Source organism: Sphaerodactylus townsendi, linkage group LG05 (genome assembly GCF_021028975.2).
Source record: "Sphaerodactylus townsendi isolate TG3544 linkage group LG05, MPM_Stown_v2.3, whole genome shotgun sequence".
NCBI lineage: Eukaryota > Metazoa > Chordata > Lepidosauria > Squamata > Sphaerodactylidae > Sphaerodactylus > Sphaerodactylus townsendi.
The window spans coordinates 17,199,766-17,271,617 of NC_059429.1; the positions used below are offsets into that span (position 1 = coordinate 17,199,766).

At 45.9% G+C, this 71,852-nt stretch overlaps 2 protein-coding genes across 2 annotated transcripts in view; both read right to left on the minus strand.

The window, feature by feature from the left end:
* Positions 1-15,527: 15,527 nt before the first annotated feature.
* Positions 15,528-43,660, minus strand: LOC125432354 (dimethylaniline monooxygenase [N-oxide-forming] 3-like). The gene is made up of 9 exons (XM_048495802.1): positions 43,568-43,660; positions 41,966-42,106; positions 35,091-35,279; positions 33,524-33,686; positions 30,241-30,383; positions 29,145-29,344; positions 21,393-21,751; positions 18,807-18,879; positions 15,528-16,608 (listed from the first exon to the last, which is right to left on the minus strand). Exons 2-9 carry the CDS (start codon positions 42,095-42,097, stop codon positions 16,266-16,268), a joined length of 1,602 nt encoding a protein of 533 aa, XP_048351759.1. The 5' UTR covers positions 42,098-42,106; positions 43,568-43,660; the 3' UTR covers positions 15,528-16,265.
* An 18,784-nt stretch (positions 43,661-62,444) lies between these two features.
* The window catches only part of LOC125432357 (flavin-containing monooxygenase 5-like), an 18,262-nt gene continuing 8,854 nt past the window's right edge, over positions 62,445-71,852 (minus strand). The window contains 5 exon segments of the mRNA XM_048495805.1: positions 62,445-63,076; positions 65,185-65,257; positions 67,490-67,845; positions 69,973-70,172; positions 71,606-71,748. Coding sequence (XP_048351762.1) covers positions 62,722-63,076; positions 65,185-65,257; positions 67,490-67,845; positions 69,973-70,172; positions 71,606-71,748 — 1,127 coding nt within the window. The 3' untranslated portion in view covers positions 62,445-62,721.

Genomic DNA, 71,852 nt, shown 5'->3' on the forward strand with positions numbered 1-71,852 from the left:
GCATATTTCTCTATTTTTATCTTATTTATATTGTCTATTATTTGTTTACTAAGATCTATGCCTTTCACTCCATCTCGTTGCCATTTTTCCATTACAGCTCTTACCATAAACCCTTGATCTTCTATCATGTATTTATATAAAATTCCTAACATTTTCCTTTCCTTTCATCATATATTTTTTATACAATTTTTCATTATACAATCTTTTTCCATCCTGGAGGCACAAGCACAATTTTAACAACCGATTCTGCCGAAGTGGTGCAAACTTGCTGAATCCCACCACTGCTTGACACCCAGTTTTCACCATCCTGTATCCCAAAGCTGCTCTCAGCTCAAAGTTTTGGAAAGTACACACTCCAGGTGCACTGTCATATCATCTTGAAAGAATGCTGCAGTGGAACTATTTCTTCACCCTCAACCCCTTGCCTGTTCCATGTTCCATAAAAAAAAATTGCCTGCCATCTCGGTAGAAGGCTTTTTGAAATTCTTTGATGATGAGTAATTTTGGTATCTACTGCAGTGTCACAGTTCTAAAATGCAGGAGATAAATCCCCTTCAGGCCATTTCCTCTGGGGAAAACAGCAGGAGAGCAGGAGGGAGGAGACCTCCCCTCTCCCTATGCTCCATTTCTTGGCCAAACTAGGCCCCTACCAATTTTTGCTGCAGCTGCCATAGGGAAAAGCCAGTTGAGTCCAAAGAACCTGGAAACCAACTCATCAAAAAAAAGGTATTGTGTAGTTTAGCTCAGAGTGGAGCATGCGTGAAAGTGAAAAGCAGAGGGGGAAAGAGAGAAACACAAATGCACAGAATGCTTGCAAGTGCGGAAACTCCAACACCAGTATGTACACCTCTGCATTTGCAGTGGCTTAAAACCATTGCAAAGAATCCATGCTGTGTGAAGCAGCTGCTATTCCTTCCAAGTAGACTTTTTACTACTCAGAATTGCTCCACGCTGGGCAGCCCTGAACAGATGCAACAGGAACAGAAAAGTAACTTACTTTGCTTACTTCACAAAATAAATATTAAAATGAGCTTTGATTTAATCCAGTCTGTGATTTTCTTCACTGATAGGCCCTTTCCACACAGGCGGAATTGAGCGCCCAGGGACGGCAAAAAAGCAAAAATGCCGTCCCTGTGGAAGGGTTCGCATAGGAGCTTTGCAGCAGCGCCATCCTGGCCACCCTGGAGCGGTGTGAAGCCATTGCTTTAAAACTCACTCATTGAACAAGGTTTTTGAAAAGCGGCGTCTTTCCGCCAGCGTGGTGTGAACCGCACTGGTGTGACGCCACCGTTTTCCCCGTTGCCTCCACTGACCTGCTGCCTGTCCAGCATTGCTCTGGAGGGATGCAGAGACCCGTCCACCCTGGAGGTCGGAAGGCAGCGTGGATGGGTTCCTGCAGCCCTCCAGAGCGATGCTGGACAGGCAGGTGTGGCGAATCTGTGGGGCTGCTCGCACGCTGCCATCCGAGCAATTCCCGAACCACACCGGCATAATTTATGTCGGTGGAGCTGCATTTCCACCACTGTGCGGAAAAGGCCATAGTCACATTGCTATATATTATTCCATCACCCACGCTCTTCAGAACACCAGGAAGGTGTACAGTTTTTGTTTGAGATTAAAGGTCTTCTAGAAACTCTTACAGTCTAATGCATAAGTCACGCCCTTATTCCAAGAGTCAATGGAACTGCAGGCAGAACTGCTCACAATGTCAGAAAATTCTCCAAAGATCCATCCGCTTCTGTGGTAGAGATGCCATTCTCCCAGACAGAATTGGGGGTGGAGGAGGCAGTGTTAAGCATAAAAGATGAAGAAATGAGTGCAAAGATTGAAAAAAAACACAGTCAACTAAAAAAATCCAACGTCTATGGGACTGTGTAGAGATATTGTGGTGTTCTGTACAAACGAAACTGCAGATCAGATCCTAGAGGCTCACTGAAAATCAGTACTTAAGATGGAAGACAAAGGCATTTTTATTATGAAAGAAATACCAATAAGAATCTTGCAGGGAAAAAAAAGACTTAGTCTTCCTGGGGGATGTTCTTTAAAAAATAAAATAAAATTCTCATGGCTCAAGTGGGAAGGCCTGATCTTCACCTATAAATGACAGCAATGAACTTACTTAAGAATTGCCCTTGTAGTAAGGATTAAACATTTTTAAAGGAAAATAAAAACCTTGACCAAGAATATTCAGCTTGGGTGCTGTGTGGTTTCCGGGTTGTATGGCCATGTTCTAGCAGCATTCTCTCCTGATGTTTTGCCTGCATCTGTGGCTGGCATCTTCAGAGGATCTGAAGATGATCTGTGGCTGGCATCCTCAGAGGATCTGAAGTTGCCAGCCACAGATACAGGTGAAACGTCAGGAGAAAATGCTGCTAGAACATGGCCATACAGCCCGGAAACCACACAGCACCCCAGTGATTCTGGCTGTGAAAGCCTTCAACAATACAATATTCAGCTTTTTTAAATTCAATCAATTAGTAAGTAAAAGATGGTGAAATGAGATAGAATATTATGTATTGCAGAAAATAAGATAGGTTCTAGATAGTAAGTGCAAATGGACAGTGGAGGAGGACGACCAATGTGGGACTATGACACTTTAGTTAATAGCCTTCAATTTTGGGAATCAAGTTAGGGAGAAAAGTTTATTTTTTATGATACTGAGAAATTAATTAGATAAACGTATAGAGTTTAAGCTTGTTGATCTTGATGTAAACTAAAATGTACTACAATTCTATATAAGATTAACAGTGGGATATGGGCGGGAAGACAATATAGCTTTTTGTAATTTGTAGTGTGGCATATGTTATATGTGTAGTTTAGAGTGACTGGTTCACTTTTGAACTCCATTTTGTTTTATATACTGTAGTGGTATAAAAACTAATATTTTTTTTTTAAAAAAAAGGTTACACCTGGGGGTTTTTCTGTTACAGACCACCCCCAGATAAAAAAAACCCCTGTTCTGCTCTTTTTGTGCAGCATAGGGGAATGATTCTGGCATTTAAGGGAAAGAAATTGGGTCTTCATTGGATCATTTAAGGGGCTGAGCATTTATTGTTAATTCCATTCCTTTGAGATCCCTTCTTCAAATCCTTGCTCAGTGATGTTGTAGGCTTTATCTTTCCCTCTGCATGAACTTTGCCAGGCTCCAAGACTCATTCTCTTCCCTCAGAGTGCCACGCAGACCACCAAGGGTTTGGTAGAAGCTGCTCAACACCAAAAGTATTCAGTCTCCAGCCCACCCTCCCCACACAACCAGTGATGGTTAGTTGCAAGAATGGTTCTTCCTTTTCTGATGCCTGGAGGAACATTCCAGTTAGAGATGTGGCAATCTTTTTCGGCCAATGAGATCAGCTAGGTAAACTTATCGTAATTGTTTATCAGTCACTTATCTCAGGATTACTTTGTCTCTGGGGCAAGCCTTGTGGATTCCTTCCAGTTAGTAGTGAGGAGGTCACTTTTTTGTTTAAGCAGATGATTGACTCACCCGCTGTAGGCAACAAATTTTGGATGGGTTCCTTGCAAAACCCTGTGCAAAGGTAAAAAAAAATAAAACTGGAAACAGATGAAGCATTCAACAGAATGGGAAAATAGCCTCCGGAAGTCAAATTAACTGCCTTCCTCTTCTCTGGAAATAAACTTCATGGAATAAAATGAGACTTGATTCTGAGGATACCAGCCAAAGACTGGAATTACAGCCCCCAGATAGAATGACAGTTCTGGGACGGAACTGAGTGCTTTAGGCCAGCAATGTTAAGAACATAAGAACATAAGAACATAAGAACAAGCCAGCTGGATCAGACCAAAGTCCATCTAGTCCAGCTCTCTGCTACTCGCAGTGGCCCACCAGGTGCCTTTGGGAGCTCACATGTAGGATGTGAACGCAATGGCCTTCTGCGGCTGTTGCTCCCGATCACCTGGTCTGTTAAGGCATTTGCAATCTCAGATCAAGGAGGATCAAGATTGGTAGCCATAAATCGACTTCTCCTCCATAAATCTGTCCAAGCCCCTTTTAAAGCTATCCAGGTTAGTGGCCATCACCACCTCCTGTGGCAGCATATTCCAAACACCAATCACACGTTGCGTGAAGAAGTGTTTCCTTTTATTAGTCTTAATTCTTCCCCCCAGCATTTTCAATGAATGCCCCCTGGTTCTAGTATTGTGAGAAAGAGAGAAAAATTTCTCTCTGTCAACATTTTCTACCCCATGCATAATTTTGTAGACTTCAATCATATCCCCCCTCAGCCGCCTCCTCTCCAAACTAAGAACATAAGAACATAAGAACAAGCCAGCTGGATCAGACCAAAGTCCATCTAGTCCAGCTCTCTGCTACTCGCAGTGGCCCACCAGGTGCCTTTGGGAGCTCACATGTAGGATGTGAACGCAATGGCCTTCTGCGGCTGTTGCTCCTGATCACCTGGTCTGTTAAGGCATTTGCAATCTCAGATCAAAGAGGATCAAGATTGGTAGCCATAAATCAACTTCTCCTCCATAAATCTGTCCAAGCCCCTTTTAAAGCTATCCAGGTGAGTGGCCATCACCACCTCCTGTGGCAGCATATTCCAAACACCAATCACACGTTGCGTGAAGAAGTGTTTCCTTTTATTAGTCCTAATTCTTCCCCCCAGCATTTTCAATGAATGCCCCCTGGTTCTAGTATTGTGAGAAAGAGAGAAAAATTTCTCTCTGTCAACATTTTCTACCCCATGCATAATTTTGTAGACTTCAATCATATCCCCCCTCAGCCGCCTCCTCTCCAAACTAAAGAGTCCCAAACGCTGCAGCCTCTCCTCATAGGGAAGGTGCTCCAGTCCCTCAATCATCCTTGTTGCCCTTCTCTGCACTTTTTTCTATCTCCTCAATATCCTTTTTGAGATGCGGCGACCAGAACTGGACACAGTACTCCAAGTGCGGTCGCACCACTGCTTTATATAAGGGCATGACAATCTTTGCAGTTTTATTATCAATTCCTTTTCTAATGATCCCCAGCATAGAGTTTGCCTTTTTCACAGCTGCCATGCATTGAGTTGACATTCCCATGGAACTATCAACTAAGACGCCTAAATCCCTTTCCTGGTCTGTGACTGATAGCACTGACGCCTGTAGCGTGTATGTGAAGTTTGGATTTTTTGCCCCTATGTGCATCACTTTACATTTTGCTACATTGAACTGCATTTGCCATTTCTGAGCCCACTCACCTAATTTATCAAGGTCCTGTTTGGAGCTCTTTCGCAATCCTTTTGTGGTTCTCACCACCCTACATAATCTGGTATCATCTGCAAACTTGGCCACCACGCTACCCACCCCTACTTCCAGGTCATTTTATGAATAGGTTAAAGAGCACTGGTCCCAAAACGGATCCTTGGGGGACACCACTCCCGACATCTCTCCATTGTGAGAACTTCCCATTTACACCCACTCTTTGTTTCCTGTTTCTCAACCAGTTTTAATCCATAGGAGGACTTCCCCTCTTATTCCTTCATTGCTGAGTTTTCTCAACAGTCTCTGGTGAGGAACTTTGTCAAAAGCCTTTTGGAAATCCAAGTAGACAATGTCCACCGGTTCACCCCTGTCCACATGCCTGTTTACACCCTCAAAGAACTCTAGTAAGTTTGTAAGACAGGATTTGCCTCTGCAAAAGCCATGCTGACTCTTTCTCAGCAGGTCTTGCTTTTCTACATGTTTTATAATTTTATCTTTAATGATAGATTCTACTAATTTACCAGGAACAGATGTCAAACTGACTGGCCTGTAATTTCCCGGGTCCCCCCTAGATCCTTTCTTAAAGATTGGTGTGACATTGGCCATCTTCCAGTCTTCAGGGATGGAGCCTGATTTCAGGGATAAGTTGCATATTAAAGTGAGAAGATCAGCAATTTCATGCTTCAGCTCTTTAAGAACTCTTGGGTGAATGCAATCTGGGCCAGGGGATTTGGTAACATTTAGTTTATCAATGGCTGCCAGAACTTCTTCCTTGTCTATCACTATCTTCGCTAGTTCCTCGGATTTGCCTCCTAAGAAGCTTGGTTCAGGTGCAGGAATGTTCCTCACCTCCTCTTGGGTGAAGACAGATGCAAAGAATTCATTCAGCTTCTCTGCAATCTCCCTGCCATCTTTTAGCACACCCTTTGTTCCTTTGTCATCTAACGGGCCTTCCGCTTCCCTTGCTGGCTTCCTGCTTTTGATGTACTTGAAGAACTGTTTGTTGCTGGTCTTGATGTTCGCAGCCATGCGTTCCTCATAATCCTTTTTTGCCTCCCTTACAGCTAACTTGCTTCTCTTTTGCCACCATTTGTGTTCCCTCTCATATTCTTCATCAGCCAAACTGGCCTTTCTTTTTCTAAAAGACATTTTTCTTTTTTTCTGATAATTTCCTCAACCTCTCTTGTTAACCATGGTGGCTTTCTTTTGGACTGGGTGCTGCCTTTTCTAACCTGTGGAACACATTCCAGCTGAGCTTTTATTACTGTGTTTTTAAATAACCTCCAAGCATCCTGGACAGTTTTGACTCTCTTGATTTTCCCTTTCAGCTTCCTGCGCACTATCCCCCTCATCTTTGAGAAATTTCCCTTTCTGAAGGCAAATGTAACTACAAATGTACCCTACATTTCCCAATGTCATTGGTGCCAATGTGGACCACAACTGCTGACTCCACCCCAGCACTGTCTAAAAGCCTATCTAGACGAAGCGGGACATCCGCAACCTTCGCACCAGGCAGGCAAGTCACCATGCGGTCATCACGCCTCTCACAAACCCAACTCTCTACATTTCTAATGATCGAATCACCCACTACAAGGAGCCCCCCACCTCCCCGAGGGGTATCCTCAGTGCGAGAGGATAGCTGATCACCAGTTAAGGAAGGGATCCCATCTAAGGGAGCATCTTCCCCCACCTCAGACTGGCACCCTCCATCCCCAAGGCCTTCATTCTCCATGACATCTGAAGAGATGTAACCTTGGGAGTGGGACCCGGCTGTTAGGTCCCTGAAAGCCTCGTCTGTCACCCTCTCTGCCTCTTTCAGCTTCTCCAGGTCTGCCACCTTGGCTTCAAGAGTACGCACACGTTCCTTGAGTGCCAGGAACTCATTGCAGCGAGGGCAGCAAGGGCACACCCACGACTTCTGTCCTAGTGGCAGATAGTCATACATGTGACACTCAGTGCAAAACACTGGAAAGCCCCCATCCCCCTGCTGGCTTTCTGCCTTCATATCTGATTTGTTTAGATATTTAAATATTAAGCTTTTAATCACTGCCCCCCCTGGAGCTATTTGCACGTACTATCTGTCAAATAGGTCCTTATTAATTTAAAAAAAACAAAAAAAATTAAATTAAAATTGGTTCCAGAGACTGAACTAAAGCCCCACCTCTCAGGACAAAAGCCCCACCTCTAGGACAAAGAGGAACAAGAGATGAACTCTGTTAACCCCTGTTAAGCCCCACCTTCCAGATTCAGCAGCCTTACAAGGAGAAAAAGAGATAACCCCTGTTAAAATACACTGTTTTAAAAGCTGTGGTTTTGAGAAAAGCCCTCCAAAATGAACACCAGCAGGTCACTCTGCTCTTCCTGGCCAAGTCTCTTCTGCTGCTACTCCTCTCTGCTGGTTCCAGAGACTGAACTAAAGCCCCACCTCTCAGGACAAAAGCCCCACCTCTAGGACAAAGAGGAACAAGAGATGAACTCTGTTAACCCCTGTTAAGCCCCACCTTCCAGATTCAGCAGCCTTACAAGGAGAAAAAGAGATAACCCCTGTTAAAATACACTGTTTTAAAAGCTGTGGTTTTGAGAAAAGCCCTCCAAAATGAACACCAGCAGGTCACTCTGCTCTTCCTGGCCAAGTCTCTTCTGCTGCTACTCCGCTCTGCTGGTTTCAGAGACTCAAGAGTCCCAAACGCTGCAGCCTCTCCTCATAGGGAAGGTGCTCCAGTCCCTCAATCATCCTTGTTGCCCTTCTCTGCACTTTTTCTATCTCCTCAATATCCTTTTTGAGATGCGGCGACCAGAACTGGACGCAGTACTCCAAGTGCGGTCGCACCACTGCTTTATATAAGGGCATGACAATCTTTGCAGTTTTATTCTCAATTCCTTTCCTAATTATCCCCAGCATAAACCCCCGTAGTGGAATGATGGTCCCTGGGAGCAAAATGAACAAGAGGGAAACCTCAAGGACTTGCAGGGTGATCTCATTTTCTCTGCATTTCCCTATCCCATAATTTCCTTTGTCCCTTCTCTAGCAGTGTTGTGTAGTGGTTCAAGGGTCAGAATAGGCTCCCCTTTTGACTTTTCCTGATTTATTCTCTCTTTCCTATCCTCCAAATTACTTACCTTTAGCTCTCTCCACCCATTTCACTTAGGCCGCTTCTGCACGGTCACACTGGGGGTTGGGTCAATCCCCCCCCCGGGACCTTTCACACGAATGGTCCCGGTAACGACAGGGAAGACGGCGCCGTGGAGCGCCGTCGCTCCATCGACCTATCTTCCCTGCGACTGTCCAGCACGTCGCCAAGGCCAGGGGACATGCCCCCTGCCCTGCGTGACCGCTCCATAGTCGGAGGGCAGGGGGGCATGTCCCCAGGCCTCGGCGACTCATCGGACGGTCGCAGGGAAGATAAGTCCATCGGGAAAGGGGGGAGGGATGGCGCCTTCCAGCTGCTGCCATTTGCACAGCAGCAACTGGAAGCCGCAGTTTTCCAAAAAACCTCGCTCGGGGAGCGAGGTGGGAAAATGGCGGCTTCACGCCGCTGGGGAGGAGCGAGGGCGACGTGGCTGCGAATCAGCTGCACCCCCCATGCGAACAGCTCCCTAGGGACAGCATTTTTGCTGTCCCTAGGGCACTGTAAACGGCCCGTGCGGAAAGGACCTTACTCTCATTCCCTTCTCTGGCAGTGCAGTATAGTGATTAGTGTCAGACTATGGACACCTTTTCTTTCTCTTTCTTTTTGCAATTTTTTTCAGTTTTGTGCCTTTCTCACCTAGGCAGTCATTCCTGGAAAAAGTTTGCCCAAGTTACAAAAGGCTTGCAGTGGTTGTAAGGGTTCTCTGTTATGAACCCTTCTCTCATTAAACCATCCCATGTTTTATGGCAAACATTGCAAAACTCCACATTCAAGGAACTCCTGTATTTTTAGCTATACTTAGAAGAGCCAAAGGTAAATTAAAAATAGTTCAGTCTTGAAAACATTTGTCCTAGGCTATTTACACACTTGTGGTCTCCTCCACATTTATCGTACATTCCTTTCAGGTTGGATTCTCAGTTATGCACAGTCCCCCCCCCCCAAAAAAAACCCCTCTCAAAACACAACTTTTCTTAACCCTTTGCAGGGAAAGCGAAGGGAATCAGCATGTGTTTAGATTGTCCATGTCCCAATATGCCACACTAAACTTTCCCTTCTCACTTAGACACAGTGTGTAACAGACTTCTCTCTGTGATACACCTCTGAAGATGCCAGCCACAGATGCAGGCAAAATGTTAGGAACAAAACCCACCAGACCATGGCCACACAGCCCGGAAAACCCACCAGAACCAGTTGAATCCGGCCGTGAAAGCCTTCGACAATACATTCATAATTCAGTACCTGCCTGCTGTGTGGACAGGAACCAGCCATGAATTCTTGTGCCCTTCCCAGTTCTGTCATTGCTCCCTTCCCTCACAGTCAAGGAAGGTTCCAGATGTGCCACACAGGATGAGGAAGAAAGAGGATGGAGAGAAAGCTGGGAGAAATTACCGTAGTCTCATCTCTGGCAGCATCTGGAAAAGTAGCTATTTCTGAGGTGACCATGTTCCCCTGGATCTCTGGGTTAGCACATGGCCATGTCTACTGGCTCCCCCATTTTTTATGTCAAAGTTACTGGCTTCAGTGCAGCAGTGGCGTAGGAGGTTAAGAGCTTGTGTATCTAATCTGGAGGAACCAGGTTTGATTCCCAGCTCTGCCACCTGAGCTGTGGAGGCTTACCTGGGGAATTCAGATTAGCCTGTGCACTCCCACACACGCCAGCTGGGTGACCTTGGGCTAGTCACAGCTTCTCGGAGCTCTCTCAGCCCCACCTACCTTATAGGGTGTTTGTTGTGAGGGGGGAAGGGCAAGGAGATTGTAAGCCCCTTTGTGTCTCCTGCAGGAGAGAAAGGGGGGATATAAAGCCAAACTCTTCTTCTTCTTCTTCTTCTTCTTCTTCTTCTTCTTCTTCTTCTTCTTCTTCTTCTTCTTCTTCTTCTTCTTCTTCTTCTTCTTCTTCTTCTTTATGAAGGGCTGCTTACAGGGGAGAAAAGGGGCTTTAATTCCTAACTCCTCCTCCTCCTCCTCCTCTTCTTTTTATCATCATCATCATCATAGCAGTATTTTAATGGATAGCTGCTTCTTTTTGCTGAACACAGTGCACTGTCAAAACAATTGGAATGTTTGCAATGACAAGAAACTCCTCCAACACGTCTGGGTGCAAAATATCAGAGTGTAAGCCATATGTTCCAGGGCTGAGAACCATCTGTGGCTGGAGCTTGGAAGAAAATGTTTTGTCAACACTATGAACATACAAAGGGCCAGATGCAATAGGAAAGGGCTCCCATCCCTTTAATTGGTGGAGAGAAGAGGAAATTTCAGATTTGCTTCTGCTTGTCTGAAAAGCTGCCTCTTGCTGACCTCACTTTCTTGTACAGCTCTTAAAGGTACAAGCACCTTTCTATATCTATTGCATGCGAGATTCCCTGTAAGCAGCGTGGTTGCACAGACATGGTATTGGTGCAGCATAGATTGGGCAGCCATCCAGTAGGGGGAATTCTTTCAGCAGCTCAGTTCTACTCAGTGGAAGGGAACTTCCAAGCAGAGGTTAACAAGACTACCGATTGCATGCATATGCACTTATTTACTTATATCCCACCTTTCTCTCCAGTTAGCTCTCAAAATGGCTTAGAATGTGGTTCTCTCCATCTGATAACCCTATGAGATAGGTTAGGCTTTGTTTGTGATGGGTCGCAAGCAGTGGTGGGATCCAAAAATTTTAATAACAGGTTCCGATGGTGGTGGGATTCAAACAGTGGCGCCGCCGCACACTCGCACCTCCAGTCCCTATTGGCCAGGGAGGTTGCTTTAATAACCCCTTCTTGGCACTCAAAAAATTAGTAACCACTTCTAGAGAAGTGGTGAGAACTGGTTAGATCCCACCTCTGGTCGCAAGGTCCCCAAGCCAGCTTCCATGATAGAAGAGGGCATTCGAAGGAGGGTCTTCCAGGATACCAGTCACTCTATCCACTATGCCATGACAGCTCCCATTGCCGGAAGCAAACATTGTCATTTCAAGAGATATTGGCATGTAGTAGCTAGAATTGTTGTACACTGGAAATTTTAGATTGTTTTGGGGTTTTACTGTGATTTTACTGTTCTTAGACTTTACCGTTGTGATTGGACTCTTATACAGTTTTTATTGTAACCTGTGCTGAGATTGTGATAAAGCTTGGGGAATAAATGTAAATAAATAAATAAAAGCTGAATGAAAAGATTCACTCTTTTCTGAAGTTCAATTACCATATATACTCATTTATAAGCCCACCCGTGTATAAGCCGAGGCACCTAATTTTACTGCCCAAACCAGGGAAAACTTATTGACTTGTATATAAGCCGAGGGTGGGAAGCCAGGAGGTAGAAAGAGCTCCTTATTTGGGCAGTGACATCAGGGGGAGTCACTGCCCAATAACGAACTCCCTCTGCCTGCAGGCTGGGGTTGACGAAGCCCAGTCAGCTGGCAGGTAGAGGGCACTCCTTATTTGGGCAGTGACTCCCCCTGATGTCACTGCCCAAATAAGGAGCTCCCTCTGCCTGCCGACTGGGTTTGATGAAGCCCAACCAGCCAGGGTGCTTCGGGGTTCCCCCTTCATCCTCTGAGGAGGGCAGCAACAAGCGGCTTGTGCAGCTGCAGGGAGGTCGTCCTGGCCGCGCCCTCGGTAGAGGCCTAAAGAGCCGGCTGGTAAGCGGTGACTCGTGTATAAGCCGAGGGGGCATTTTTCAGCCTTAAAACAGGGCTGAAAAACTCCGCTTATACGCGAGTATATACGGTATTCGGAATTTTCCTGGCAGCCAGGGTAAAAAACTCCAGATGATAAGAGATCAAAGGATCAGTGTCTGATAACAACAAGACCAATTTGTCTGAATTAGATAAGAAATTCTAGGCCAATAGAAACTTTTCCAGAAATCCGGCCCATGGCTTGGAGTACAAGGGCCGAAACAAAATGTTATGACATAAATCTTCCACTACAAACTGAACCATTTGAACTCTTGGTACAGAAAACACAATAGGAGAGGTAAAGTGAAGCATGCCTTTTATTGGTCAGTTGCAAGCATACGAATCTTTGGGCTTTTGCCCCCCAACCCTACCCCTGCAGCTGCTGGGCAGAAAGTGAGTTTGGTCCAAGGAAAGGGGCCCCAGTTCACTAGAATCATATTGTGTGGGTTGGTCTGTCTTCAGGTTTTCCAGACTGATATCTTAGCTAGTTAGGTGTATCAGCCTTAAATTGCTTTCCTGTGGCCTTTGTCTTCCCTCCTGCTTTCTTGACTTGTTTTATAGCATCAATGCATTATCAGAGGGACTTTTGGACAATGAATTAAGGGCGAGTCCCCTCTTTATTTGTTTAATACAAAAATAATTGGGCCTTTTCACACCTTTGTTAAGACAAATTATGGCAAATGCTGAAAGTACAAGGAGACATGTACTGTTTATAAATAAATGCACATGTATTAAACAGTGTGTACTACGTTAAGTGCAAAAACTATACAGAACTCAATATAGGCATCTAAACACTGTAAGATAAGTGATCAGCAGTATGCAGAATAATAGTAGAATCGTAGTCCATTCAAGGAACACAATATAAGTCAGTCCAGAGAAGCCAATGGTATTCAAACAGTCCTAATAATCAAAATCCTAACAATTCCAAGGACAGGTTGCCAGATGTAATCCTGTTCCATAGGAGATCAATCACTCCCCTTCATTACCGTATATACTGGCGTATAAGACTACTTTTGAACCCTGGGAAATCATCTGTAAAGTCTGGGGTCGTCTTATATGCCGGGTACTGAGCGAGTGGTACTGAGTGCCCAAGATCTGGAGCAGCAGCTCTGCTGCTGCTACCCTGCGCACTGGGTTCAGTTCCTCACTACTGAACACGAAACTTGCCCTACTCTAGCTTGCCCAGCTGCCTGCCTGCCTCCCTGTCTGTGCAACTGCAGCCTGTCGCCACCACCTGCCATGATCCTAGTGCAACTGTCAGTGCGCCCCCCCCCAGAGGGAGAGATGATCTGGAAACTTGGTGAATGTGAAAGGGGGGTCAAGTTTCTCCTCTTCCTCTGAGTGGGAAAATTTCCCCAAGTTGTTTGGGGCACGATTCTTTGGAGTTCTCCTAGAGACGTCCAGCAGCAGCATGTCATAAGCATTTGACGTAGTCTTATACGGCGAGTATATCCCAAACTGGAAAAGTGGGGGGGGGGTCATCTTATACGCCCAGTCGTCTTATACGCCCAGTCGTCTTATACGCCGGTATGGTAGTAATATTTCATATGGTGTCTCGCCCCAACCATATGTAGGATCGGTATCTTCAATGAATTCCTCAGGCTCTAGTAGCTCCTAAAAGAAGATACGTCCCTCTATTGTGGGCAATCATGCAGCCATAATTATGCCCTAATTGGCATAAGATTGTACGGTTATGCTGCATACTGATCATTTGTCATATAGTATGTAGATGTCTATGTTGAGTTCTGAATTGTTTTTGCACTTCAGCAATAGAGATTGCATGCTATTTAATACATGTGTATTTATTTACAAACAGTACATGTGTCTTTAACGCCCATTGTATAGTGGCATTGTATAGTGGCTTAGGTTTTCTTTGCTCTTGTCTATATTTTTAGTGCTTCACTAAAACTTTTGTTTGGTTGGTTATTTCCCTTTTTGGTATATATAAATGCTGAATGTATACACGGGAAGCCAGGGTGAGGACCTTTAGCTCTTACAAATGCCAAATGAGAAGATACACTTGCTTCCTGTCTGTACCACTGTATGTGTGTGGGGTGTGTGTGTCATGTGACCGAATGCTTTTCTATACAAAACAGTTCCAGGCACATAGAAAACTAGATGATGGCTAATTGATATAATGACTAAAAGGAACTGCCAGAGACAGTAAACCTCTAATACTGGTACCAGGAACCAATATCAGGGGAGGTTTTGGTCTCTGTACTGTGTTTGTTGCCCACACATAGCAAATTATTGGCCGCTGTGTGATACAGGATGCTGGATTAGATAAATCATTGGTCTGTTCCAGCAAAGCATCTCCCATGTTCTATGCTTACTAGCACGGATGGCTTCCAAAGGGAATTAGACTGATGCAGGGTAGGTCCATTAACTTTAAAGAAGGAACCTCTGCATCACAGAGGCAGTAAATGGATGAGCAAGAGGCAGCACAGGGGAAGGTCGTGGCCAGTGGTGGGATCCAAAAATTTTAGTAACAGGTTCCCATGGTGGTGGGATTCAAACTGTGGCATAGTGCCAATGGGGCTGGGCAGGGCACGACAAGGGCATGGCCGGGCATTCCAGGGGCAGGGCATTCCTGGGCGGGGCTGTGGCAAGGACGCAGCCACTGCGCCGGTCCTTGGGTGGGAAACGAATGTACGCAGGCGCAGGTTGCCACGCACGCCTGTGCACCTCCTGCCAGACTACTTCAAGTTCTGCGCGCTACTGCTGAGAGGAGGGGCTTAACTAAGGCAAAAATCACGTGGCAAAATCACCACGTAACCCCCTCTCAACACACACCAAAAGTAACCCCCTCTCAGCACACACTAATAATTAGTAACCTACTCTTGGGAACCTGTGAGAACCTGCTGGATCCCACCTCTGGTCGTGGCCTCTATTTGCCCTTCCACACATGCTGAAAAATGCACTTTCAATCCACTTTTGATGCATTTCTCAACTGGATATTATGGTGTGGAACAGGAAAATCCACTTGCAAATGATCCCTAAAGTGTGTTGAAAGTAGATTGAAAGTGTGCTATTCAGCATGTGTGAAAGTGCCCAGTTCATGGTTTGCTTGTTTTTTAGCCCTCCAGTGTTACTGGTTGCCCACTGTGTGACACAGAATCCATGATAACTTGGAAATCTGGATGCAACAAATGCCGGATTTGGAACGAATCTGGGCGAATTCGGGCAAATTCGGGCCAAAATCAGCTGAATATATCCTGCTTGAATATGATCAAATCCGAATGTAAGGTATTCGGGCTTTTGGTGGGTATTTTGGGTTTTTTTTGCATTTTGGCCTGCAGGGGGCACATTTTTAAAGCTAGTGGCACCAAATTTTCCAGTGGGAGTTTCACCAAACTCAGGTGGTATCATCAGGACAGTCTCTGGATGATACCCTGAAAGTTTGATGCTGCTAGCTTTAAAAATGTGCCCCCTGCAGGCCAAAACACAAAAAAACACAAAAAACACAAAATCAGATGGACCCGAATTTTTTGGGTATACCCAAATATTCGGGTATATCCGAATATATTTTTTGTCTTATTTAGGCATACAGATAATTTTATGCCCAAATAAATCCAAATCTGAATTTTAGCAAATTTCTAGGGTATTGACCAAGCCTAGTACGACTCTCTCAAGGTTGGCCTAGAGCTCCAGACATGCCATTTTCTATGTCCAATAATGTTTTTGGGGATGGGAAAGCATTTGGTCCTGTGTGGGGCACCCTAGTCTGAAGCGATATCTGTAAGAACCAAGACCTAACCCTGCCTCCTCCTTGTGTTTGCCTTCCATCTGCTGTTTTTGAGTTCAAAGCACCAATCCTGCCTGCCACAGGATACGCTCCATAGCTCTTGTAAAAAATACACAATTTCTTCCTCTTTGTTATCTTCCATTCGCTGTTTTCCTTTTGAGCCAAGCTAGACCTGACAGAGGAAGTTCAGTTAAATATGGGACTGCTCCATTTATGTAGAAAGCAAAAGATGGAAGATTTGGGATTTTTAAAGGCAAAGTAACACAGAGATAAGCATCATAGGATTCATGCATGTCCTGCCAATTTGGGGTTTAGTTTCCTGGGGCTTTCTCTCCCGCTTCCAATAACTCTTGAAACTGGGAGGATAGCTGGGGGGCGGGGGAGTGCCTTGGGGACCAAATAAAGAACAGGTGGGTCAATGGTTCTGCCCCATTCACCTGTGGGTCCATTTCCCATCACCCCTTTCTTTCTGCACAGTTGGAGGAAGCCAGTGTTTACACTGACGCTGTCACGTCTTTTCCAGCCCACGGAGCAATCAGTTAAACACTACAAAGATAGCAGCAAGGAGAAGCGGGAGGGCCAATATTTTCAGCAAAGCAAAGAATGGGAAACAGTTCTGAGAACTGGGTACAACTCTGGTCTTTGTTGCCCTCAGTGTTCGGTCCCATTGTGTCAGGATGGCGTTTCTGGCTCCGTCCCACTTCCCGGGCCCCGTCAGGCGAAACTGGTATGGGGTGCAGGGGCCAAAATAAACTTGCACGGCCAATTTGGGGTCCGTCAGGAAGAGGAGCGGAACGTTGGGCTTTATGCCGATTGGAGAGGCGAGTTCGTCCATGTATGTGATGTAGTCTGTTTGCAGGGTGTCACTCTGGCCGTACCTTAAAAAATATAAAGAGGAAGATATTTGATTTCTCAAGTGAACATGGAAGAAGCTCTAAATTTGGGTCTTGATTGGGACAATATGGATTTAGAAATACACATACACCCAGAAGTAGCACAGAAGAACCATGCATTTTCACACTGAATCCTCTGCTATCAGGCAAGGCATGAAGGGATTAAAAACGACAACGTTAACAATGCTCAACAGGCCAAGGTATTCTCTCCCTGCCATCTTGAATCTCATGGCTATCCTTGACAGAAAAGTCCTTTTCAGTTGCACCCCAGCTAGGCCAATGGGGAATTCTTTGTGTTGGAAGTCTTCCTTGACAAGAGTGAACAATTTACTCCAGAAGTTGCTTATCCCTTGGTTTATCAAGCCTAGTATTTGCTACAATAACTGGCTGCAGTTGTCCAAGGCCTCTGGTTCAGGTCTTCCACATTGTTTACTAACGTTAAACTGGTGGTCAGGGACCAAACAGCTGCATGTGAAGTGGACACTCATGGTTTTGTCCAGTGGTGGGATCCAAAAATTTTAGTAACAGGCTCCCATGGTGGTGGGATTCAAACAGTGGCGAAGCGCCAATGGGGCTGGACGGGGCACAATGGGGGCATGGCTGGGCATTCTGTTACACACTTCCCTCTATGATACACCTCTGAAGATGCCAGCCACAGATGCAGGTGAAACATTAGGAACAAGATCCACCAGACCACGACCACACAGCCTGAAAAACCCACCAGAACCAACCAGTTGTTAAATTATTTGAATCCCACCACTGGGTAGGAGTCATATGTAGATGAAGAGGAGGAACAGTTTGGATTTATACCCCACCTTTCTCTCCTATTAGGACTCTCAAAGTGGCTTACAAATTCCTTTCCCCTTCCTTTCCCCACCACAGACACCTTGGGAGGTAGGTGGGGCTGAGAGGGTTCAGAGAGAACTGCGACTATCCCAAGGTCACCCAGAAGGCTTCCTACGTAGAAGCAGGGAAACAAATCCAGTTGACCAGAGAAGAGTCTGCTGCTCATGTGGAGGAGTGGGGAATCAAACCCAGTTCTCCAGATTAGAGTCTGCCTGCTCTTATGCACTACACTACACCAGCTCTCATATGAGTAACCTCATGACATCATTTGGGTGGTTTTGGTCAGAGGACCACCCATGGAGGAGGTAGACACACTTTCCAGGGGACAGTGCCACATAGCCCCAAGTCTCTGCTGAAAATGTCTACCTTTGTTCTCCATTGTCAGCCTAGCTTAGAAAACAGTAAGGGGTCTTGGACAGTGACCTAAATATCAGAGATTACACCTGGTTGATTGAGATGCAATTCTAAATCAACGCAGTGTTACAAAATAGATTGCTGGTGATTGTATCTAGTTGTTTGAGATGCATTACTACCCCAATGTAATCGCTACAAGATATCTGTAACCAGTCTCCTATATGTTACCACTGCTATTATGGGACATTCTTTCCTTCATCTTTTCTTTATGGCTTCACATGCTGAGTAGATAACCAAGCTTGCCCCTGACACTTCTGGTCTCATGGGAAATGGGATGTTTCCATAATCTTGTGGGGGCAGGAGGCCAGGTGGCTTTATCTCTATCTGTCACTGACCTCGGGGCGCCTCAGCTCTGAAATAACTCTTTCTCACATTCTTTGGAAAAATGGGAGGGGGAATTACTTCTGGATAAAGGGGACAGCAAAAGTCAGGTTCACCAGAACTGGCTTTACCAAGCTGGGTGCTTTGTTGCCTACCAATAGACACTGCTGATCAACAATACAGAGTTGTTTATTGATTCAAGGTCCAAGATCTAACATTAAGCAGGTACTGGAGCAGGCTCCCACCTGAGCCAGTAGTCCTTTGGACTGACATTTCGTGGATTTCATGGGGATCCATCTGGAGCAGGGGTCTGCAACCTGCAGTTCTCCAGATGTTCATGGACTACAATTGGCCATGGTGGCAGGGGCTGATGGGAATTGTAGTCCATGAACATCTGGAGAACTGCAGGCTGCAGACCCCTGATCTGGAGAATGCCAATATACAGCATATCTCTTTAAATAACTAGCTAGGCGACATTGGAACTTCTAGCAGGGAATCCCCAAACCCTTTGATTGCAGGAAGCTATTGTGTCAGTAATAAATGCAACAGATTTTTGACGCCTTTGAGAAGCACACAAAAGACTACCTGCTCTCAAAACGTACCATTTGAGCTTCGTCCCCATCTTCTCATCGATGTCATCCATCATGCTACTTTCAGAAGGCAACTTTAATAACCCTGCAAAAGGAGGAAGATGGAGGTTTATAATCTCCTATGAGATCCATGCCTGTTCGCACAAGACCACAGACTGTCAAATCAAATGCAGTCATGCTGGATTGCTTACTCCCAAGATTCCCGTTAAACATTGTCATGTCCTGGCCCCTGTGCGCTTTAATCTCTTTTTGAATGATCTTGCACCTACCCTTATGAGTGTAAATTCACAGTGCCTAAAGCTCGGAGATCATCACATCTGGATTTTGCTATATGCTGACGATGCTGTCCTGCTATCATACTCAAGAGTCGGCCTAAATCGGCTTCTTTATTGCAATGGATATTGTATCAACAATGGAATGGGTTTGAATTTTGCAAAATCTAAGGTTGCGGTTTTTTCAAGGGCTTGGAGACCTTCCAGGTAGATGATAAAAGGTGGAGAAAGTTAAATACTTTAATTATCTGGGGCTCCACTTCCATGATAGAGGTGGATGGGTCAAACATAGGGATCAGGCGATTGCAACTTGTACTGCCAGTGTTATGGCTATTACCTGATTTTTCTACAACATGGGTCATGAATTTGTCCCTTAAGATATTCAATGCAAAGGTGTGTCAGCAACTTCTCTATGGTATCCCGATTTGCGTGGGCGCCTGGAGATATTCTACTGAATGGGTCCAATCCTGTTTTTTTGTATAACATAATTGGTTTACCTCATTCTTTACCTTATGCTGTCCTTTGACTTGAATCTGGCCAACATCTTATAGGCCCCTTCCGCACATGAAGAATAATGCACTTTCAATGCACTTTGCAGCTGGATTTAACTGTGCAGAAACCAAAATCCACTTGCAAACAATTGTGAAAGTGGACTGAAAGTGCATTATTTTGCATGTGCGGAAGGGGTCTTAGAGAGAAGAGCATGGTTTTGGCTTCATCTCTGCATTAACTCTGAGGACACTAGCCTTACCTACAAATCTTTAGCTGATCTACAAACCTCTGAATGGTGGGCTATGGTGGAACAAAAATACTATCTTTTCCAGCTAAGCCATGTTTCCAGCTAAGCAAATCTTCGAATTTTAAAAAAGGAGACTATTTGATCATGAATACCAATATTTAATGAGGAAAGTTACCGTGTCTTTCCCTTGGAATTCCCCTTAATATGGGGCTAAATATCTTCACCAATTAACTTCTCCTAGCCGTCATAGAACACTTTCACTTGCAAAATGGAATGTGTTCCTCTTGGCAGTAACATCTGGGAGACATTTAAACCTTCCCAATCAGAAGAAATTATGTGCATGCAATATGAAATGTGCTGACTCTGTTAGCCATATATGTCTATATTGCCCCTTTTTCAATACAGTTAGGACAAATATTTTGCCTCCATTTAATGGTTAATTGGGATGGTCTCCCTGATCAACAGAAACATTTCCTTTTATTGAATAATGCTTCTTGTGTTTTAACTGAATTAGTTGCCAAATGTCTATGTTATGTTGTCAAACTGCATTTGTAAACAATCTGGAATGCTGGATTGCGAAACTGTCTATAGATAGCAAACATAATTTTATCTAAATCTTGTACCCTCTACTTGTATCCATTTACGCCCTGTTTTGTTGTGCCAATAAAGGTCTACAGATTGATTGATTCCTTCATTAATTGATAAACCCACACAGAGAGACAGAGGCAGACACTGCTCTCTTCACACAGGTGGGACTCTCTAAGCATGCACGGACTGGATTTCCATTATGTTCGCAGGTGCTGGCCCTGAGGCTGCAGATAAACAGCTGGGAGGAACATCTGCAGGCACAGAGAGAGAAAAAATTGCCCTGTACTTGGAAGCCTTTTTCATGTCTTTTTCTGTTTGTTTGTTTAATCAGTGGTGGTGAACCTTTGGTTCACCAATTGACCATGCTGGCAGGGGCTGATGGGAATTGTAGTCCATAACATCTGGAGTGCCAAAGGTTCGCCACCACGGGTTTATATCATGGTTCCCCAACACAGCGCCCAGATGGGCATCATGGTGCCCACAGTACTTTTCCTGGCATCCGTCAAGTGTTTTTAGAAAGTGAGCAGGGCCAGGTGGGCCTTTTGGCCAATAGGGCTTCTGACTGGTCACTGGAGATCTGATTAGCTGTGCACATTTTTAAGAAGCTGATCTGGCAGCAGCTGCTACCATAGCCCAAGAATCTTTACTATATAGCTGAAGATAAGCTCCGTGTACAAAACAAATATGTTTATTTAAAAGGCATCCTGTTAAACAGAGCTTCTGCCTGAAGTGTTGAAGAATTTATATTTAGTGTTATGCATGATCTCATTCCCTGTGATTTTGTGGTTGGCCCCACCCTGTTGTGGCAGCCATTTTGTGGTTGGCTCCACCTCTTTGTGGTTGCCCTCACCATGCTGGGTCAGAATTCCAACGGTGCCCACAGGCTTTAAAAGGTTGGAGACCCCTGATGTACATCTCATTCTTATGTCGTAAGCCAATTTGCTTTCAAAGTGAGATCGGAAGAAGGGACCCGGTTATTTGCCTCTATGCCCCACTAACCCTTGAAGACTCGTATGAACCAGCGACTCTGGAGGTCCGCCGTTGGGATAGTTGCTCCAAGAGACTGAACTAAGCCTATCACTCCCATGGTTGGTTTCTCCAGCCGAGGGGGGAGGATGCTTTTGTACAAGGTGACCGTGTTGTCCCTGCACTTGAGGATCAACTCGTCGTCCATGAACGGGTAGGCAAAACTGTAGCCCGTCGCAAAGATGACATAATCAAGGCCTTCTTGCACAGTCCCGTCCCGGAAGACAGCAGAGGTTTCCGTAAACTCTTTCACCCCAGGCTTGATCACGACGGTTCCACATGCGATGCGGCTCGGCAGCTCATCGTTGAACACGGGTTCCTTGCGCAGAGTTCTAAGAAAAGACAGAACACAGAGGAACTGCAGGCAGGGCAATAGCAACATGCCATTCTTCCCCTACCCCCCAGAGAATTACAAGGGGCTAAGCTGAATATTCAAGGAATTCGGTTTTTGCAGCTAAAAGAGATGTCTTGGGATTGCAAAATGTTTTCCAACAGAGCAGTACTCCCTGGGGGGGCGGGGAATCTGGTGAAAGCTGGGTCCGTTACTAACTCTTGGAAAGACATTTCGGCAAAACAGATTTCGGTCGAATATACATACCAGATGTCTAGCTGACATAGTGTTAAATAATCATGCAAACCTGAGTTTATTCTAAACCCAGACTCTTGAAATTTACCCATCCTGAAATAGAAATAGGAGAGTGGAATGATATGGTATAACCCAATCTCATCAGAAGCTAAGTAGGGTGGGTACTGGAGTGGGAGATCACCAAGGAAGGTGCCAGACTTGGAGATTCGGGAGCAACAAATTTGGCTCAAATCTGGGCAAATTCGGGCATATTCGGGCCAAAATTGGCCGAAAATGTCCTGCTCGAATATGAACAAATCCGAATGCAAGGTATTTGGGCTTTGGGGGGGGGGGGATATTTTTGGTGTTTTTCACATTTCGGCCTGCAGGGGGTGCAATGTCAAAGCTAGTGGCACCAAAATTTCTGGGTATCATCCTGAGACTGTCCTGATAATACCACCTAAATGTGGTGAAGTTTGGTTCAGGAGGGCCAAAGTTATGGACCCTCAAAGGGTAGTCCCATCTTTTCTTAGCTCCCATTGGAAACAATGGGGGAAGGAGCACCACCTTTGGGGGTTCATAACTTTTGCCCCCCTTAACCGAAACTCACCAAACTCAGGTGGTATCATCAGGACAGTCTCTGGACGATACCCTGAACTTTTGCTGCCACTAGCTTTAAAAAAGTGCCCCCCTGCAAGCAAAAATGTGAAAAACACCAATATATACAAAAAAATCAGATGGACCCAAATTTTTCAGGTATACCCGAATATTCGGGTATATCCGAATATGTTATTTGTCTTATTCAGGCATACAGATAATTTTATGCCTGAATAAATCTGAATCCAAATTTTACCGAATTTCTAGGGTATTGACCAAGCCTAAGGGCCGCCATAAGCCAGATGCAATTTGACAGCATATAGAGTTTTGTGTATTGTCAAAGGCTTTCACGGCTGGAATCACTGGGGTGCTGTGTGGTTTCTGAATGAACTATAAATAGCCCAAGGTCATCCAGCAGGCTTCATGTGGACGAGTGCGAAACAAACCCAGTCCACTACATAAGGGTCTGCTGCTCATGTGGAGGAGTGGGGAATCATACCCTCTTCTGCAGATTAGACTCCACTGCTCTTTACAACTTCACTACGCTGGCATACATACATAACAACACAAACTCTATTCTGACAAGACGTGCGTGATTGAATCTGAGGTATATATTTACATCTATATCAGCTAAGTATGATGGCTCTTTTGGTGCATCATGGCAGGCTCACTTATTTCCCCACCTCGGACAATTAAGAAGTTCAGATTCCAGCCAGCTGGAGAAAGACCAACAGCTAACCTCTGTGCACCCTGGAAAAACGCTTTGTCCTTCAAGTGGATGAGCTGGTCTAAATCACATAAATTATCTGGCTGTACTTCGACTGCAATTGCTTTCTGCAGGTATGCAGTGGCTTATGTAAGAGCGATCTCACATCAGCACCCCAACTCTTATTTGTTTGTTTGTTTGTTTGTTAGATTGTTATACCGCCCCATCCCCGAGGGGCTCTGGGCAGTGTACAACATAAAATCTCAGTACAGCATAAAATCTCAAAACCTTCTCCCAAGGGGACTATCCTTGAGCTGATCCCAATTCTCCAGAGCGCTCTTTTGAAACTGTTTTGGGCACCTCTGCTTTACTTTTGGAAACAAACCTCTTAATGATAAGCCAGCATTCCTCAGACCACTTGGCTTTTTCCTTTGAGTTATCTTGACCTGGGAGATAGGCCCATTCAGTCACAGGACATTACTTCTAAGGTATGCTTCCTGGTTAGGTTTAAGCCGGTGGTGCATTTTTAAAGAAACTGCTTCTGTAAAGACCAGCCATTGTCTTGCAATATCAATGCCTGTGCAAAAGCGTATGGCATGCACACATCAAACTCGCTCTAAGTACTTCAATAAATATTTGTCTCAAGTATTTAACAGCCCCGTCACTCCTGGTACTTGAAAGAGAGCTGTTTGTTCATATCTATCCCAAATGCTACTTTGCAGATAACAGCATTCTGAGCATTTCTTCAGCAACAGCCAAACAGCATTTCCCATCAAAATTCTTGGCAAGAATATCTGCGGCTCTTTTCTCTTCCGCTGCCTATCAGGAGTGGTCCTTAAAGGCTGGGAAGGGACAATAACCCAGTTTCAGACAACTGGGAAAGATAACATTGCCTGTAATATATTCACTCACTTCCTGTCCTACCACTGTCTTGGCTCAATGGGTCTGGCAAATTTTCATGCTGCTTCAGAAGATGTTAACCAGGATAACAGACTGTCCCTTCTTCAACTTGCTTGTGGGCACAACTTTCTCAGCGCTAACAAAAATGCTGTCAATTCATATGGCTGGAATGTAAACGATGGTCATGTAGCCCAAACCACTTCCCTTGTGGAGGATTCTTCCTGCACGGCAAACTCTGCTGTGGAGACTCAAGTCTTCCACAGAGGGAGAAAAAAGGATCACCTAGAAGGTATGCTTGAACTAGCTTAATAAAACCATCCCCAAGTCTCAAGTGAGTAGAGGCCACACTAGATTCAAATTGCAAGATTCACGGTGCAAATCTCCTGTTATTTTTTTTAAACATGCAAAGCAATTATGAGGAAGGGTTTTCAAACAGGTCTAGGGGGAGGCATTTAGGGTGAGCATGTTCAACCTTTGCCCTGTACCATTTTCCTACAGGATCACAGTTATACAGAAGCATAAACAATAAGAAACAACCGACTGTAACAATGCTGGCTAAAATAATTCCATATATATTTAATTGTACACAGGTTTATGCTTGGCCTGACACTTTTCAATTGTGCTACAAACGAAGACATACGACAAAGACTTGGAATTACACCAATTACAAAGAAAACGAGGGAAGCACAGCTCCGGTGATACGGGCACATTATACGACTGGAGGAGCCTTTTATTGCAAAAACGGCCCTAAACTTTGACTCTGGGAGCCACCACCCATGTGAAAGATCAAAGAAATGGTGGATGGACAGCATTGCTGAAGTGAAGACATGGGTGCTGTCAACCTTACCCCTGAAAATGCCCAATTTGGTGAAGATGTCAGTGCTAGCCCCTTCGGGGGAAAATAGCCCAAGAACAAGAAGATAAGACTTACACCAATAATCACAGGCCCCTTCCTCAAGGGCCAAAAACGGCGGCCTGGGGATGGCAAAAACGCCGTCTCCAGGCTGCCGTTCGTGCAGGCGGCACTGCTGAAATGCAGCAGCGCTGACCTGGCTCCCCTTTCCCTCCCCCAGGGCGGCGTCAGGCCGCCCTGAAAAACTCCCCTGCGAACTGCAGGTTTTAGAGTAAACAGCGTGTTCCCAGCGGCGCGGTGCAAACAGCACTGCCGGGAACACACTGTTTACCCTGTCCCTCTCCCACTTACCTTCGTCATGCCGTCGTTGCCCTGCTGGCCTCCTAAGACCCTCCCTCGCTGTCCTCCGACCCCTGGAGTTCGGAGGGCAGCGTGGGCGGGGCTTGGGAGGCCAGCAGGGCGACGACGGCGACGAGGTAAGTGGGAGAGGGACGGGGAAGAGGCGGCTCCGCACGGAGCCGCCTCTCCTGCGCCGGCCTCTGCGGGGGCTGCTCGCACGCTTGCGTGCGAACAGCCCACACCCCCACACCGGCAGAATTCCTGCTGGTGTGGGGGCGCACAGAGGCCCGTGCGGAAAGGGCCACAGTTACAGACCTAAATGAGATGAGCTCACATGGCCAACATTTTGTCCAAAATGAGCTTGTAGCAATCTCATCTGAGAGGTTTATAGTCAGCAATGACATATAACTTTTTATCAATGAAAGTTCAAAGTTAAGGAACAACAAGAGAAACCCTTTACACAAAATGAGCTTAAAATGTGGTCAATAACCTGAATGTTGTCCCATTAGCTGGATGGGACCTGTGGCAGAGTTTGGATCGCAGGGAATCTTTGGGGCAACATTTACATTATGGATGGCATTAAAACCTAAGATTCCCCCAAACGAAGAAGAGTTTGGATTTCTGACTCACTTTCTCAACCGTAAGAAGCCTCAGAGTTGCTTACAATCACCTTCCTTTCCTCTTCCCACAACAGACACCTTGTGAGGTAGGTGGGGTTGAGAGAGTCCTGAGAGAACTGTGACTAGCCCAAGGTCACCCAGCGGGCTTCATGTGGAGGAGTACAGAGACAAATCCAGTTCACCAGATTAGAGTCTGCCACTCGTGGAGGAGTGGGGAATTAAATCTGGATCTCCATGATCCAGATTTTTCTACATGAAACGAGTCTGCATCGGATAGCTCATAAACTTATGTTATTGTTTACCTTTGGCCTTCAACATCAAGCTGCAAGTTGTTATTGATTGCAAGCTACTGTAACTGTGATTACTGGTATAAGTGTATAATTCAGTGAATATATAATTATTTTAGCCAGTATTGGTACAGTTGGGTTTTTTTCACTGGTACAAATAGCAGCTGGGGAGGTTTTAGACTGAAAAATAACAGGGAAGAAGCAGTAATGATGTGCTAGACCTGACTGATTCCTTGGCGTGAGCTAGTTCCAGTCACAGATCTGCCGCAGCATTCTTAATTTGGTCTTAAACAAAGCCATATGCTCCAGGGGGAAGAAAAAGCATCAGTTAGGGGGCATCCATTGAAAATGCTGGGGGGAAGAATTAGGACTAATGAGAGGAAACATTTCTTCATGCAACGTGTGATTGGTGTTTGGAATATGCTGCTACAGGAGGTGGTGATGGCCACTAACTGGATAGCTTTAAAAGGGGCTTGGACAGATTTATGGAGGAGAAGTCGATTTATGGCTACCAATCTTGATCCTCCTTGATTTGAGATTGCAAGTGCCTCAGCAGACCAGGTGCTCAGGAGCAGCAGCAGCAGCAGAAGGCCATTGCTTTCACATCCTGCAGGTGAGCTCCCAAAGGCACCTGGTGGGCCACTGCGAGTAGCAGAGAGCTGGACTAGATGGACTCTGGTCGGATCCAGCAGGCTAGTTCTTATGTTCTTATGTTCTTAATTCAGTCTTCTTTATTCTACATACCAAGAATAATCGGGAATGGCTGTTGCTCAATAAATAGAAGAAGAAGAGTTTGGATTTATATCCCCCCTTTCTCTCCTGTAGGAGACTCAAAGGGGCTGACAATCTCCTTGCCCTTCCCCCCTCACAACAAACACCCTGTGAGGTAGGTGGGGCTGAGAGAGCTCCGAGAAGCTGTGACTACCCCAAGGTCACCCAGCTGGCATGCGTGGGAGTGACCAGGCTAATCTGAATTCCCCAGATAAGCCTCCACAGCTCAGGCGGCAGAGCTGGGAATCAAACCCGGTTCCTCCAGATTAGATACACGAGCTCTTAACCTCCTACGCCACTGCTGCTCTTATCTAAGAAAATATAAGAACTGGGAGGGATAGATGGCAGTGGGTTTCAAGTAGAGTCTTTCTTCGCCCATTTATCCTATGTCCCATATGCTGTAGATCAGTCTGTGTCAAAAGTGGGCGGAGTTTGCCCTGCACCCGAGTTTCCTGCAAATCTCATGTCCAGTTATTTCAGGCAAGTGGGCAAAGGTTGGGACAACAGATGGTGCCTGACAAGCTTCTCTCCTTTTTGACCCTCCCACATCATGCCTATAGCCAGCATCTTGCAGTTTTTAAGGTGTTACGACTAGAATCTGGAAGACCCAAGTTCAAAACCCCACTTTGCAATGGAGGCTCATTGGGTGACCTTGAGACGGCCACCCTATCGCCACCTTACTAACCTCACAGCGTGGTTGTTGTGTGCGGCTAAAATGGAGGAAGAGAAGAAGGTCTCCATTGAGAAGGAAAGCAAGGTACAAATATCTAAAATAAATAAAATGGTGATAATTTCTCTAGCCCTCTAAAAGAATAGAATCAGAAGAAGAAGAGTTTGGATTTACCCCCCAACTTTTTATCCTGTGAGGAGACTCAAGGCAGCTTACAAACTTCTTTATTTTCCTCTCCCCACGACAAACACCTTGTGAAGTAGGTGAAGCTGAGAGAGTTCTGAGAGATCTGTGACTAGTCTAAGACCACCCAGCAGCAATGTAGGAATGGGGAAGCAAATCCGGTGCATCAGATAAAAGTCTGCCGCTGGTGTGGAGGAGTGGGGTATCAAACCCAGTTCTCCAGATTAGGGTCCACTGCTCTTAACTACTACACCACTTTGTATCTATAGGAGGTTCAGAGCAGTTTACAAACTTCTTTCTCTTCCACTCCCCACAACAGGCACCCTGTGAGGTAGGTGGGACTGAGGGAGTTCTGAGAGAACTGTGACTAGCCCAGAATCACCCAGCAGGCTTTACATGGAGGAGTGGAGAATCAAGCCCGATTCTCCAGATTAGAGTCTGCCGCTCTTAACCCACTACGCTGGCTCTCAACCATAGTCAGACAGAACAATCACAGACACAGTTTGCCTCTAATGTTGTCCCAAAAGACAATATGCTGGAAGTGTTTTTAGCCCATAAGTGTCATTTAAGTGCTAAGTAGTTGTGCATCGCCAGTGATCCATGGAACTGAAGACTGTGTGACTTTCCCACTAACCTTTGAAAGTTTGTTCAACAGCATCAAAGCAAAGTGCGGATCTGCAGGTGAAGTGGGGATTGGCAGAAATCGCCATCCTCTGCCCTTAACTTTTTGGAATTTCTGCTGCGTCGTCTCATCCGCCCATCAGCAGGGGCATATGGCCCATGGTGACATGGAGTACCCTATGTCCCCGGGCGCCAGCCATCTGATCACGGGGGGAGTACAAAATCATGCCCTCATGCAATCAAGCTGCCTGGGCCCCCCCACCTCTGTCGAAGGCCACGAGCAACCAGTTCGCGGCCTCTGATGGAGGGGGACAGCCCAGCAGCAGCTGGCGCCAGGCAAGGAGCGCCTGGTGGGCCCATGGCTGGCTCCTGGCTTGGCACCAGCTGCTGCCACCCCCCCATCGGAGTCCGGGAGCAGGTGAGGCCTCTGATAGAAGTAGGGGGCGGCAGCAGCTGGCACCAGGCCGAGAGCCTGCTGCGGGCCTTGTTTTTGTGCCTCCCCTCACCTCTATCGGACCTTGCCCCCAGGTACTGTTTTATACCGATATGCCTCTGCCCATTAGAACAGATCCCTCAAAACTAATCCTTGTGCTCTCTTTTCGATCATCAATACCTGTTTAGCGGCGCAAGGCTGTAGGTCTCATGATCAAACCATTTGTTCATTCGCTTCACATACAACCAGTCGGTGATGGCTGTCGGGAGAAGGTTCTGGAGGAACGTGTCAAAGCGAGTGAGGACCAACATGTCCCAAGGGTAGCCATTCTCCCACACACGACCCATCACCCAGGATCCATTCCGAGTGCTGAGATAAACCTTGACCAAAAAAAAGGAGGTGGGCGACAAAAATTCAGCAGGCTCAAATTACCAAGCTGCGTTCTTTGATTCTCACTGATTTTCATTGGAGCATCCTTCAGTCTACGGGGTCCAGGTGAATTGTTCATTGTAATGCTATTGCAACAGGGATTTCGAAAGCGAATTGTACAGCCAAGCAATGGGGCAGGCCCACTTTCTCTGCAGAAGGGGTAGATAGTTTAAGCCAAGCCTGTTGTCATCTAAAAGTGGGCCTGGAGTGACAGCTTTGAAATCACTGGGACCAAAGATTATCTTTTACGGGGGACTCAGTACATAAAAATTCCTTCATGATTTGATACGTTTATGTAACATCCTTTGGTCACTGCACTCCAAGTAGTTAGATTAGATCCAGTATTATTACTAGTAACACTCTTAACCAATGGGCAAGAGGGGTAGCTGCCTGGGAACCCATGCTGGGTATAGGGAGGTCGTAACTATCCATTGACCCACCACAGGAGGATAAGAAGAGCAGGCTCCTGCCACTGCTGGTACCTGGACCATCCAAGGATTAGGTAGGTGGCTTCCAGCTGTGATAGTGAAGCCATCCCAAATCTCCAGGGTGAGGGTCCTCCCTAACTTGGCCCCAGTGGGGGATCTGGCAGGGAGTGTGGCAGTGATTCTGGGGCCCCATTTCAGAGTGTTGCCCAGAAACCCAAAATCACTAAGGCAATCCCTGACAATGGCGTATCTGGGGGGGAGCAGAGGGGTCAGACAACCCAGGTCACGTGGAGGTGCATTTTGGCCCCCACCCCACCCCTTCCCTCTCCCCTCTAACCAGCCCCCAGCCAAACTTGCCCTGCTTGCCCAATTCCCCCCACCCCCAGTCCTCCCCCCCTCAGCAGCCCTGGCAGCAGTACCTGAGAGGCCACATTACTGAGTTCCACGGCAATGTCACAGCCAGAATTCCCAAGGCCAATCACCAGCACCTTCTTCCCTCTGAACTTTTCAGGTCCTTTGTATTCTCGGTTGTGGAAGTATCTGCCCTTAAACTTCTCTATCCCTGAGTGGAAAAGAGAGAAACAAAGCAAACGCCTTCAAGAAACAGGCACACACATTTACCTCCTTGCATCGTGAAGATCAGTTAGCTGGTTACTCTAGAGCAGCCATATTGTTTCTGTGACTCAAAAACTACCCGTGGCTCTTCTGAACACTATTCCCCAATGTGGCACAACCCCATGACTCAGGAAAGTGGGCAATGCCATTTCCTGATGGGGCCTGTGGCTGCAGGTGGTTCCCACCTTGAAACAACAGGTGCTAGAAAGTTGGAGGACAGGTAAGCTACAAACTTCCTTGAGTTGCAGGACTCTTTCCAGGGGAGGGAGTAAATTTCTTTCCTCTTATCTGAACACCTGGGAAGCCTTTAATTTAGGGAAGCAGAGGCAAGCAATGTGTGAAGGAGGACATGCCAATAGGTCTGGTGACATGGCCTGGCTAGGTCATAAACAAGAGACCCTTTGCCTCTTAGAAAAGCTATAAACTGTGTTTATGTTTCCACAAAGGATTTTAGGTTTTCCAGAACTACATTCTAAAACCCAACTTGTCAGACCAGGAAGATGGCGACAAAAGGCCATATAACTCAGATCACATGGATTAAAGGGAGATTCAGATTCATTTTGATTCAGCCTTCAGACTAGTAAGGAACATGCTAACGCTTTATCTTGGAATTTTAGTCATTTTTCTGTTATTTTTCACTTTTCTATGTTCTTTCCTTTTAATAAAGTTTTTGAAAAGCCAACAGTTTCAGAGCATCTGGATTTGAAGAACCCTGTTCTATCGGTTAAGTTACAAGGAAGAGGGCTGCCCACACACCCTCTTTCTTTCACATGGTGGCAGCGGTGGGATTCCAGTACTTTGGGAGGGGGGTTTCACACACAGTGGCAAAGCATCCCTGTATGTCTCTCACCTAGAAAACCCTATGAGGTTGCCATAAATCAGATGCAACTCCATGCTTCTTCCACCACCAATTGATAAGGTGACTCTCTGCTAGCTACTTAGTGAGTAACACTTTAAGAGATTTTGACAGCATAATAATTGTTCACTTCGGTTAAATCCCATCTTTCTCCCTGTCGGGGACTCTGTGGCTTAAACCTTCCTCCTCTCCTCCATTTTATTCTCACAACAACCCTGTGAGATATGTTGGGCAGAATGTACGCAATTAAGCAAGCTTCCATTGCAGAGGGGCTGGAACCTGGGTCTCCCAGACTGCAGTCAGACATGCTAACCACTAGGCCATACTTGCTGCGCTGATATTACAAGACTTAATGGTGTAGTGCTTAGAGTACTGCATTCTGTTCAGGGAGATCCTCACTACAGTCCTCTACAGAGTTCCTCCAGGCTAATCCCACTAAAATCAGTGGGTTTTAGCTGGAGCAACTTTACATAGGATTGCTCTGTCAGGTTCGTATCTCCCCTCTGAATGAACTTGGCCCAGTCTCACACTTGTCTACCTCCCAGAGTTGTTGTGAGGGTAAAATAAGAGCAGGGGAGTATATCACCCTGAGCTGCGTGGAGGACAAGTAGATGAAAAGGTACTAAATAAATATTTAAGCCATTAGCCTAACTTGTGCCATGCTGTGATTGTTCTCATTAATTCTGCTGTTAATGTTTCTCTCAGCTCTTATTGTGAGCTGAACTTGAACATTAACCTTTGCCCAGAGATATATTAGAGTGGATGCTGCCTTTTTTTCTACTCACTCAAATCCCTCTCTACTTCAGGCCCTTTTGTTCATAAAAGTACCATGATCCCCAACATATTCTCTGGAGTCAAGGGAAACCCCTTCCTTCCTTTTCTACCAGCAGAAAAGCTGGTTGGATCAACACCATGTGCTTCTTTCAAGAGGTTAATGCTCAGATTCTTTTTCTCAAATATGCTCCATTCTCAAAAGGGAGAAATGAACTAAAGTTTAGGCTATTTTTAAGGCTAAGATTACAATGCCTTCACAGGACAGACACACCTAATGCCTGCCTATCTATCTATCTATCTATCTATCTATCTATCTATCTATCTATCTATCTATCTATCTATCTATCTATCTATCTATCTATCTATCTATCTATCTATCTATCTATCTATCTATCTATCTATCTATCTATCTATCTATCTATCTATCTATCTATCTATCTATCTATCTATCTATCGAGACACCCTTTCCCTTAGGTCATCATGCAACATCAAACATCATAAATAAAATAAAATCTCATAAATACAATAAAACCTCAGTGGGACAGCACTGTAAAACCATTTAAGGGGAGGGTAATAAAACCACACCAATAATACACATTCATGCTGTCCTAAAAAGGAAGAGCTGGGAAAAAGGAAAGAAAAAGGAATACAAAAAAGGGAAAGGGGAGGGGAGGCCAAACGGATAGAATACCATTGCTATCTTCAACCATAAGCCAGGTGGAATAGCTCTGTCTTGCAGGCCCTGCAGAACTGTACCAGATCCTGCTAATATATCTGCTGCTTAAGGGTGCTGGAACAGCCAGCTGCTAACTGGTCTAATCTGGCCATGCTGGCACAACAACTGCAAAATGAAAATTTGCCTGTTTTAGCATGGAAATCATCTCATCCTTAGGCCACCCTTCCCAGAGGTGGGATCCAACCAGTTCTCACCACTTCTCTAGAAGTGGTTACTAATTTTTTCTGAGTACTGAGAAGGGGTTACTAAAGCAACCTCCCTGCCCAATAGGGACTGGAGGTGCATGTGTGCGGCAGCGGCGGCGGCGCTGTTTGAATCCCACCACCATCGGAACCTGTTATTAAAATTTTTGGATCCCACCACTGACCCTTCCCCAAGTCCAGCCATCAGCCTGACAAATGACACAACTGCAAAGGAGGAGGCAGGGAAGAATCACCCCTCAGGGCCTGAGAAGGGACATGGGACATTCATCACACATATGAAAATGTAATGGCAAAAGCATTCTTCAAACTTGAATTAAATCACAAGGTTCTGGCAATGTAAACACACACACACACACACACCAAAGGGAAAGTGACCCCAAGCTTTAACTCTGCCCTTTGACAAAAGGTAGTCAAAAAGTACAGAGGTTTCTCAAGCCAATCCCATCAACAATTTGGAAACTGAACACTGATGTTAAGATTGACATTAGTTAAATTTTTGAAGCGTTGCAGTCACTTACCAGCAAAGTCATCAGTTGGAATATTTGGATACACATGATGACCGGAGCAAACCATGACAGCATCAAACACACCCGATTCCACCTTGCCTTCCGTTTCCGTTTCAATGTCCCATTGGCCAGTGACTGGAAAATCCGGCCGCTTTTTCACATGGATCACAAGAGTCTTTGAGAAAATGTTAGAGGAAATGTGGATCACCATGATTTATGGTGGGTTTAAGCAAGAGTTGTGCCCTTCTATTGTTTATTGATACACACATACAGGCCAGGCCTTTCTCTCCAAGAGAGACTCAAACTTTCTTACAACATCATCATCAAAATTTATTATACGATCAAGAGATCAGTCAATTTATTTATTTATTTTATTTATATTTTAGATTTCTAGGCCGCCTCTTCCCCGGAGTTACATTTGAATGAACAGTTTGCATTCAAATGTAAAATTTAGCAGCAAGCCTTTATTGGCATAGATCAAATGTAAAATGAATATACAGAGATTAAAATTCATAGCCTCATTGTGATGTAATTAATTACACATAGGGGTTACTAAATTTTTAAAAATATCTGCTTCATGACAAAGTCTCAGCATAGAACTTGGCCACTTTAGAGATGGCCCCATTGCAAGGACGAGATACATACAGAATTTTTCAGATTTTCCTGGGAACTGATAGAATAGGGGGAGAGATTTGTGAAACAGATGTCCTTTTAAAATAGACAGTATAATAACACATGTCCCACTGTTTTGACTGTATTCAGTTAGCAAGAACACAGACGTTGAGGGTAAATATCTCCATTCCAGTAGCACTAAGAGAAGGCAATTAAAATAGGCTACAGGGAAAACTTTATGGTATTTGGGGAATTCTAATGCATAAAGATAGTTTGCTGGCACAAAGTTTTAGCTATGATTCCCCGTCTGGACAATGATGAATCCAAGCTCTATCAGCTTAAAGAGCTGTATCCCAGATTTGTTAAATATTTCTTTAGCTCTCGAGAACTTGAGATGGCCCATTGCTGAGGGGGGGGGGGGAGATGTGAAGGTGTATTTTATTCTCAACCTCCTCCACCCAACCTGAGCTATAGCAGGTTACATCACTCTCCTTACCCCCATTTTATTCTCACAACAACCAGCTAGAGTTACCAACCCCCTGGTGTTAACTGGAGGTCTTTGAGTCTAATTTCCTCCTCCTTGGATGCTAAATGTCTTTCTCTTCCTTAGTTAGTGAGGTAGCAGCAAGCTATTTTTCTCCTCTGTCCTATCTGAAAGGTAGTTCCCTAATAAACATTTACCTTTTAATCCTGTTAATCAGTGAGGTGACACTTCTCTGTACAGTCATTTGACAACAAACCCTGCCTTTTTAGGCCCCACCCCCAAAATCTTCAGGTATTTCTTAACCCAGAGCTGGGGTCCCTACTCTGAAATCATCCACAAGTAATTTCCATGCATATATTGCTCGACATTGAACCAAACTGGGGCGCTGTGTGGTTTCCGGGCTGTATGGCCAAGTTCGAGTAGCATTTTCTCCTGACGTTTCACCTGCATTGAACCAAATGTTCCACCTGCCGGCTGTCTTACCTTAAACTTGATGTATTTCACAAGATTGAAGTGTTTGGCAAACATTTGGATATACTCTTGAAGCTTGCTGTTATGCAGGTAGTTTGGGAAATCCTCTGGGATAGGGAAATCTGGGAAGCAACTCATTTCTTTGCACGAGTTGGTGAACACGGAGCGGTAAATGCTGGCTCTGCCATCCACGACGGAGTCCTAGAGGAGTTGATACAGTAAGCCGTCATTTCTGCACTGGGTGGAAATCCTGACACTGTAAACTTAAAAACTGGTTTCAGCTCCCACAAATATAAGAAGACGTACTGTTCTAAAGTTATGTCAGTCCTGAAGCAGAGGTGTAGCTCCAATGGGACTGGGGGTGCGCAACGCACCAGGTGCGCACCTCTGTGAGAGTGTGGCGAGGGCATTCTGGGGCGTGGCAGGGGTGTTCTGGAGTGGGACAGGGGCAGAGGACACACCGGTGCACGGGGAACTTTTCCCCCTTGCTATGCCTCTGTCCTGAAGAGACAGGACAATCCTCAGGAGAAAGGACACAGACACCTATTTTGAGGAGAGGGGGGGTTAAAAAAAGAAAAAAATCAATAGTTCCATTTCACTATAACATATGTTGCTATAATGCAAAGACCACGGGAGAGGGAATGGCCCAAATGTGGCTGAGTCAAGGAAAATCCAGAGTTTCCCATCCACATGGTAGCCATTTTAGCCTTTCTCAAATGATTGTACCAAAGTAGGTTTAGGAAAGATCATAGTAAAATGGGGTGGGGGGACCTGAAGAGGTTCACAAAAGCACTATGATGTTGTGGGGACACATAAAAAACTTGCATCCCACTATCATCTGTGCCACGGCAAACAATGTCTGTGTTGTATCTGCAGGAACCTAGCTAAATTTCTTGTTATCAGTTCTTGTCACATTTTTTTTTGAGGGGGAGGGAATAGTATTTTTTATTTGTACTTTGAAGTCAAAATCCATAACATACATAAAGACAAAAAGTTGACCACATTATGAAGTACTTATTTCATAGAGACTTCGAGTCTCTATTAACCCTTAAACTATAAACTTGCAGAACTTGGCCATTAAACATCAAAATAAAATTGTATCTTTAGCATCACTATTAAAGAATCTCACTTTTCTTATTGGATTTTATTTTAACAGCCCTTAACCTTCAAAACCACTGATCAGCAGGGGCGTACTAGCCATGGAGACATGTGGGGTCACATGTCCCCGGGTGCTGACAATTTAATCACATGGGGGTGCAAAATCACCCCCACACCCTAACCCTAACCCTAGCCCCCACCCGAGCCCGAGCTGCACACCCATAGGGCCCGCAGCACAGCCCCGCCAGGCTGATCCTTCAGCTGGTGGAGTCTCTATCCTGCCAGGCTGCACTCCCCCCATGTGCCCCTCAGCCCAGCCCTGCCCGGCTGCCATGAGCCTGCCGCACACACCCTCGGTCCAGTCCCGCCTTGCCAGGCTGCCTGGGTACACCATTGGCTAAAATAAGGGGGGTGTAAGGGGGCGGGGTGGAGAGCCAGGGGGTGGGAATGGGGGCGTGTGGTATGATATTGCCCCAGGTGTCATTTTCCCCCATACGCCTTTGCTGATCAGCACTTTTTTCTGTTTTGTCTAGATGTTCTATTAAGGGTTTCCAGCTGTCCGTCAACTTAATTAAATTATTTTAAGTAACAATATCAATTCTGAGCAGCAAATGTACAATGGGTTGAAGTCTTTATAAAGAAACCTGTTTTTCTTTTTCTCATTTACATGTGTGCCGTGCAGGCAGCAACTGAAGCCCATGGAAACAATCCGGGTTGCTTTCATGCCTTCACAAGGAGACTTTTCTCTCTAAAAAAATTTCCTGCTACACATGTGTAACTAAGCAGGAAGGCAGCAATGAACCTCAACAGCCATGCCAATTATCCCATAATATGATCAGCTGCACCTGCGTATCCATGTGCAAATAAAACAAAAGGAAAAGGGGCCTCCCTGGAATGGCAGGGCACCAGCAGGTGGTTCCTCCCTGACCATAGATCAAGGGCCTGCAACCTGCATGCTGGCAGGGGCTGATGGGATTTGTAGTCCAGGAACATCTGGAGAGCTGCAGGTTGCAGACCTGTGCCATAGATGGTGCAGTGGATGGGAGGGAACTAAAGTGTCTCCTGCCTGGCCATTCGCACAGGATCAGCTCCAACCCCAGATTTTTTCAAAAGGATTGCTGGTTTAGCATTTTTTAAAAAATTCTGGGTTGGGGGAAATAAAATGGGGCAGACTCATTTTTTGGGGGGGACCTGTACGAAATCCCTCCCCCCCAAATCAGTTTATATAGTGTCCCGCACCCACTGTATTGGCCTGTCCTGAATTGACCAAAGTGAATTTGGTCATCTCAGCCAGCACATCTCAGCCAGCATCTCAGCCAGCACCTTTGCCCCTAATCACCGTAGCCAAGAAAATGTGCTCCCCCCTGTATTTTTCTCTCCCATTTGAATGGGGCCACTTGGCACACTACCTGTATTGCTTAATAAACCCGGCTCAAAGGAGAGCCATAATGCTCGCCACGTTTAATGTTATGCCTTCTGCCTTGTTGCATGGCAGATTTAATAAGCAAGAAAAGGCTAAACGATTGTGCCCATGTAACGATGGCTCAGTTGAATCTCTGACCCACCAATTACTACACTGTCTCAGATTCAAGGAAATCAGATCCAAATATGTGAATCTTACTCCTTTACATTTACTCCATCTCCCCGATTTATTTAGATTACACTACTTGTTGGACAATCCTGATCCTTCTCTCTGTATGATAGTGGCAGACTTTCTCCTGGAAATTACTAAATGCCAGTAGATTTCCTTCGACCTAACATTTATTTCCTGTACTGTACATGCTTTTTAATCCGTTTTTTATTATTGTTGTACTGTTGTCTATGCCAATAAAGGCTTGCAAAAAAAAAAAAACCTTTACCCATTATTCTTCTGTTGTAAGCATAGCTGGAATTTTCCATTTCTGTGCATAAAGTATTCTTGCTGCTGCCTTCATATATAAAAACAAATGTCCATGTTTTCATTCCAAAGATCTGTCCAAAACTCCCAACAGATTATCCTCAGGCTTTGTTTGCCCATGGGCCTTTAAAATCTTTTGGATTGCTATATGTATTGAACTCCAAAATTCTTTAGCCTTTTCACAACATAAGATTCCGTAGAGAAAAGTGTGCTGTTGTTCAGTAGCGACTCTAAAGATCCATACATATGGTTAAGGAGCAAGTGGTAATTTCGAGAAGGCAGTTAAGACACGATGTGGACAAAACTGTATTGGAAGATACAGTTTGTTTTCCTTTCATGTTTTTTCAAGTTCTGTGTGATATGCAGCTGTTGAAGTACTAATAAAAAATTTAACCCCCGCCCCAAACAAGGAGCTGGCCTCGTGTGTAAGCTCAAGAGTTCAAGCAAGGGTAGTGTGCCAGTCGATTTGATTTGTGTCAAAGTCTGCAACTTGCATAATCCAAACATGGTTTAGTAAGAAGGGACCACAGAAAGGTCTGCTGATTTGTTCAAATCATGACAACTCCCCGTGCTTGGTTTTAGGGGAAGGTCCGAGGTGCCCGGTTCAAATGCCACAGATTGCTATATGTATTGAACTCCACGTGAACAGAGTCCATGTGCACATATTCTGACAGGCAGCTGCTGGCTACGGGCTCACAATTCCACAAGGGGATCTCTCTGCCACAGAGGCGTTCCTCCCATTGGGCAAAGTGGGCAGCTGCCCAGGGCGCCACCTTGTGGGGGGCGCCAAAAATGCAGGTGGGATTTTTTTGAATTTTCTGTGGTTTTTTTCTGTTTTTGACCTGCAGGAGGTGCAGTTTTTAGGCTAGCAGCACCAAAATTTCAGGGGTTTTTCAGGAGACTATCCTGATGATATTGCCCAGGTTTGGTGAGGTTTGGTTTAGGGAGTCCAAAGTTATGGACTCCCATAGGGAGTGTCCCCATCCCCCATTGTTTCCAATGGGAGCTAATAGGAGATGGGGGTTACACGTTTGAGGGTCCATAACTTTGGATCCCCTGAACCAAACTTCACCAAACCTGGGTGGTATCATCAGTAGGGGCTCTTGAAGATACTCTGAAATTTTGGTGCTGCTATCTTAATAATTGCACCCCTGACAGCAGGCCCACCCTAAATTTCCCCAGATTTTCCTTTTAAATCCACCCCCTTCCTGCCAATGCTTGCTTTCTTGCTTTCAATGCCTAATAAAGGTTGTTGTTGTTGGGGGGGGGGGGCATCAAACTCAGGTTTTGCCCAGGGCTCCAGTTTGCCCAGGTACGCCACTGCTCTGCCAGGCAAAAAAAATGGGGAGGGGGGCCCCTCAAGCTCAAAAATATTTGGAAACTTAACACTGACCCGGCAACCCTATACAGAATGAAGCTTAGTAAAATCAATAGACTCGAGTAATTATGCATGGGATTGTAGTATAAAACGTGAAAGTGACCCGCAAGTTTGGAAACTAGGATTAAGGTTGCTTCTTGCCCACTTAGGCAATGTTTTTGTGTCATTCAATCCATATGCACTCTGTTTGTTTAAAAGGTTGTATAACCAGCTCGGAACAAAAGACAGGAGCCTATTCAGAGGCAACTAAAAGAGAAAAGGGGAGAAAAATCTTTGTTTGGCAGCTCTACTTCTTTTGACTAGAAAGACTACCTCTTCGGGAACTGTTACAACAAGCATCTAGGAGTGTTTCGCTTTCCCCCTAACCTTTGTTTTATAGTTTTTAAAAAATCTTCCAGAGTGTAAGCTGCAAGCTGCAAACTATTGCTGTTGCTATCTATAATACTTAACTTTCTCATAACACTGCAACTACTACTAAATGCTACACAACTAGCAGTATTGACTACTCTGTGTGCATGCACCTTCAAGTCACAGCTGACTTATGATGACCCCTTAGGGTTTTCAAGGCAAGGGCTGGTCAGAGGTGGTTTGCCGTTGCTTGTTTCTGCATGAGCTGAGAGAGTTCTGAGAGAACTTCGACTGGCCCAATGTTACCTATTAGGCTGGCTCTGTTATTTTATTATTGTTATTAAAATGCTAATACTATCATGCGTAGCTTGCATGTGCATATCAGTAGCAAAGCGCAAACTACATTACCAGTAGTTAGTATTGTTTGTATACATGTAATAACATTTCTTCTCTGTCTTCTGAAGCAAGTTAATACATAAATAATTCCATAGATCTGGGGCTACAACAGAGAAGGCCCCGCTTGTCGTAGATGACAATCCTACATAATCTTGAGAAGCGCCTCATTGATTGAACTTAAAATTAAATACTAAACTTTAATAGAATAAGTCTGAAAAGCAAGTATCTTATAAACTACTAGCAGGGCCCGGCCATGCATTGCTGTGGCTTATTGTGGTGAAATGGGAAAGGAACAGTAGCAGCAAATCAATTGCAGAGGCCAGCAGTACGTGCTCATGCAAACACGCAGCCTGATACTGTGTGATGTCATTGATGTGTGTGCCTGCATTCCTTGGGGGGGGGGGAAATGGAAAGGCACCCCACCCACACATCTAGGCTGGCTGGTAATGATCCTTTACCTGGGAGTAAGTTTGGTTGGTGGCAATGGGTGTCACTTCTGAGGAAACCCTCTCAGGGGCATGATGCAGCCATTCAAAGTATGTCATGGTTCCTTTACTGAGCTTACTCCTGAGTCATGCGTGCCTGGTTTTCTTAACTGTAACTGCAGGGAATCTAGGGTGCCTGGCCCCTCCATCCCTCATTCTCTTCCCTCCCTCACTTCTCTTCCCTTGAATGCCACTCCTCCCCCTCCCTCCCTTCCCTCTCCCTCCGCTAGAGTGGGTGGGTCATATCAAGATGGGGCCCCTGCCTCTCCTCCCTTGCATACCACCCCTCACTCTCTCCCCTCCCTCACTTCTCTTCCCTTTCATGCCACCCCTCCCCCCCTCCCCCTCCCTTCCCTCTCCCTCGTGTGTATGTGTGTGTATGTGTTTCACTTCCACTCGAGTTATTGCCTATGTATTGTTTTCACTGCTCATATCTGGCCATCTGAGCGAACATTCTAAGCTGCACAAACATTCTAAGGGTGACAGTTACACACAGGCAGCTGCATGTCCTTCACCATAGAGCACCAGGAAAAAGGCATTTTACCTGGGCCAGGTGTGAAATTTCAGGTATGTGAACATCTAAAAACACTCTCACCTGGCTGACTATAGTGGCTGGGAATTTTCAGAGGAATTGGCCCAGCAGTTACTGAGTTATACTACCACTAACAAATACACGGTTTGCTTTTTTTATATATATAGATAAACCTACCACTGCAACCTAGAAAGCTTGCGCTGCCATAAGCACAACTGTATACATATCTTCTAGTATATCATACCTGTTGGAACCTCTAACATGGCCAACCCAGTATGTACTAGCATGGTAGTTAGATCCATGACCAAAGTAGAGAAGCTCAGATTTCAGTAGAGTTTCCAGTCCTTCAGTGGGGGCAAGGGATTACTGACACTCACCCCCAGCTCCCATTTCTGAGCAGTGGTGGAAGAAATTTTTTAGAAATGGCCATTGGACTATCGCATGGCATTATTTTGGGGGGGAAACCCAGAAGTGACATCACATCTCTCTAGGAATTGGTAGGACCTCTATGGTTTTCCCAGAAATGATGTTGCCAGCGGCTGCCCCTCCATATCCCTGCTTGCTCCCTTTTGTGTGGTGACTATAGATGAATATATGTCTATAGAACCATAGGTATGGCAACCTTAGATTCCACCAGCCAAATCAAGTGGAATCGTATGTTCAAGTCATGAGGAGATACAGAATACATATAAGCAGTCATTATGATCTAGCCATTGGGCAGGTGGGGTACCTGCCCTAGAATTCCACACTCACTGAGTACTGCCAGAGTCCGCCGATATCGTTGCTTCTCTCAAAGCAGATGGGCTCCAGTCCTTCTTCGAGGCAGGCTTTGATGGAGGCCAAGCCGCTCACCCCCGCTCCGATAATGGCAACTCTTTGTACCATGGTTACCTCCTGTTGCAGAGGAATAGCACAGAAGATGTCTCAGAGCCAGGGTTAGCAGACCTCAGGGCCTACAACGAATCATTTTCAGGAGTCAAACCTGGTCGAAGCTCGCTCCTCCCTTAATATTCACGCACAAGCGCTCACCACACGCTGTATATACCATGCACACAAAATGCCTTTCTCCCTCATGCCTCCTGTTATGTTTTTAAAGTCTGCTCAAGTGCAGGAAACAGACTGTTTTCCAGGTTGGTTGGGCAACCAGTATGTGAAAGCTGACACAAGCATCATTCCCTGGACACAAGCATCATTGCGTAAAGTGGAACTTGGGATCAAAAAGACCTGTTTAAGGTTGTTCCCTGGACCCAGCAATGAAATTTAAAGGAGGTATGAAAACCCAGCTACCTGCAGCTAGGGAAAATGTAGCACAGTGCAAAATCTGAGTTTTCCACCCATCGCCCCCATTATGGGTGGCCGCCCTCCCCCACCACGACCAAACAACTTTTTTGCACCAGGTTATCTCAAAGTCACCATCACCCGGGGGGAGGAAGGAGGAGGGGGGGCAGTTGTGGAATTCAGCAGGTTCGCACCATTTCGGCAGAACCGGTTGTTAAAATGGTGCTTGTAAACAACCAGTTGTTAAATTATTTGAATCCCACCATCGGAACCAGTTGTTAAATTATTTGAATCCCACCACTGGGGGGGGGCATTTTCGGCACCCCATGTGACTAAATGACCACAGCCCGGGGACATTTGATCCCCATATGTTCCCTTGGGCGGTACGCCCCTGCCTGCAGCCTCCCATTGGGGAAATTATCAGCAAAGAGTGGCCCCCGCATTAAGGGTTCACATTCTGTAATATTCTGAGAATCAGAATAGCCCAGCTTTATTCAAGTCTTAGGCCCCTTCCGCACATGCAGAGTAATGCACTTTTAATCCACTTTCACAATTGTTTGCAAATGAATTTTGCGATTCCGCACAGTTAAATCCAGCTGCAAAGTGCATGGAAAGTGGATTGAAAGTGCATTATTTTGCAAGTGTGGAAGGGGCCTCAGAGCTGGTACGGACCTCTGCTGTCAAATGACCTTGAAAACAAATCCATTAAAAAAAACCCAGATCACTGCTCTGTGGTTACCAACTGACAGAAGGAAAGAAAATGCCCTGTTCATTTCATATGGCCGTCATAGGACATTTAGCTAGCAGGTGATCTATTGACCTTCATCCCATGCAAAGTTCCAGCTGACCATTTCCCCTCTTTAAACCTCTATCAAAGGAACAGGACATTTTCCACCAAGGCAACTTGCATTCCTCCTCTTTCTTCCCTATCGGTACAGGCTGTTAATGGGAACTGTAGAAGAGCAGGGATCTAACGCAGGCTCCACAACTCTAGGGAGATCTCTTCCTTTGCTTCCTTGCATTTGATCATCACTCCAGCCCCACTGCTAACCTTGGTGCCACCCAATACCCTCTGACCTTTTCTTGTTGGGGGGGCTTCTCTTCTTCCAGGCCTGTTAGTTCTTCGGCAGCCAGCAGGATCAACAACAGAAGAAATCACTGACAAGGTTTATCCCGTTTATTGGAGGACAGCCTAGGAAAAGGAGGAGGAGTATCTCTCCAAGCAGGTCTCCTCCTTCAGTTTCTGCTGTCCCTGGAGGGGGTTGGTGGTGGCAGATTTCGTAACCTGTTGTTCGGCTCTGCTGTGCCCAGTCCACCCTGTGTTCTTCTGACTGTGTTCCCTTAAAATGTCAGACTGCCCCATATGCTAAAACGATGTATAGAATGATGTATAGAAGGCATCTGATGCCAAAAAACACTTGCAAAAAAAAGCATTAAAATATATCTCTAATATGCCAAAAAACATGAGGGATTGTTTTCATAAGTGGTGGTTATGTGCAGAGGCTAAATCCTTTGGGGGCATGACACTCAAAGAAATGCAAAAGATATTCAGACTAACAATGGTGAAAAAAAACAGAAGTTTTTCTATTAGGGCTAGTGGGAAATGACACCCCAAATCAATATAGAGAGCTTTTCACGTACAGTGGAACCTCGGTTTTCATTGCCTCTGGTTTTCATCAGTTTCGGTTTTCATCGATTTTTTGTGTGAAAAATTTGTCTCGGTTTTCATTGATTTGCCTCGGTTTTCACCAATTTGCAGTAAGGTACAGGGGTTTGTGGAGAAAAACCACCCGGACAAAGCTGTTGCAGGCCATGTCTGCAACTTGTTTAATGACAATGTCTTGCCCCATTTCAGACAAATCTTAAAGAGGCGTCAGAAACAGACCTCTTTGGACAGCTTTCTGGTGCGACATCGGTCCACTGGCTCTGAAGCTGGTCCTAGTGTTATAGTTTGTTACTGTTTTCAGCATTAAACACTATTATCACCAAAAATCTGTTTTTGGTATGTTTTTTGGAGTGCCTAGAACGGATTAATTGGATTTACATGGATTCCTATGGAAAAGTTTGCCTCAGTTTTCATCAGTTTCGGTTTTCATCGATTCTTTTCAGACGGATTACCAACAAAAACCGAGGTTCCACTGTATTTGTTTACTGCTGCAAGGACATTGTATGCGCAGAAGTGGAGAAATGAAGAAAATCCAACAAAGGAAGATTGGATTTAGGAAGACACAAAATATTCAGCAATATTAACAACTTTATTAAGGGACAATAACACAGAGAAGTATGCAGAAAACTGGAAACCTTTCATGGACGATTTATTGACAAAAATATGGTAGAAGAGAAATAATTGCAGGGTTTGAGATTTAAAGAAAATAGCAGATTGGATTAGAATATTAGTAATGTTACAGTACTTAATTGATAAATTGTTGCATTTTAAATGGATGAATGAATGGATTAGAATTCAACAATGAGATAGCAGGAAGTAGTTATTTGGTGTTATGGTGTGTAGTTTAGTGTGCATTATACTGCATGTGCAGAAGGGGCCACAGTTTGTGTTCTTCTGCTAAAAGACCATAATGTCATTTCAGCCCTAAGACACACAAATGCAGAATGTATTGTCGAAGGCTTTCATGGCCGGATTCAATTGGTTGTGGTAGGATTTCCGGACTGTGTGGCCGTGGTCTGGTAGATCTTGTTCCTAGGAACAAGATCCACCAGACCACGGCCACACAGCCTGGAAAACCCACCACAACTAGTTTGTGCAGAATCTTTTGAACGTCTGGCATGGATGATCAGATGAAGAAAAGGAAACAATCATAACCTGTTGTGGAAATATACAAATCACAAATATAGCAGTGGTCCTCTTATAGTGCATCCAAGCACGAAAGGCTAGAAATGCCAAAACCAGATTGACTACTATGAACTATGAACTCCAATCTTTATCGTGTTCTTTGTGGTCCCTCTCCAGTCACCCTCTTTTTAACCTGAGTCAGGATCTGGCTTCTCTTTGTGCAAGTTTGCTGAACATGGTACAAACAGATTCAGTATTTATCTTGGCTGTGCTTTTGGCATGTCTTGGCCACCACTTCATGGTAAAAGTTCAGAGTTTTTATACATTAAAAGGAGAGATTTCTCAACTAGAGACACAAGGTTTAGAAAGGGTCGTGAAAGGAAAACGAGTGAGTCTTCTGTATGAGAATGAGTTTGTGGTAAATGTTTGAGTTTTTCTAGCAGCCCTTCATAAAGAAAGAAAATACTGTTGCAGGAAAGAACGGGGGTGGCTAGGAAGGGGGAGAGCATGAGATTATGGTTGATTCCGCAGTTGCGTTATCGACCTAAGTTCGAGCTGCATTCGACCTAAGTGCTCCGCACAACCACTGGGATCGACGTGGTTTTGTACCAGCTTCGCCTCGTGTAACGGTCAAATTTCCGACTCCAGTTGGGAACTACTACTTTTTCAGGGAACTACGCTGGAACTCAGCTCGATTCCAGTAAAGTGCGGAATCTCTGGTGCCAGGAGTCCCCCATTCAGCCAATCACAGCTGAGTGTTTCGGGCATGCGTACAGCTGGCCAATAAAAAAACGCCACCTTCGTCCCTCCATTCCTGTGGAAGTTTTTTTTATAACGTGTGTGGGGATAGACAGAACATGGCCGTAGAACAGTAGCCAATCGGAACGGAGCGGCGAAGAGTCACAGGATGATTCCGCCCTCTGAGCTGGGATCAAGCTGGTTGCAGTGGGGAACAACAATGGCTTCGACCTAGGTTAGTACCCTTCTCAGGGAACTGGGTCGAACCTATTTTACTCGTGTGCGGAATCGCCCTATGTCCTTCTACTCTTCAGTAGAGAAGATGAGAACGTTGTGGCAAACAGGTTAGCAGGCCATACTTGATTTCCATATCTGTCTGCAGGCTGCGTCCGGGACCTGCCTGTTTCAAGATAGTGAATAGAGTTGGTGTTAACTTTGTGGAACAGAGAAAGGACTGTCAGCCTCCAGGTTGGACCTGAAGAAGAGCTTGGATTTATATGCCGCTTTTCTCTCCTGTCTCAAAGCAGCTTACAAACTCTTTCTCTTCCTTTCCCCACAACAGACACTTTGTGAGGTAGGTGGGGCTGAGAGAGTTGTGACTGACCTGAGGTCACCAAATAGGCCTCATGTGAAGGAGCAGGGAAAACAAACCCAGTTCACCAGATTAGAGTCTGATGCTCATATGGAGGAGGGGGGAATCGAACCCGGTTATCCAGATTAGAGTCCATCACTCTTCACCACTACCCCACAGAGGCTCTCTAATCCCCTGGAATTACATCTTATGTCCAGATGACAGAGGGAGTTTCCCCACTCACCAGGATCCCCCCTATGCCGTGCGCTGCTCTCAGTGCACGGCATCCCTGGAGCGTGCCCGGGCTCTGCGCGGGGTCATCAAAAGGAGCCGTTTACAAGGAGCCTTTCCCCACTTACCTTAAACCCCGCGCTACTCTCCTCAAGTAGCATGGGGTCCCCCGGCACTCCCCACGACAGGGGCAGCGACAGCACAGCCACCCCGACGCTGCCGCTGTCGCGCCCCCTCAGCAAGCAGCATCCCTGGCACTCTTGTAAACGGTGCCTTTTGATTACCCTGCGCAGAGTGCGGGGTTGTGGGGACGCCCGCGCCAGCACCAGGGATGTCATGCGCTGAGAGCAGTGCGCAGCATAGGGAGGATCCTGGTGAGTGGGGAAATGCCCACGAGTGCCAGGGATGCCGCGCACTGAGGGGGCACAACAGCGGCAGCATCGGGGCGGCTGCTCTGTCACTGCCCCTGTCGTGGGGAGTGCCGGGGAACCCCGCGGTACTTGAGGAGAGTAGCGCGGGGCTTAAGGAGCGCGGGGCTTGAGGAGAGTGGCGTGGGGCTTAAGGTAAGTGGGGAAAGGCCCCAAGATAAATTCCCCTAGAGAAAAAGATTCTGTGGAGAAGGGACTCTGTGGCACTCTATCCCAGTGAGGTCCCTGTCCCGCTCAGGCTCCAAATTTCCAGGGGTTTCCCAGCCTGGATCTGGCAGTCCTCGGGAGGGGGCATAGGGAACTATGGGAATGCTGTACACAGATTGTACATTCATTCAAACCTCTGCCGTTCACGGTTATGCTATCTGTGTTCTCCAAGGTCAATTCCCCACTCACCATTAAATGCGTGCTCGTCACTCCAAATATCCAGGTTTCCTGCAGAACTCCCCGCTACACCAGCGCTGAACGCGCATTCACCCCGTTTCTGTCGCTCCCCCCCCCTTCCAGCACGTGTTATTTTAGAACCTGGGGAGGAAGTAGACCTTTTAGAAAAACACGTGATCAATCTGGAGCGGTGGGGAAGTTGGGGGGGGGGTGAATCCGGATTCGAAGTACCCGCCCTTGTGGGTGACGTGGAGCCACCCATCCAATCAGGATTTATTTATTTACTTATCTATTTATTTAATTCACGAAGCTAAAATCCACGTGGATACGTGGCGACATGGGGTTGTTTGGAATGATTTTCTGATTTTCTGCAACACAAAGGAACGCTACACCTTGTATCCACGTGGATACAAGGAGACAAAGCAGCACAGAAACGGGGCGTTGAATTGGTTGCCTGCCCTGTTCCCTCACTCACCCACTCGCCCCCTGCCACCACTTACTCACCTGCCCACTGCCACCATTCTCGTCTTCTGCACATGCTCGCACAGACATGGATCCGAAGTGCAAAAAATTTAAAAAATCCTGCCCCAGCACAACGCAGCAGCCAATCAGGAAGCCCCTAAGCGGATCGCGCGGCAGATCCGGGAACAGTGGGGAATTCAGCCTGGCTGCTGCGTCCCTTCAGCAGGGGTCGTTTGGCTGCAGTGGGGGCCATTGAACCGCGCTGAAAATGTCCCGAATCAAACCAAACCTGTTTGTCTCCACTTTCATTTTTCCAGTGGGAAATCAACCCAAAATGCCTTTTTCATCTCTCGTAAATAAACCTCCAACCCATGCACACTGCAAATGTCTCAGAATTTCCTGGCATTGTATCACCTGCTGCCCTTATCACACTTTACCCGAAACCCTCAGTATTCTGATTTCAACACAGAGCTTGCAAACGGAATCGGTTGAGCATCATTATGCAAATAGACCAGCTTGCTCTAGATTTGGTTGGACTTTTAAAATACTGATGGCATTTAGAGTTGTCTAGCTCCCTTCTTCCATCCCTGTGGACAGAGGTGAGATCCAGCAGGTTCTCACAGGTTCCCAAGGGTAGGTTACTAATTATTTGTGTGTGCTGAGAGGGGGTTACTAATTGGTGATTTTGCCACGTGATTTTTGCCTTAGTTATGCCCCTCCTCTCAGCAGTAGCATGCAGAACTTGAAGAAGTCTAGCAGGAGGTACACCAGCGTGCGTGGCAGCCTGCGCCTGCGTGCATTTGTTTCCTGCCCAAGGACTGGCACAGCGGCTTCGTCCTTGTCGCAGCCCTGCCCAGGAATGCCCTGCCCCCAGAATGCCCGGCCATGCCCCCGTTGTGCCCCGCCCAGCCCCATTGTTGCTATGCCACAGTTTGAATCCCACCACCATGGGAACCTGTTACTAAAATTTTTGGATCCCACCATTGCCTGTGGAGTATAAATAATCTCCACAAGTGATTTCAAAACTTGGCTTGAGTCAGTGGCTCTGATTTGGCATCTATTTTTGCTGTTTTGTTAAGCCACAAATGGCAATCATTTCATTCGAGGCAGAAATATTGCAAGACCGACTGGGCCACAGTTTGATTCCGTGATGAGAGACATCTGGTTCTCATATGATTTGCTAAACTGCCCCCCCCCACCCAGCAAATGAAAAAACACGGTGGGAATAAAAGCACTTCTGTGTTGTACAGTTGCCATCCTCCAGGTAGGGCTTAGAGATCTCCAGGAATCACAACTGGAGACCAAGATAATTTCCCCTGGAAAAAATGGCAAAAAATTCTGTAGCATTATACTCCACTGAGGCCCCCCCCCCCCGACTCCACACCAAAATTTTAGGAATTTCCCCTCCCAGAGCTGGCATTCATAATTTGCCTATGAAGAATGTTTGGCCCCTTCCGCACATGCAGAATAATCCACTTTCAATGCACTTTGCAGTTGGGTTTTACTGTGCGGAATAGCAAATTCCATTTGCAAACAATTGTGAAAGGATTGAACATGCATTACTCTGCATGTGCAGAAGGGGCCTATGAGGGGGAGGCTAGAGGAAAAATCCGTGGTCGTGACCAAAATAGAGAGAAAGGAGACCATGTCAACAGGCCGTTTGCAGAGGCGGGGGGGGGGGGCATGTATTCTTTCCACCCTGCTAACTAGTCCGTCAACAACTTTAGCTGTCAACTGGGGTCTTGAACCAATTTTTTTTTTTATTCCTGGGAAAGTGACTGGGAATTTGCCCTTTCCTGTTCTGTGCATGACCTATGAATCCAATACCTTTCCAAGCCTTGAGCAACAAATGTAGGAATGCAGAACCGATTTTATCTTTGCTCCTTAATTTGCCTCCTCTTTCTAGTTATGGAGTAGCCTGATCCAGAACGGTCCAAATCATCAAATTAAAAGTATTCCACATGGATAAATATAGGCTGCCACAGAACATCTTGGAGGAACAATGGTCATGTACAATTATATAACATAAGCCATGCACAGTTATATAACAAGAATGCTGAAGGGGAGGTTCACAGCTGCTTACACAAGAGTAGACTTCTGAGTTCAGTGAGACTACTTTGGCATAAGTAGGTTTAGTTACATGAAGCAAGTAAACAAGAATGTTCATGCTAATTGCATGCAGGCATTTCCTCTGAGTGGTCTTTTGTCTTCTGGAATGAAACAAGGAACATAGCAGTCTTTCCTTCAAAACCTTTAATGAAATAATTTCTTGCCAGCTTTCTTTGGCATATTGTCTACATGTCTTAACAACAGACATGAGTAATAGGGGAGCTAGGGAAAACGTCCCAGCCTCTGTTCTGGTTTCCCACAAAGCTTGCTGGCTTAGCCAACGGAGGGGGAATTTGCCATGGAGCAGCACACCAGAGGTGGCCAGCGCCAAGATGTGGAAGAATGGGGACTCAAACCCAGTTCTCCAGATCAGAGACCATCACTCCTGACCCCTACACCACACTGGCTTTCTCAGAACAGAATGTCTACAGAACTTGTGTGTGGTGAGGAACTCGCCCATCAGGAGATGTTGGTTTGGGAACAAATGTTCTCTTCCCTAACCCATCCCCAGTTTATACCAGAAACCTTTAATGGACCACAAGTTGAGTAACAATGTACTCAGTGTAATTTGTTGGTACATGGGAAACCTGTAGGCTACACACTTGTCAACTGGTATCTGGACAGTACCCTTTCAGACTGCAGGTTGTGGAATACTTTTCCAAACACACCAACCTACCCACCCTTTGACTTTGAGGCCCCTTCCGCACACGCAAAATAATGCATTTTCAAACCACTTTCACAACTGTTTGCAAGTGGATTTTGCTATTCCGCACAGCTTCAAAGAGCACTGAAAGCAGTTTGAAAGTGCATTATTCTGCATGTGTGGAATGAGCCTGAGCTTCTTTTGTTTTGTTTTCGATACACACATGCCTGGGTCAGCTCCACTGTGTTTTGTACATTGCTGTAATGAAAAGGCATCTCTTACCACAGAGAAAGAGCAGCCATGAATCACCACGGCTGCAGTTGTTGCACAGGAAGGGCAAGAGGAAGTCACTGGCATCCACCCTAGTAAGGGCGGATGGGGGGCCTCCAGCCAGGCCCCTTGAGGGCAGGCAACGTCACTCAAGGGGAGGCCGGCCAGAGCCTACAAAAGGCTGGGCTGGCCTTTATGCTGGCCATGACCTCCAGCCGGCCAGCAACTTGCCCTCCCACCTCTCCCTTTAAGCTTTGCTGATGTGTTAATGCATGCTTCTTTGTCATAGCCATTCGGTGGTTTGGCACATGGAAATTGATCTGAGGGGGCCAAGGGAGGGAAGCTAAGGAGCTGCCCCCCCCCATTTCAGGTATGGAATGCTATAGCAAGAGGCCGACCACCCAACTGAGCATCACAGCGAAGCTCCAGTAAGAGGCCGACCACCTGCTGGAGCTCTGCGGCAGTGGCAAGGGCATCCGTTCAGCCACCAGGGGGCGGCAAGAAGAACTACTTGCCCAGGATGCACCCCTGGGGGGGGGCTGCCCAGTGTTCCAAATCAGATCAAAACCCCATGCTGCGCCTCTCGCTTCTTATTGCACAATAAACGGTTGGCTATGGCCAAGTAATTTACCCCAGCCAGAAGTGTGATGTGGTTATTGGGTCAAGGGGCTCTGGAAAAGGGTGGTCTCATCCTTGGGCGGCAATTACCAACACTTTCTACACATACACACTATCAGCAGAGTTTAAAGCGGAGCCACTCTGGTAAGATAAGAAGGTGTTTAGTCTTCTTGCACTCACTGCAACCTTCTACCACACTTAGAAAAGAATACTCTCCATGCAAGATGTTCTTTCCATAGGAAGGCTTTTACTTTAGCAGTTGCAAGGTTACGCAAGTCTATAAGATTATACAGAACTCTTCAGCAATAACAAAGTACTGAACTCAACTCAGACTCAGTCTCTATCTCTCTGAACTTAGAATAGCATATACAATACATACATCTAACAGGATACTTTTCCCCGCCCAGGCCACAGCCTATCATTGGTCTAGAGTTACAGTTGAACTAACCAATCATGTTAAAGGTTAACTGCTTCTTTGCCCCTAGACTGTCTCCGGCCTCTGGGGTTTTGCAAACTTCTGCTAATTTGAAATGACCCTTTAGTGAACTTTTACCTCTTTTTTATATATCATGACACACACATGCACATGCACACACACATTCTTGTTCCTGCTGGGTTGATGAGCAGCAGCAGGGCCTGGGAGTCAGGAGCGAATGATTGCCCACCACAACCGTCATTTTCACAATGACACCAACTTCTTCTTCTTAGACATCATGAAGAGGCAGATGACCTCTTCTCCAAACATTAAGTCTTAGTTAAATCTAACAACCTTTCTATACTCTGCACCACCAGCCCAACATTTAATTGTGTGGCACCTTTTATGAATGAAGGGCAGAAATAGGATATTTGGAGGGGGAACCAGGGAGAAACAAACTGGGTTACCAGAATTAAGATACCTTTCAGAGATGTTATCACTTCGGCCTTGAAACCTGTAAGGTTTTCCTCCCATACCTATCTAATCAGAGACACTAATCCAGATTTTTGTGCTCCTCTAACACTTCGTTAATTCTGTTTTCTGTAGGAAACTGAATGATCCATCTGAAGATTTCTTTGGGGGCCCTCGTCTCCTTTAACCTATAACGACTCTCCTTTAAAGCCGCTCGGCCATTCTTTGCCACACTTGGATGGAAGTATCTGCTGGTGTCTCTGCCCTTACATGTTTCCAATGGAGCAACTGTCCCTTGCAAACTTTGCAACACTCCCATTTTCCACAAGAACATGGGTCAACAATGCAAACAAGTGTCAGAAAGGCCCTACAGCTCCAGCCAGCCCGACCTTCTTTGAAAGGAGACAAGGAGCTCAAAAGTAAGATGGCTTTTCTGAAGCCAGGTGGAGAGTGTTTTTCAAAATATTGTCTGAATTAACAGGTGGCTATGGAGTCACAGGAATTTGCAGCTCAGAGAAAGGAGTTTCTCAAGTCTACTCATGGCTTGGCTCCTAAATCTTGCTTGCATGTGTACTATTGGGTATATTTGGTCAATATAGCAGAGTTTGGCCTAGTCACGGAAGCATGAAATTGGGTGCAGTAAATCAATTCTCCCAAGAAGTAAATTGCAAGAAGGTGAAACTTACATTTTATTCCAGTGGATCCTGTTCACATACAAGCTCCGGTTGATAGAAAAATAGAAATCTAATCTAAAGAGTACATTTCTCTAACATGAAAGGTCAGTGACTCCAGCATCATGTGTGTGGAAGTATGAGATATCAGTTTCTACAGGAGTGACCTGCAAAAATATTGGTCTCCATGGCAGGTCGTTTCCCCACTTACCATTGACCACCCTTGCTGCACGCTACTCTCAGCACGCGTCATTTCTGGCGCGTGCCCAGGCTTCCCCACGTCATCAAAAGGAGCCGTTTTGAGGTGCGCCAGGAATTACGCGCGCTGAGGGGGTGCAAGAGCAGCAGCATCGGGGCGGCTGTGTTGTTGCCGCCCCTGTAGTGGGGAGTGCAGCGGGACCCCGCGCTACTTGGCGAGAGTAGTGCACAGCAGATGGTAAGTGGGGAAACGACCGCAGTTCATGTGGAGAAGTGGCGACTGAAAAAGAAGGAGGTGGGGTCAGAGGGCAGCTCCCAGGGTCAGACAAAAAAGGCCCCTTCCACACATGCAGAATAAAACACTTTCAATACACTTTCAATACACTTTGCAGCTGGATTTTACTGTGCAAAATAGCAAAATCCACTTGCAAGCAATTGTGAAAGTGGACTGAAAGTGCATTATTCTGCATGTGTGGAAGGGGCCAAAGAGAGGAACATTCCATTCAAGAAATAACACTTATACATGGGCAACCCAATTTGGGGAGGGGGAATCCCTCTCTGGAGCTAATGCAGCCCTGCGGCAGCGTGGCTGCCCACCCCGCTGGGGCGAAGGGCAAATGCACTGGTGTAGGGACAGATCACCTGGGTTCTATGGCACCTGGCCCCAGAGGCAGAGCAAGGGGAAACTGCACCCGGGGCACAAACGCACCCTGTGCCCCTGCTGCAGCGTCACCTGCCCCCGCCCTGTTTTGGAACGCCCCCGGAATGCCCCCATGCCCCCTCGACAGCCCAGCCACACCTCCACAGCTGCTCCACCCGGGGTGTTGTGCCTCCTGCCCTTTGGGCGCAACATTACTGCCTGACCCAGAAGCTGCAGTTTGTTCCTAGGCTCACCAGTGCAAAAAAGTAGCACTGGGTGACTAGGAGCATTTTAGGGGCACGGCAGGGGGTGGAGCCAACTTTAGTCAGTTTCCACTGCCTGCCTAGCCTTCTGCCGGGAACAGTCCAGCAAGCTTTAGGAACTGTCAATAATACTGTTGCTTTCTCAGCTGCCTTTGGCAGTAGACCAGCCACAGGGCAAAAACCTGGGAAGAGGCAAAATATACCATACTCAGAAGAAGGAACTGAAAAAAGAAACTGGTTCAAAGAACACAGTTGGCACAGAGAGTGATGCTGGAGGCCAGGGGGCAGACCTGATATCTGGTCTGTGGGCGTGAAGGCCATGGGAGGTTAATGCTAGTATTTCCCAATGACCTTGGAAACAAGCTCAAAGCCAGAGTAGCTATTTCAAAATCATATATACACAGCACCTAGAGATCATTTGCCTGTTGCAAAAAGTCCACCCTAGATTTTAGACTGGGGTGGCTGGAATAGTAAATGGACTTATTGTTTAAAGCATTTACAGGTTGCCTCTCCAGTTGTTGTTTTTTAAAGTCAATCATAAATACATGAACTCAAACCATTAAAAACCCCAGCCAAGAAAAACCTGGGCCATAAAAGTACTTAACGAACCTTAAACACAGGAACACATACAAACACAAAGTATAATAAACTATCCAGAGCGTAGGAACATTTAAAAAGTCAGAACATGAAAGAACATAAAAACTGCAGGGCTTAAAGCATCTGGTAACTTAAAAGACTCTTATAACAGTCCCCGAGCTGGAAGCAGACAGTTAAAAACAGTTAAAAAGAACAACCCCCTAGTTATCCTGGATGAACAGATATGTTTTTGGCCTGGTGCAGAGATGGGATCCAACCCGTTCTCACCACTTCTCTAGAAGTGGATACTAATTTTTTCTGAGTGCCGAGAAGGGGTAACTAAAGCAACCTCCCTGCCCAATAGGGACTGGAGGGGCGTGTGTGCAGTGGCGCCACTGTTTGAATCCCGCCACCATCGGAACCTGTTATTAAAATGTTTGAATCCCACCACTGGCCTGGTGCCCTAAAGAGAGTGAGACAGGTGCCAGATGAGCTTCACAGAGAAGGCCATACCACGGATGAAACCCAGTTTTTTTAAAAAAAAAATCTATGAACTCACACAACAATCTCCAATATTTCATTTAGAGTGCAGCAGTGTTAATTGTGCATTGAATAACATTGTTTGGTGAACTGTCAGCAGATATTTAGCTTTGTTGGAAAGAACATTCTAGCTAGGGCTGGGGCCCAAACACTGCAGATGGATCGATGATCTTCTGCACCATTTCTGCTGAGACCTCCGTTTTTGAATCATGGGTCAATTACCCACAAGCACTCTGCGATGCATTGGAACAGGAAATGCACCAGGAAATGCACCGCTGCGCTGAGCGAGGAGGTGTGTTTGGGCAAGATTTCTTGTCCTGACACACTTTCTCTTACTCCGCGCATACTTCTCAGTGAGAGCACTTCTGGTGCGACCAGAGAGGGGTGAGGCCGAGGAACACCAGCAGTGGGTAATTAACCATGAAGTGTAACTTACACAACATTCACCGTGTAAAGCTATGGTTTGTGCCAGCTGCAAATGGGATTATTAATAAACGCCAACAAACAAAACGCGCAAACTGTTCTCAGGTGTGAACGTTTTTCGTTCAAGCAGCAGCTAAAATTACTCCATTATGGGTTTAGCAGAATTAGCCTTGATAATTATGGAGGCTAATTTCAAGACGCATTTGAAGCTATTGTTGCATGCTATGATTATCCAGCTACTGAGAATGGACTCAGAGACTCACTCTCAGATGCATCATGAATAGCAGTGTGGAAGAAAAGAATCGTACCACGGTTGCCCTCTTACAAGAGGCAAACCTGACCTCAGCAAGAGAATTTGTGATAAGTGGGGAAACAAAGAAATTGTGAAGCTAAAGTACAGGGACATGTCCTCTCAGGACTGCCCGCATTAAACGGACGTGACAAATATCACAGATCCCAACCTGTGTATAAAAGGAGAGGTGCATATTTATTTATTTATTCATTCATTCCATTTATTTGGGAACTTATGCCCCGCCCTACATAGAGGTCTCAGATTGCAAACAACAATAAAAAAAAGTCCACATCATATAAAAACACCCAAGTATCAGAATACAAAATTGAACAGTTATAAAACAACAGCCGAATGGCTTCTCATCATATAAAAGTCATTAAAAAAACTTCCCCAATACTACCCACTCACATTCACTACCCCCACAGCGGCAGCCTCCGGAGGGGTCATCAAGGGGGTCAAAGGCCAAAGGCCTGAGTTAAGGGGAAAATCTTCACCCGACACTGAAACCCATAAAGGGTTGGTGCCTGGAGAATTTGCAGGAAAGGAAAGATCGGGTACAACATATCATGTCAAAAACAGCATGGCAAATTGGGGCTGATGGGAATTGTAGTCCATAACATCTGGAGTGCCAAAGGTTCGCCACCACTGTATTAGATGGTGAATTGCAGCCAGGTGGGCAGCTCATTTTTTCCGGTTTTGCCTGGTGAATTTTCACATGAGTGTAGTCCCAACTCTGAGCGGGTCTCCAACCTCCAGGCAGAGCCTACAGTTCTCCTGGAATAACCAGTGATGACTACACAGATGAATTCTCCTGGAGAAAATGGCAGATTCTGTTGTATCACATCCACATAAAGCCTTCTGTGAAAATTCTGCCATTCCCAAGGCACCACTCCCAAATCTCCATTCCTTTCCAGGCTTGCCTATTTCCACAGTCCCCGTTGAGCATGAGAAAAAATAGCCAGAAAATGACCTTCGCAGAGATGCTCTAAGAGTTTCTGCATGTCTTTACCATAGAGATTGGGGGAAATTCCTAGGATGTCATCTGGAAGTGATATCCCATTCTCCCCAAACTTCAAAGGTATTAGGGATAAAACCATCCAGTGTTTGCTAAGGCAATGTTGGCCACACTAGGAATTTCCCATCTTGGAGTTCGCAATATTAGATTCAGATCAAAAGCCACATATGGAAGACGCGTAACTCTTCAACCACCACTCAGTCTCATTGTTTGAAACTGGGATCATTGCACTGTCCAGAGCCCTTCAGGGGTGGGTGATTCTAAAATCTAATATATAAATAAATAATATATAAATAAACTATTATCACTAAAAAAAAGTTTCTAAAAGAAACATATTTTCTTCCTTTTAAAGTGCTAACAACAACACAGGGAATAGGGTTACAGACCAGCTATAGCATAGGTGTCAAACTCGTGGCCCTCCAGATGTTATGGACTACAGTTTCCATCATCCCCTGCCATCATCATGCTGGCAGGGGATGATGGGAACTGTAGTCCATAACATCTGGAGGGCCACGAGTTTGACATCTGTGAGCTATAGCAACCATTCATGGGGACAAGCAAACCAGCATTGCTGTGATTCCACAGCATCAGCTCTGTCATGACTCTAGAAGTGACATTGTTGCATTAGGGCAGGGGTAGGGAACCTGCGGCTCTCCAGATGTTCAGGAACTACAATTCCCATCAGCCTCTGTCAGCATGGCCAATTGGCCATGCTGGTAGGGGCTGATGGGAATTGTAGTTCCTGAACATCTGGAGAGCCGCAGGTTCCCTACCCCTGCATTAGGGCAGCAGACTGACCATAGAGTTTGAATACAATCCTAGAATGCTACTCTAAAATGATGGCACTACTCCCAGGTTTGCACGATAGAGTTTTTGGGCAATTTCTCAATCAACTGCTGTTGCTGCTCAGCTTTTCCTAGAAGTGATGTGATCAAACTTTTGGTGCTGGTGAGTTTTTTTTATTTTCCACTGTTGCCACTCCAACCAATTGGAACTTGGGGCCCAGACCCTGGGATCAGTAGGCCTGGAGTTGAAGAGTTAATTTTATTCATTGCGTGGTCCTGATCTGAATTGGAGCTGCATTCATGTGTAATTTGCCTTTTACAGACTGACAGAAATCTGTTTGAGTAGAGCACTGACAGTGTGGGAAAGACACTGCCATACTAACAGGTGCTTTTCCTGGTCAGACACTTTACATAGTCCTGTACTTAGCCCACAGTCCTCTACCGATGACATCTCACATGATGCAATTAAAACATACGGACAAGGAAGTTGCATGAAGATGGTGGCCCAGATCCTTGCCTCTGAGCAATCATGGTCTAGGGGGCACAGAATCTATACGGCTTTTAAACTATGCTGATCTTGTTGGTGGAACCTATATGCACACTTTGTATATGTGTAGACTCTGTACCCATATGCTGGCAGTCGCAAGTTGGTATGATTCAAAGTTTTATTAGATCATCTTTGTCAATTTCACATAGAGCTTGCCATGTAACCATTCAGGCACAGACACAAACAAGCAAGGGCCATTGGATCAGCTTTGTCAATTTCATATTGAACTAGCCACTTGAGGTTAAGGTGAAGATAAACTGTGTCCCTAGTTACACCCAAATGAAATTGAGCAGGAAATGCTGCAGTAATGACTGTGCATTACTGCAACTTTAATTGGCTAGAAAATGTATGTTTTTCAGGGGAGGGGGCTGCATCTTTCTGTTCCTGCAGGTAATGGCGCCTGCTCCAGTAGGTTGTTTGGGCTTCCATTTTTTGTGGGTAGTTCTGAATGGTAGAAATACAGGCTGAGACATTTTTGAATTGCCACCTCAAAATGTAACTGCACAGTACTAGAGCTCCTGTGCAAAAGAAGAAAAGGGTGGAGGGTTGTTCTTCTGCATCACAGATGATATCCCACCACCGTTAGCAATAATATGTTTTCAGCAGTAGCATGTGGAATAAATGCAACTGAAGAGACCAAAGGAAAACAATGGGAGTGGGGGGAGGAGGTGTGCGGAACAATTTCACAGGAAACATTTCCAAGACACAAGCTCTGACCCCCGGGAAAGTCTAGGGTAAGCTCTGCATGCAAAAAAAGGGCCTCTGTCTGGGTTTTTAAATGTTAACAACTTCTATGGTCTTTTATGCATGTATCATGTTTTTACTTTGCAATCCATGTTCCCTGGACAACCAGCCTAAACATGTTCTAAATAAATAAACAAGCCATGTATGTGGAATGCTTTGAATAAGAAAGATTTTTCCTGCCAAAACCATTCACACTGATATAAGAGGCTGTTAAGTCCCATAAGAGAGTATTTGTTACCTGAAAAAAAAATCCCTTTCCCTCAGTAGCAGTGAGTCAGTTTTTGCAAATCTGCTGAATCGGTTTTGCTGACATGCAGTGTCTTTTTATTCCTCAGCTGAGTCCCACCCCACATAATTGTTCAATTGGTATATGGGGTGTGGATTCTCACACTTGTTATTGGGTTTTTTTTGCACATAAGACTATATTGCTACACATGACTTAATACTAGTACTAGTAGATGTGACTACATCCCCTGGCAACGAGTTTAGAGACCAATTCTAAGCCGGCCTACTCAAAAGTCCTATGTTATTCAAAGAGGCTCACACCCAGCAAAATGTTTTTAGGACTGAGGCCTAAATTACTTCCTTTTCTCCACCCTGAGTCTATTTTTCATCAGCTTTCACTGGGTATTCCCCAGCTTCAAATACTGTGGGAGATGAAGAAAATGTTCTCTATATCCACTTTCTCCACTCTATGCATAACTTTATTAAATCTCTTTCATATCCATTTTTGTCCTAAACTGAACAAATCACATACTACTTTAGCCTTTTCTCATCCAAATGGCCGGAGAGCCACCAACTGTCTGAACCAGGCCTATGTCTGTTTAGAAAACAGATGTGTGTGGTTTTTTGGGAGGGGGGGAGGCTATTTGAAAATGTGGATGTCAGATGCCACCTAGTGAAAGACAGAAGAATATGTGTCTGTACTATAAATTTACTAATCAAATTAATAGTGAAGTGCTCCCTCCCCTGGGAACTCTGGGAACTATAGTTCTTGGTGGAAAGCTAATGGCCCTTTCTGGGATGGAGTACTAACCCTGGAAAAAAGGAGCCAGGAATCCTCCCCAAACGGAGGCTGCAGAAACAACAAGGAAGCAGGGGGTAAAATGGGGAGGTCTGCTGGGCTGTCATGACACTTTGTAAAAAGAAAAGCATGGGGAAACCCCACTGTGAAGCAAACAGCCATAGGTTAAGTACAGCATGCATAAAGGGCCTTCCCCCCCCCCCTGTGTGTGTGTGTGTGTGTGTGTGTGTGTGTAGAGTACTATCAAGTTGCAGCTGACTTACAGTGACCCTGTAGGGTTTCTAAGGCAAGAGATGCTCTGAGGTGGTTTGCCATTCCTGCCTCTTCGTCATGACCCTGATATTCTTTGGGGGTCTCCCATCCAAATACTTACCAGGGTCAAGGCTGAGTGTGTGTGATTGGTCCAAGGTCACCCAGCAAGTTTTCATGGCAGGGGATTTCAACCTGGGTTTCCCAGATCCTAGCCCAACACCCTTACCACTATACCACCCTGGCTCTCTTAATGGACTAATCAACATGTCAATTATGGATGCTGTAAAATTGCATAGTTTCACTTACGCAAATAGACTTTCTCATCTTTGCTCTTTGTTAGTCTCGTGCTCTGCATTTTTAAGGATTTTGGCTCTATAATCATAGAAGGATACTGATCCTTGGTTTATTGTACCCTAGCATAGAGGTGAGATTAGGATTTGGGAATGCATTCTGGAAAAAGATTTAGACAGAGAATTATAATTTTATAAGCTGAAAAGGCATTTATTATAAAAAGTAACCGGAAACACAATACAAGGCAAAAAACACATTTCTGTTCTGCAGACAGATTTGACTCAATCAGGTTCAAGGTTTTGGGGTTTGCAGGTTTCCCTCGGAAGCCTGCAAACCCCAAAACCTTGAACCTGATTGAGTCAAACAAAACAGCAGCCAGCCAGACTATCAAATCGATCAAATGTAACCTTCCTGAGTGATTCAAAGCTAATATTCAGGATTATATTAGAAGCTTGTTCTTACCAAAGGGAGAAAGAGCACAAGAATGCCTCCTCTAGAAGAAGAGCTAGTTAAGTTGGTGGAAGGCTTCTTAAACTGGAGAAAAAATTCAAACTTTGTTGAGGCAGACCTTTACCTTATCTGTGAGTCAATCTGTTCTGTGGGGCGAGAGATGGTCAATTTTAGCTGACCAGACTTGGAAATCTACCTAACAAAACTGGGGGTTTGTCTTAAGCGTCAGCTTCAATGAAACCTTGGGCCTGGTGCCCCTCCACAACACAGCCTATGAGAAAATTGTTCACAGCTAGGAAGTCTAGTCAAATTCATCTTTGCCCACCTCTCCTGCCACTGGGTAAATACCCAGGCTTTATTCCCAGATTTGCTGCCAGTAATGCTAAGCAGCAGCCCAGGTCAGGGTTGTAAGACAGGAAAGGCATTAGAAGATTATCAGCAGTACGGGTTAAGTCACACATTGCAAAGTTTACATGGCGGACATGGGTGACTCCATAGGGACTTTTGGTCAAATGCGTAAGGTGAGTTTCACGCTGGGCAATCCAGGGCAGGGCAGGACCTGAATACACCTAGGAATTAAATTCCCAGGGTGTAACTCACAGAACACTTCTGTTGACAGCCAACACGTTTGTCGTGTAGACTGCGAAACTGTGCGAAGTGGCCCTTCGGCAACTGTGTACTCTATTCAAAAATAACTTTGTGGAGGAAAAGAAAACAATTCAGGGGAAGTGAAGTTCACAGCTGAGGCATAGTTAGAGAGCGTGGGGGGATTTAAACCATGGGGCCATGTTCCTCCAGGAGCGTAACATCCATTGGGCAGTTTGGGCAGTTGCCCAGGGCATCAGAATTTTGAGTCACATGGGGGCATGTGAGCGATCTGGTTTTTTTTCACATTTTGGCCTGCAGGGGGTGCATTTTTGATGTATCAGCACCAAAATTGCAGGGTATCATCAGGCGACTGTTCTGATGAAAACCCCCAAGTTTGGTGCAGTTTGGTTTAGGTGGGCAAAAATTATGGACCCTCAAAGGGGGTGCCCCATCCTCCATTCTTTCCAATAAGAGCTAAGGAGATGGGAGCTGCCACTTTGAGGGTACATAACTTTGGTCCCCCTGAACCAAACTGCCCCAAACTGGGGGGTAGCATCAAGACCACCTCTGGATGATACCCTGAAATTTTGGTGCCAATATGTTTAAAAATGAACCCCCTCCAGGCACCAATTACCTGATGCAAAAAAAAAATTGGTCATGGTGGGGTGGCCACCTATGGGGGGGGGCATCCAACTCATGTTTTGCCCAGGGCTCCAGTTTGCCTTGTTACACCTCTGTGTTCCTCAGCTATGTCCCTGGCTCACAGATGCAGCAATTATTTTCTGTGGACCACACAACCGCTTACAAAAACGCCACAATCACAGCACAGACAGCAAGACAGCCGAGCATTCTGATAAGCAAACAGGGGGCAGACATGGCGTTGGCCCCACTGCAAGCCTGCACTGCACGCGTCTTTGTGGCCTTGACAATCCTCTCTTTCTGGGTTAGGATAGCATCTCTGGCTCCTTCCCACTTCCCGGGACCATTCAGGCGGAACTGCACTGGAGAGCAGGGCCCGAAGAACACTTTCCAGGCCAGCTTCGGGTCGGTCAGAAACAGGTTCAGCAGGTGGGGCCTCACTCCCGACAGGGAAGCCAGTTCGTCCATGTGATCGACGTATTGCACCTGGAGGGAGACGTGCTGGCTGGAGGCGTACCTGAGAACACCGGAGGGGAGTTGCATGGTATTACTTGGTCCCTGCGGTCTGGCAATAGTTCAGAACAACAGGGTAGCTTGGGCTTCCTACCGTCCCCAAGTTCGGATTTCCAGCTGGATAGTGGCAGATGAGGCCAAGGGCCAGCAGTCTGACTTTGGCACTGGTCAGCTAGATGGCCAACTGAGGGCGCCAGCAAGTCCCCCATACAATTAGTTCTTTGGAGGCTGTGCAAAAATTGTCCCTGTTATTCAAATGGGCATTTGTATGAACGTGGCTCTTTCCACACAGGCAATTTGAAACTTTTTGGGGCAGGAAATAAAACGTTTCCTCCATGGAGTTCCACATAGATTTTACCCCAAAACGTTTTATTTCCAGCCTGAAAACTTTTTAAATGTATCCTGAAGAATAGTGATTCTTCTGCTGAAACACTATCAAAACTTTTTTTTTTTTGCTATCAAAACATTTGACTTGCTGTGTGATCTCTGTTAAGATGTTTCCCGTGCCTCTCTGGAGTCCCTGGACTTGCTCCTTGGCGCCAGTTTCAGAGATCACTCCAATCAGCCTCACATGTTTATTTTCATCAGTTCGGGGGGGGGGGGGATTGGGGGAGGTGACATCTATGAAGAATCTCTTACATGAACTACGGTGGATTGTATCACAAAGTGATACAATTCCATTAATTCCATGAAGAATTGAACAAAATGGAAAAATCACAAAAGGGCAGTCAGGAAGTGTTTTGCGGGGATGATTGTGAACAAATGGGGGGGGTTGAAAACACGTTGCAAACATCTTGGGGCCCTTGTGCAGGAAGGGTCTATGTCTAGTTTAGATGGGCATTTGTGTGAATGTATCTCTCATGGTCTGGTTTTAGGATCCAGATCTTTACCTACATAATATCAGTGAGATTCTTATATCCAGTGAGAATTAAAATGAGATTTTAACCAGCCTCGAGTATTTGGGGGAAGGAGATTTTTTACAATATGCCACAAATAATCACTGAGTTCTGAGGCACAATTGCTGGTAGAGATACAAGAGCTTCCTCCCTGCTTGTTTTTTCCCCAGGATTGTGTGAAAGAACCATGTCAGAGGTACCATAGACAGGTCCCATCCCAGAGGATTAGCACCCTCACTTCTGCCTGGGTGTTGTTCAAGTCAGAAACAACCACGGATCTGGCTCTATCAATGTGGTCCCTTTATAGGTGTGCTCCTGCTGGATGGACACAGTCCATGGGGAAGCAGTGACCACAGCAGATGTGGGTACGGCATGAATCAAACAGCATTGCTTCTGAAACACGGTTTCTGATAAAGCAACCTGGCCCACTTTGTCAAGTGATACAACTGAATATTCTGTTAGAAGATCCACTGCTTATTAAGCACCTTGGTCTGCTGTGTCAAAGGGTAAGTTGAGATGCTTACAAGAAGTCCCTGCATCTCTCAAGATGCATTCAGAGTCCAAACAAGGCATGAACCACACAGAGCCTACCTGACTACTTTGGAAGAAGAAGAAGAAGAAGAAGAAGAAGAAGAAGAAGAAGAAGAAGAAGAAGAAGAAGAAGAAGAAGAAGAAGAAGAAGAAGAAGAAGAAGAAGAAGAAGAAGAAGAAGATGATGATGATGAAGAAGATGAAGAACAAGAACAAGAAGAACAAGAAGAACAAGAAGAACAAGAACAAGAAGAACAAAAACAAGAACAACAACAACAACAACAACAAGAATAAGAACAAGAACAAGAAGAACAAGAACAAGAAGGAGGAGGAGGAGGAATAGTTTGGATTTATACCTCACCTTTCTCTCCTGTAAGGAGATTCAAGGTGGCTTACAAGCTCCTTTCCCTTCCTCTCCCCACAACAGACACCTTGTGAGGTTGGTAGGGATGAGAGAGTTCCAAAGAACTGTGACTAGTCCAAGGTCAATCAGCAGGAATGTTGGAGTGTGGAAACACATCTGGTTCACCAGATAAGCCCCTGCCACTCGTGGAAGAGTGGGGGATCAAACCCAGTTCTTCAGATTAGAATCCACCTGCTCTTAAACACTACAGCACACTGGCTCAAATAGAGACCTGGTGCACACCCTGTTTTAGTGAGAGTGTATGTAAAGCAGGTTTCTCACCATGTCTCGTTTTTCTTGATCTTCTGACCAATGTCACCCATCATCACATCAACTGAAGGCAACTTGATTAGCCCTGAAAAACAACAAAAAGGTAGTGCTTGGGGACTGAGCAGCCTGAGATATACAAAGCAGTCTCAAAACATTACAGCCCATTAAGTGATTTGGAACAGCGCACCAGACGTTTCCATCAAAGCTGTCAAAATGCCCCAGACCGGTCCTCCAGAAAGTTGCCTTAGCTGAGATGTGAACTCTTTCATTTAGGCAACTTTACACACAATTTTTTAATGTGAAAATGTTTGTGCTTTATACGTTTCAGAGGCCCTTTCTGCATGGGCCGTTTACAGCTCCCTAGGGATGGCAAGAACGCCGTCCCTAGGGAGCTGTTCACATGGGGGGCGCAGCTGCTTCGCAGCCGCGCCACCCTCGCTCCCCCCCAGCGGCGCGAAGCCACCATTTCCCCACCTCGCTCCCCAAGAGAGGTTTTTGGAAAATGGCGGCTGGAAGGCGCCATCCCCCCCTTTCCCAATCGATTTACCTTCCCTGCGACCTTCCGGGGTGTCGCCGAGGCCTGGGGACATGCCCCCCTTGCCCTGCGACTCCAGAGCGGTCGCGCAGGGCAGGGAGGGCGTGTCCCCTGGCCTCTGCGATGTGCTGGAAGGTCGCAGGGAAGGTAAGTCGATTGGGAAAGGGGGGGATGGCGCCTTCCAGCCGCCATTTTCCAAAAACCTCTCTCGGGCGAACGGTCCCAGGGGGGTTGGGTCGGCGTCATGTACGCTGACCCAACCCCCAGCGTGGCCGTGCAGAAGCGGCCAGAGTTTGGGCAGCCCAGTTACAGGGGTCCTTGAAAATGGAGTTGCCAATTGCTTTGAAACTAGCACCTTCTGCAGGCAAACCCACTTCTCTCCACACCTTCCTGAAACAGCACTTTATGCATGAACACATTTATCTGCCTTGTACGGAGCAGAGCATTCAACATATCTAGGATTGGCCTCATCTACTGGGACTGGCAGCTGCCGGCATAGATTCAGAGAAGGCTGCCTTCTCCAGCTCAGCTGTCTGATCTTTTTAAATTGGAAATGGCCAGGGCTGAACCCAGACTCTGAGGAAGGAGAACAATACTTGAAAAAGAAAATAGTTTGGATTTATACCCAGCCTTTCTCTTCTGTACAGAGATTCAAGGCAGCTTACAAGCTCCTTTCCCTTCCTCTCCCCACAACAGACACCTTGTGAGGTAGGTGGGGCTGAGAGAGTTCCGAAGGAGTGTGACTGGCCCAAGGTCACCCAGCAGGAATGTAGGAGTGCGAAAACACATCTTGTTTAGCAGATAAGAGTCTGCTGCTTGTGTGGAGGAGTGGGGAATCATACCCGGCTCTCCAAATTAGAATTCACCTACCCTTACTGACTATAACAGAAGTTCAGAGGAAGTGTTTCCTACACGAAACGAGTATGCATCAGATAGCTCATCAGTGTACGTTGTTGTTTACCTTTGGGCTCCAACTGATAACAAGTTGGGATAAGCTGTACATGTGGGAAAGGCCTATGAATGGAATGAGAGCCAGGTTGGGGAACCTGACCTGTTAAAAATTGTCACATCTAGTTTGAGCCTCTGAGTAGATTTGTATGAGTCCCTACATTCAACTAAATGTTTCCCTTTTTCTCTGTGAGCAAAAGTAACTTCCAGCTCTAGCACAGAATCCTGCAAGTGCCTTGATGTGTCACTATATATGCATATTATTGGGAGGGACATACCTGCCAGAGGGACATGGGGTATCACATGTCCCCAGGCGCATGCCATCTAATCACGTGAGGGGTGTGCCAGGCCCAGGTCACGCTTACTGGCTCCGGGCAGTAGACCTGGGTGCTGGCTCTGGGTGGTAGATCTGGACACCTTGCCGGCTCCGGGTGGTAGACTTGGGCACCGGCACCGGCTCTGGGTAGTAGACCTGCCCCCCCTCGGAAAATTCAGATTTAATACTTACCATTTTCCCTTGGTAAGTATTAAAAAGTATTGGTATTAAAGACTTTTGCCCTCCCTTTTCACATAGCTCAGTGCAGTTCCCAGTTACTACTTATCACTGAAACTCTGGCATCCATATTGAGCTGGAAGTCCCCTTCATACACACAACAGAATTTCCCTTTCGTCCATTGGTGTCCCCGTGCTAATCCTGAGCCACACTTCCCAGAGTCTTCCTTTGACCTGCAAATATCTCACTTGGTGGCAGTCAGAAAATGCTGCTTAAGAACAGGCCCACTGCATCAAAGCCTGCCTGAAACTGTTCTAGAATTTTCTCTGGCACTCTCTTACCCTTGAAGACTCTTGTGGCCCAGCGGGCCTGGAGCTCAGCTATTGGCATAATGGCTCCCAATGGTTGGAGAAGGCCGATGATGGCCAGCGTGGGTCTTTCCAGATGTGGTGGGAAGACAAACTTGTACAGTGGAACCCGGTTATTCTTGACGCTAATGATGCTCTCGTCTATGAAGGGGAAGGCAAAGTTGTATCCCGTAGCAAAGATCACGACGTCGACGTTTTCTTCCCAGCTGCCGTCTTCAAAAACCACCCCTCGCTCAGTGAACTCCCTGACATTCGGCTTCATCAGCACCCTGCCAGCAATTATAGCATTGGGGAGGTCATCTGCCGCAATTGGATACCTGCTGAGGAACCTGAAAGGTGATAGGAAACAAAAGATTTCTGATGTTTTGTATGCACCAGAACTGAAATCCGCATAACCCAAACTGAAGGCTTGCAATGGCAGAGGTCTTGGGGAAAGCAAAAGTCGCTATATTTGTGGCACTCTTACCTCCTGCACCAGGAGAACACTCAGTGCCTGATTCTTCCGGTCACTGTTGTGTGTGAAGTAGGGTAATGTCAGTGGTGTTCCTGCCTAGGGACAGGGGGTACCCTATGTCCCCGGGCGCCCCCCATTTGGTCACGTGGGGGCGCGCCAACATTTCAGGGTCGTTCGTGTGTTTTAAAAATTTTTAAGTGTTTTTTCAAGTTCTGGCCTGCAGGGGGCTCATTGTTAAGGCTAGCGGCACCAAAATTTCAGGGTACCATCCAGAGACTGTCCTGATGATACCATCCAAATTTGGTGATGTTTGGTTCAGGGGCAGCAAAGTTATGGACTCCCAAAGGGGGTGCCCCATCCCCATTTCTGAGTGTGTAGGCAGGCTGCACATTTTTGATGATAGAGGCACCAGACTTTCAGGGTGGCTCCAGGAGGGCCTCCTGGTAATAGCATCCAGGTTTGGAGACCTTTGCTTCTGGGGGTTCAATTTTATGGGCCCCCAAAAGGCTTATTTTGTTTCCCCACTCCTGCACGTAAAAACCTGTGGGCTGAGTTCTCTCAGAACTCTCTCACCTCCCCCCCCCACCCCACTCCAGAAGCAAAGCTCACCAAGCTTGGATGCTATTACTCAAGGCCTCTTGGAGCCACCTTGGAAGTCTGGCGCCTCTATCTTCAAAAATGTGCAGCCTGCCTCAGAAATTCCTCATTAGCTACAATGGAGCAAAGTCACTGCAAAACAAAGAATCTTGGGCAAATTTCTTGGGGTGCCTGGAAGGGGTGTATTTTTAAAGCTAGTGACACCAAATTTTGTCATCCTGCAGGAAAAGTCGTATTTTCAGATCACTTGAAAAAAGGCAACAGCAAACTCATGGCAGCCATTAATTCATTGTCACATTTAATTTGGTCCCGTGATCAGAGACTGAACCAAAAAACCTAGAGCTCCATTTCTTTTGACTCGACAAGTGTTTCACTTGATGGTAGTTCCTAAACTCTCTGGCCATTTTCAGATGATCAGCATGTTTGCTGGCCCATAGTCACACCTTTTGTAACCAAATATTATTTCACAGATTATAGTTCAGAAGGAAATCCATCACTAATTATAAGAAGCAGTCAATTTGGTCCAATGTAGGCGATAGACTGAATCAAGTAGCTGAAGAAATAGTCAGGTAGGATGTGAAGTACATCCGCAGGATCCAGAAGGCGTATTCAAGAATTCTGATAACTTGCTGAGAATGTATGGAAGCATTGGGTGATATATTTTAAAATACAGAAAGCCAACTTCAGAGGGTGGGACATCAGCCAGAACAAATTGTTTGTCTGTGCTTGAAGACCTTTGTGTGTACAAAAATTTATTTTACCTCCCCAACAGCACAGAGGGAAATACTGGATACAGAATTTGGTTTTCTGGAGACACATTCAATTAAAAAAAAATAAGACAAGTTTCTATTCCTTATGGATGTAAATACAAGCTTGTATGGGCAAAGTGTAGTGAAGTCTTAGAACCCAGAGTTGTTGCTGGATAAAAATTTTAGCAGCCAGGGGTGAAGGCTCATTCCACACATGCAGAATAATGCACTTTCAAACTGCTTTCAGTGCTCTTTGAAGCTGTGCGGAATAGCAAAATCCACTAGCAAACAATTGTGAAAGTGGTTTGAAAATGCATTATTCTGCATGTGCGGAAGGGGTCGAAGTTTCAACTGTAGTAAAAATGATTTAAATGGCAAAAAATGCAGAATACTTTATGCAAAATGAGAAAGAATGTGCATCTTTGTACAGTTTACACAGGCAGAATTCAGCCTCTCTAGAATTTGGATTTCTTTGGCACAGAATTCTGCGTATTAATACATGAGCTAGAACATTTCTTTACAACCATGGAGGTTAAGGAATTGTCATGTTTATTTGAATTTCTCTCATTTTGCTTTTTAAAGTGTCTGTTTTGAAGTTCACTTGCCCATTCCTTCCCCTACCCAAAACTTTGAATATTAAGAAATTCTCGCCTTACCTGTGCTGGGGTTTTATACCATAATTCTCATGGTTAAATCTTGTGTTCAGCTTTCTCTCACCCCACAGGTTCACCAGAGCAATGGGCAGAATTTGGCGAAGGAGAGTTTTGAATCGCGTAAAATGCACCACATCCAGGGGGTACCCATCATCAGAGACACGGTTTACCACCCAAGTGCCAGTCCTGGTGCTCAGAAAGATCTGCCAGGAGGAGAAAGGAGCAGGTTAAGGGGGAAATTTGCCAAGAATTGCTGCTGTGAGCCAAGTGTGGTCACTCTAATTTTTGAAATACAATCAGTGGAGATCTCCCTTCTACTTTGAACATCTTCCCCCTTTGTTTCAAATTTGTGCATGTTTCAGTGGGCTGAGATCGGATACCACAGACAGAACTTCCATATCACCTTAAATTTCAAAAGTTGAATCAATTCACAAAAGGTTGCTCTGAGAGCCAGCATGGTGTAGTGCTTAAGTTGTCAGACTAGGACAGGGGTCTGGTAATCAGGGCTCTTGAGCCGCGATGCGGCTCTTTCATAGCCTTTTATACCTGAGGGAGTTCTCCACATGGCCTGAGGTTGAGGGTGGGGCATAAGGCATGTCCCTCCAGCCCTCCAGAGCAGCGCTGGAAGGAAAGGTGAGTCGAGGGGCCGAACCGGAGGCAGCTCCGTGCGTGAGAGCGCCGCTTTTCGCATCCCCTCCATTCACCTCTCCTTCCAGCGCTGCTCTGGAGGGCTGTAGGAACATGCCCATGCTCCCCTCTGACCCCAGGAGGTTGGAGGGTAGCGTGGCCGTATCCCTCCAGAGTGGCTGCCATCCCCCCTCTGGCTATCTCTGCAGTTGTTATCGCCCTTTCTGCTCCCACGGAGCAGTCTCCTGCTCCGCCCCATCGGGCAGAGGGGGGGTTTCCCTGCTCATGGCGCTGCTGTCTCCCCACAGTGAGTTAGCGCGGTGGCACTGGGCAGGCCGCAGGATGCCATCCCCCCCCTGTGCTCCTGCCAGCAGTGCATGCGATTGCTCACTCCATTATTGGGGCAGAGGGGGTATCCCCTGCCTTAGGTGCCTCCTCGCTTCCCAGTGCTGGGAAGGAAAGGTGAGGGGTGATGGGGCTCTAACCGAGGCGGCTCCATGCGGAGCCATCTCTCCGGCTCGGTCGATCTTTGGGGCCGTGGAAAATGGGTCCAAATGGCTCTTTGGGTGGTAAAGGTTGCTGACCCCTGGACTAGGATCTTAGAAACCCTAGTTCGAATCCCTATTCTTTCATGGAAACTTGCTGGGCAGTGGCAGACCAGCCATTGGGCAAAATAGGCAGTTGCCCAGGGCACACCGATTATATGGTCACGTGGGGGGCATCCAGCATAATTTTTTGTGTTTGTGTGTCTGTGTGTGTGTATACCTCCTTTTGTATATGTCCTTGAATCTTTTTCAAGAAAGGCAGCTTATACATGCATGACCAAATAATTAATAAGTAACCACAATGTGCCATTTAGCCCCAAGTCCCACTGAATGAAGCAGCACTCATTTTTGAGCAAGCAGACATAGAGTCAGGTTCAGTGGGACAAACTGCAGCTGGATCAGAGCCCCAAACTGCATCCAGCATCAACACCCATTTTTAGAACACAAGGGAAATACTTTGCCACCTGCTTAGTCACATGGCTAAGGTCCACAGAGATGTCCGCTCCCGAATTTCCCAAGCCTATCACAAGAATCCTCTGGTCCCGGAATTCTTCGGGATGTTTATATTCCCGGCTGTGTATAATTCTCCCTTTAAACTTTTTGACCCCTGTGAAGATGGTGAGAAGGAAAAGAAGAAAAGAGAGAGCCATTTTGACTCAGCTGCTCAAAGCAGATTGCTGTTGAAGGTATGTCAGGCAGTAGTAAAGTTCT

Coding starts and splice junctions, on each gene's coding strand:
- LOC125432354 (XM_048495802.1), bottom strand. CDS start 42,097: ATGGTACAAAGAGTTGCCATTATCGGAGCGGGGGTGAGCGGCTTGGCC. Junction 29,345..30,240: donor TCAGTAATGTGGCCTCTCAG/GTACTGCTGCCA, acceptor TTTTTGGTCAAG/GTTTATCTCAGCACTCGGAA. Junction 18,880..21,392: donor GTTCATACGAGTCTTCAAGG/GTTAGTGGGGCA, acceptor CTCCTTTTGCAG/GGTTATTAAAGTTGCCTTCT.